Genomic DNA, 53,034 nt, shown 5'->3' with positions numbered 1-53,034 from the left:
GGGGGTGCGAGTGAGCGTCGGGGGGGGGGGGGCGCGTGCTGCCGACTCATCGCGGGAACCCTGCACACGGTCGTCACCGCTTTCCGGCTCCCGCCCGTGGTCTCCCGGGTCGGCGGGCGGTGGCGTCGGGGGAGGGGTGGGGGCGGGGTGCGGGCCCGGGGAGGGGAGCGCCTTCCCCCGTGCGGGCGGGCCCCGCGTGTGCCGGCGGAGAGCACCCCATCACCACCCCTGCCGGGGCGCCGAGGTCCCCAGAGGAATTCCTCGGTGACTACGAGAGACGGTCCCGGCACCTTGAGCGGCACCCCCGTTTTCGGTTGTGTTACCGTCAAAGGAAAGGCCGCTCTCGGGGCGTCCCCGCCGCTCTGCCCCCCGCAGACGCGCGGAAGCGGGAAGTGGGGAACGGAGCGAGGTCCCCAGCCGCGCCGCGGTGGGCGCGGGGTCGCCCCCTCTGCTCCTGGTCACGCCTCCCCGTCCGGTGTCCCCCTCACCCCACCCCCCCGCCCGTCTGTTTCCCGTCTCCCCCTACACCCCCGCTTCTGCGGAGCCCCTGCGCTCCAGTCACCCCGAGACGCCGGCCCTGCCTGGAGAAGACACAGCCCGCTCCCTAATTCTGCAGGAGCTCTGCCCCCCACGACAACCCCTCTCCCAGCTCCTTCTAGTTCTTTTCCCTCAGGCTGAGAGGACTCCGGAAAGGACACATGGGTTCTTCTCCTTGTCTTGTTTACTTTCATTATCGGTCCTGGTTGGGGCTCCCTGAGACTCTATTAACCCGCTGTCTTTTGTTCCTTGTGGGACTGAGTGCGGTGGGGTGGGGCGAGGGAGGGGGAGTGGCAGCGGGGTAGGGTAGAGTCACATTGGATGACCTCCATGGAATCCTTCATAGACCACCCAGTTACCCCGGTGTTCCTACCAGTCCCAAAGAAATAGTTCTGGGAATAGGACTCTGCATGTTTCCTAGAGCAGGAAAGAGTATCACGCTCCCTCCCTGACTTCTCTGTTGCTGCAGGAAACCTTCCTTGTCCTCTGTCAGTGTTTGCTGGAAGGAAACTTTCTGCAGTGACAGAGTGTTGCCTATGTGCTCCTGTGTAGCCACCAGTCACCGCAGCTGTTAAACGACTGAAATGTGGGTGGCCTGCTTGAGAAGCTGAATTTTTAAGTTTTATTTAATTTTCACGAATGTAAATGTAAGCGGCCACACGTGATAGTCACTCCTGTTTGGCACAACATAGCAACATTTGTTTGAAAAATTCTTAGTGTTTATTCTAAAAAGAAAAAATTTTAATGTTTATTTATTTTTGAGAGAGAGAGAGAGACAGAGTGCATGCTGGGGAGGGGCAGAGAGAGAGGGAGACACAGAATCGGAAGCAGGCTCCAGGCTCCGAGCTGTCAGCACAGAGCCGGACGCGGGGCTCGAACCCATGAACCCTGAGATCATGACCTGGGCCGAAGTCGGACGCCCAACCGACTGAGCCACCCAGGCGCCCCTAACGTTTATTTACTTTTGAGAGACAGAGCGCAAGTGGGACAGAGGCAGAGAGAGAGGGAGACGCAGAATCCCAAGCAGGCTCCGGGCCCTGAGCTGTCAGCACAGAGCCCGCCACGAGGCTCGAACCCATGAACCGTGAGCCGAAGTCGGTTGCTTGACCCACCGAGCCACCCAGGTGCCCCCAACGCAGCTACATTTTACGTATCATCTAAATTCCAATCCGTTTCTTCTCTCGAGAGAGGAGACTCCAAGGCGCGTGGAGGCCAGCGCAGGGCCCCGCGCCGAGGCTCGGGCGACGTGTACTTCCATCCCTGTGGATTTTCATCTCTGCCTCTCGATCCGGTATTGGAGCCTGTCAGGCAGAGCCATGGCCTCCCCCATAGTCACCAAGAAGATGAAGGAGGAAGTCACCTGCGCCATCTGCCTGCTCCTGATGGCGGAGCCCGTGAGCATCAGCTGTGGGCACAGCTACTGCAGACAGTGCATCAACGACTTCCTGAAGAACCTACACCAGGCGGAGCCGTCGCTCAATGTGTTTTCCTGTCCCCACTGCCGGGCTCCGTTTCGGATGGCCAGCGTCCGGCCCAACAAGCACCTGGGAAATCTCATCGAAGCCATCAAGGAGATGGACCAGGAAATGTCGTGTGAGGAACACGGAGAGTTCCTCCACCTGTTCTGCGAAGACGAAGGCCAGCTCATCTGCTGGCGCTGTGAGCGGTCACCGCAGCACAAAGGGCACAACACAGCTGTCATCGAGGACGTATGCCAAGGCTACAAGGTAAGCGCGTGGACCGGAGGGGCTTTGGCGAGTACCGCTCCCATGCTGCCCCCCGGGCCTGAGGTGACGAGGCCTGTAACCCGAGAAAATGACCCTGAACTACAGCTGTCTTCACGTCATCAGGTCCTGTCTTTCGTGGTGTGAAAAATGGTTTATTATGGGTCCTCATTGACTCAAGTCCTGACTGTCCATCTTGACCTCCAGTGGGAAGGCCACCCTTTTGTCCCTCTCCATTCTTGCTGTGAGGCGCTTGTCCGTGCTCCAGAACGCAACGCGCTCGAACCCAGCCCTGCGTGGTTTATTGCCTCACCCCGTGTGTGTCATTTTAGCAACCACAGTGGGCGAGACTGTGATACACTCTGCACACACAGGAAACAAAGATGCACCACCTTTCGGGTGTCCTACAGTCTATCTAGTAGGGAAGACACGTCAGCAAAAGAGATTGCTCGGAGTGACCTGGCTTGGGTGGTGGGGGTGGGCACCGAGTGGGAGCGGCGTCTGACGAGCCTTCTGAGAAGTGACTCCTGAAGGACAGGTAACAATTAACTGTAGACAGAGGCCTGGAGAAAAGAGAGGGCAGGGCGTTCCAGAGAGAGGGGACCATATGTGCAGAGGCACAGCGGGGCGTGGGATGGAGGGAAAGGCGGGTGATGGGCTGGGAAAGGAGGGTCTGGGGCCGGAACCGCAGCTTCAGCTCAGAGTCTAAATCCTAGCCTAGAGCAGTACTGGTCACTGGGGGGGGGGGGGGGGGGGCTGACTTTGAAAAGGACTTCTGGCCACTGATAAAGTAAAAATAGCAAGGGATAAAATTCAGATTATTCCCATAAGGAGGGGGAAATGGGACAGTTTCAAGCAAGATTTGGGAAGGGGAGCTGAAGGATTTGGAAATTGTTCACGGAGGCTGAGGTGGACGGAGAGGTTTGGGGCAGCGCCTACATTTCTCACTCCAAAGCAGTAGAGGCAGGCTGGCCTTTGCCACAGGGAGCGAAGGAGGGGCACAGACCTGGCACCTTATTCTCTCTCTGTCCTGCTTAGATTAGAGGAAGATTGTTGTCCCCAGTGTGGTGCTCATGGTTCCCTCCCCCATGAGGTGGAGGTGGGTTTGGAGTAAGATTCCCGGGTCCCTTGGGTAGAAAGGGCAATATCATCTTTTCCTGACAAGCTTCACAGAGCCCTTTCCTGAGAACACTCAAGAATTAATAAGTATACTTACTGGGTTTACAGAAGGCAGGGGCTGACCCTTGTAGTATTAGCCACAGCTAGCAATTTGGGTCAGCTTAAAATTGTTTTCCATGAAAATGTGAGAAACTATTTTGAAAAATAACCCAAAAGCTTGATATCGATACTAAGTCATTTCAGACTGGCTTCGTGGATTATCACCCTTCAAAAGATACCAGCACTACCCTCCTCCATTAGCTGTCTCCGTGAACTTGAGCTGGCATCCTGGTCTTTCCTTCCCGACTTGGCACAGTCCCGACTTGGCACAAAGTTCCCTGTGCGTCAGACATTCTGCCATTGGTTGTGTTTGGTTCAGCACATTCTTTTATAAAATCTTCCTTGAAAAATTTTTTTAATGTTTATTTATTTTTGAGAGAGACAGAGACAGAATGCGAGTGGGGCAGGGGCAGAGAGAGAGGGAGACACAGAATCCGAAGCGGGCTCCAGGCTCTGAGCCGTCAGCACAGAGCCCGACGCGGGGCTCGAACTCACGAACCGTGAGATCATGACCTGAGCGGAAGTCGGGCGCCCAACCGACTGAGCCACCCAGGCGCCCCAATATCCAGTGTTATTCTAATAGTCTGGGAGGCCTGGGGTTCCTCTTACGTGCCTAAAGAAGAGTTGTCACACTGAATAGACTTTATTCACCCCATTTTCCCTTCAGGAAAGGCTCCAGAATGCCCAGACGAACTTGAAGCAGCTGGAAGAGGAGTGTACGAAACAGAAGGTGCTCGCCAGAAAGCAAATAAGCGAATGGAATGTAAGAATTTGGGTTCATGGATCTCAAGCTATTTTCTACCCTAGAGCAAAGGCGCGGCGGGTGATGGGTAAAACAGGATGGTCATTTATTTTCCCTAAACCAGACCAAATAAAACCCGATAAAACCCAGAGAAGAAACCGTTACATGCTTCGATGCCCGTGGTGGTCTACATCTGTGAGAATTTATCTCCAATCCCTTCAACTTTCCAATAGTCATTGGCTGGAATGCCTGTGTAGGTGAGAGCCCTCCTTGCCTACGTTTCAAATTTGAAACACGTCACGGTACCTTCCTGGTTTGAAGGCCAGTCTGGTTCAGAGGCCAGTCTTTGTGAACACTGAGAAAACAGTCACTCCGGATTGACCTCCTTGGCTGACTAGCTGCCCGTGATCAGAGATGCATTCCTGTATGGAAATATTTATGTAATCCATCAACACACGGCCGAACCCTGCAGGCTGGCCGACCGCTTTGCCTCTCTCGGGGGTCTCTTCCGATCTCTGCCCTGCTCCTTTGGGTGCGGATGCTAAACCCACAGAGGACTCTCATTTCTGGGATCTTGGGCCGCGGGGAGGATCTTGATTATAACTAATACGTACAGTGGGGCACCTGGGCGGGGCAGTCGGTTAAGCGTCGGCCTCGTGATTTCAGCTCAGCTCACGGTTTCACGGTCGTGAGATTGAGCCCTGCGTCGGGCTCCGCACTGGTGCATGGAGTCTGCTTGAGATTCTCTCTCTCCCTCTCCCTCTGCCCCTCCCCTGCTTGCGCATTCTGTCTCAAGAAGAAAAAAAAAACAAAAAACACTAATACATACGGAAAACCCACCCAGGACACTTTTAGCACGACATCTCAGTCATCCAAACACTGATTGAATTGGGAAAGCACTGGTGGAAAGTGCAGTTCTGTATCTCCCAAAATGAAAGCCTGGTCCCACAAGATGTGTCATCTGGCTTCTGTCAGTCTACACATAACTATGATAAAATCCTTCCACCCCGACCTCCCCCTGCTGGTAGCACTGACCTTCCCTGCTGGCCTGTTGTCTTAGAGTCACCTCTGCACGATGTTCATCGGGAGCTTCTGCTTCGGGCCATTCCCTCAGGCCCAGAAATACCTCTTTACATCCCAAATAAAAACCGGGGTTTTTCCCCCCCTCTGTAAACCTTTAAAGCGTTTGGCTTCAGCCCTGGTTCCATGATCAAATTATCTGGCGCTCCCGCCCCTCCTTCCTCCTGCATTTGGCCGAAGAAGGGAATCAATCGGGTGACTGTATAGAATTGTGACAACTCTCCCACATCTGAGAACAGCCTACAGAGGAAATTTGTGACAGTCATCCAGCTCCAGTGACTCCTGGGAAAAGGATGTCACAGTAGCTGCGAAAACTTTTCTTCTGCGTGTATGTTAAAGTATACGTAACACAGAACTTACTGTTTTAATCCTTCGCAAGTGTACAATTCCATGGCACTAAGTATTTTCTCGTTATTGTGCAACCATCACCACCACCTATCGGTGGGAACCACTGGTGGGAACCCCTCTCCGGAACCTTTTCGTCAGCCCAAACTGAAACTCTGTGCCCACTACACGCTCAACTCCCCATTCCTTTCTCCTCTCAGCTCTTGGTAACCACTCTCCCACTTTCTGTCTCTATGAATTTGACGAGTCTATGTACCTCATGTAAGTGGAATCCTACAACATTTGTCCTTTTGTGTCTGGCTTATGTCACTTAGCATCACGCCTTTAAGGTTCACCCGTGTTGTAGCGTGTGTCCGAATTTCGTTCCTCGTCGAGGCTCGGTAGCATTCCGTTGCCTATCCGCCACGTTTCATCGCTTCACCCGCTGACGGGCATTTGGCTTGTTTCCGCCTTCTGAGCTTACTTTCTTGACTCTAGGAGAAGATAGAGAGTCAGAAACAAAAAATCCAGTCTGACTTCAAGAATCTTCAGAGCTTTTTGCATGAAGAGGAGAAGTCTTACCTGTGGAGACTGGAGGAAGAGAACAAGCAGACTCTACAGAGACTCATGGATAACGAGGCCACTCTGAAACAGAAGAGCCAAGAACTCAAGAGTCACATCCTGGAACTAGAGAAGAGATGTCAGAGCTCAGCCCAGACGTTGCTGCAGGTGGGGCCATGCGCTTGTGGGAAGGCACCCTCGACCTGTTAAGAGAAGAAGGGTGGGGCACCTGGGTGGCTCAGTTGGTTGAGCGTCCGACTTCGGCTCAGGTCATGATCTCACGGTTTGTGGGTTCGAGCCCCGCGTCGGGCTCTGTGCTGACCGCTCAGAGCCTGGAGCCTGCTTCGGATTCTGTGTCTCCTTCTCTGTCTGCCCCTCCGCTCATGCTTTGTCTCACTGTTTCTCAAAAGTAAATAAATGTAAAAAAAAAAAAAAAAAGAGAGAAGAAGGGTGAGGGAGCGTGGGAAGATTGGCGAGGCCTGCCTGTCTCACTCAAAAGTGGCACATTGATGAGGGGAATTTAAAGGAATGTTTAGATACACCTCGGTATCTACAGGGTGGCCTTCACTAGTCTATAGGGTACCTTTATGCAAATCAGAAAACTAGACCCCCACTGGGTGGACGTGGTGGGGTCCTTGGCCGGACAGGATCATGGGGTAACTTTTGCCACCGTCCGCCTCTGTCCCATGTGCACAGAACCCTGACTGTCAAACTGCCTCCTGAAATGCTCCGCCGGGAGACTGGCGGATGTTCAGGTGGGGCAGCCAGCGTGAGTGACGGTTTTCCCTGATTTGTTCATAGAGCCCCCCACGGCCCTTGTGGGGCCTTCTTTCAGCTGAATGAAAGACCCAGCCCAGTAAGGTCAACTGTGCCAGGAACTGTTCGTTCTAGTTTCCGCTAATGGAATTAGAGGTCCTCCCGCTGTAAGTGGGAGACTGTACGTGACCTGCCGTATCACTGTGTGATAACTGCCCCCACCATCTTCGTGGCCCATTTGCAGGGGGCCGTGCGTGGATTCGCCACGAAGGACCCTTTGTGGCAGCTGGTCTTTAACATGGGCTCGCTCTGAAAGAAACGAGGTCAGGGCAAGGAGGAAGTCTTGCCAGCGGGCACGTGGGCAAAGCTTCTGGCCTCTTGCGTCAGCATCCCACAGGCTGTGACTGCAGACCCCACAGCTTCTCACAGATCTCAGCAAGGCAGAGAACAGACTCAGAGGCTGACGAACGTCCTGTCATGCCGAACATCGCAGGAGGCTGGGGTGGGGATGACTCTATCTAGTGTCCGTCAATATCTGAGGCTGGGGTCACTCTCTTTGCTTCTTTGGAAGGAGCATTTCCGGAGAGCAGCCCGTGCGCCAATCCTCACGAAATACTCAGGTTCTCACCCTCCCTTTTTGTCTTTGTTTCTCTGTAGGACGTGAAAGAGACTTTGCGCAGGTAAGTCCTATATGAATGCGGGAGGGGAGGGCCTGGGTAGATCGAGGTGAGTGGAATGTATCACTGAAGAGACCCTTGGCCTCTCCTTGTTCTAGGAGTTCGGCTGTGAAGCTGGAAACACCAGAGGCCCATTCTTTGGAAGTTCATACTGTGTGCAGTGTTTCTGAGCTTTATTTTGATATGAAGAAGATGTTAAGGAGCTATCAAGGTATGTGAAGAATCCCGAAATGCTATGGGTGGGAGGGACCTTATGTGGTAATCACATTCGCCACCCGTCCCCGGGCAGGCTCATAGCCAGAGAGGTCATTTAGTGACGCTTAGTGGTACTTCAGCGGAGACATAGCATATTGGTTATCTGTACAGACCCTTCAGATTCCTGCTCTCCCATATATTAGCTGAGTCATCCCAGGCAAACAACTTCCTCGGTTCCCCAGCTGAAAAATGAGGATGGGAAGAATTTCCACTTCCTTGGGTTGTTCATGAACCGTAAATATGTCCACGTGTGTACAGTGCTTAGCACAGTGCCTGGGACATAGTGTGTGTGGTTAATATTTTACTCAACTCTCAGAACGATGTAAGAAAGATAAGTAAGTATTACGGACTTTGGCTCAAATGACTTTAGGACCGTGGCCCAGGTAACACAGACGGTAAATGCTAGAACCATGATGGAAGCCCAATTTTACCAAGTCCAAAGCTGGAGCTTCTTGCTCTGTTGTTTCTCTCCCTCAGTGCTTTCTGTGTTTCCACTACTCTTACTTATAATTACAAAATTTAAAAAGCTCTGAAAACTGAAAGTGTTTTAAAACTTGTTTGGCCACAAAATCGGAGCTAACCTAAAATGATTTGGCGGCTGTATAATCTCTACCGGCAAACAACTGTAGCAGCTTAAAACACCACACACGTATTATCTCACAGTTTTCGTTGGTCACAAAGCTGGGCACAGCTTAGTTGGTCTTTCGGTTAGGATCTTACAAGGCTGCAAATTAAGGTGTTGGCCAGGCTGGGTTCTCATGGAGACTAGCTAGACTGGGGAAGAATCCCCATCTAAGCTCACTCAGGTTGTTGGCAGAATTCATTGTTTTATGATCGTAGGGCTTAGGGCCCTGGCTTTTTGGGAGCTGTTGGCTAGAGACTGCCTCGGCTTCTAGAAGGCACCCCTCAACCTCTTGCACATGGGCCTCTTAACATGGCCGATTTTATTAGTAGCATAGAGTTTATCATTAATTCTCTCAATTTTTAAATTTCTGTATTCATTCCAATTTTGCCTTCTCTCTTATCTTCTCTTTTGATAAGTCTTTTTAGAGGTATGCTTGTTGTATTAATCTTTTCGTGAAAGCTACTTTTGGCTTTTCCTTCTCCATTGCATTATTTTCATTTCATTGGTTTATTGTTTATTTGCCTTTTTTTTTTTTTAAATATTTTTTTTAACGTTTATTTATTTTTGAGACAGAGAGAGACAAAGCATGAACGGGGGAGGGGCAGAGAGAGAGGGAGACACAGAATCAGAAGCAGGCTCCAGGCTCCGAGCCATCAGCCCAGAGCCCGACGCGGGGCTCGAACCCACGGACCGCGAGATCATGACCTGAGCTGAAGTCAGATGCTTAACCGACTGAGCCACCCAGGCGCCCCTGTTTATTTGCCTTTTTTAAAAAGAAATTCTCTTTGGGTTTCTCTGTTCTTTTTCTAATTTAAGTTGGATAGTTAGCTTCTTAATTTCCAGCTTTTTTCTTTTTCTAAAATAAACACTTAAAGGCTATAAAATTTTCCTGAAAATTCCACCTTAACTCCGCTGTATAATTTTTTGTATGTAGCATTCTATTATTGTTCAAGTCCAAATATCATCATATTATGATTTAGCAACATTTACATTTCCTATTATTTAGAATATTTTTTTAACTTAAAATTAAAAAAAAAAATTTTTAACATTTTAAATTTATTTTTGCGAGACAGAGAGACAGGGCGTGAGCAGGGGAGGGGCAGAGAGAGAGGGAGACACAGAATCCGAAGGAGGCTCCAGGCTCTGAGCTGTCAGCACAGAGCCAGAGGCGGGGCTCAAATCCACAGACCACGAAATCATGACCTGAGCCGAAGTCAGACACTTAATCGGCTGAGCCACCCAGGTGCCCCAGGAATATTTTTTTTAATGTTTATTGATTTTGAGAGTGAGAGAGAGCACGGGGAAGGGGCAGAGAGGGGGGAAAGAGGGGAGAATTGCAAGCAGGCCTCCACCCTGTCAGCGCAGAGCACGACCCGGTGCTCGAACTCAAGAACGGTGAGATCGTGACCTGAGCTGAGATCAAGAGTAGGATGCTTCACCGACTGAGCCACCCAGGCGCCCCTAGAATATTTTTTATTATCTTTATTTTATGGGTTTCTAACCGGATTGTACTGAGGTCAGAGAATATGGTCTGTGCAATATAGATTCACTGGAATGTGTTCAGACTTACTTTCTGACTAGTCTTTGCTCCGTACATCTTCTATCTATACCTGAGAAAAGTGCATAGTCTCCGTTTATTAATTGCCGAGCTTTACATATATTTATTAGGCTGGGCTTGTTGGGTTGTTCAGATCTTTCATATCTTCCCTTTTTTTTGCCTGCCTGATCTATCAGTTATAGAAAACAGAGTGGTAAAATACCGCGCGATGATTGTAGACTTGTCTGTTTCTCCTTGCAATTCTGTAATTTTTGTTGTCCTGGTTAGTTCTGGTCCTTGACTTCTCCGAGTGACTAAGACGGTGATGATGCAGATGATAGTGTTCCCATTACTACCACTTACTGGGCACTTACCCATATTCCAGGAACTTTACCGAGCATTAAGCGTACCTAAACTCATTCAGTTCCCCCACAATTCTTTGTGATAGAGATGACAATTTCTAGTTCATATGTAACAAAATTGAGTCCCGGAGAATCACTTGCCTAAGCTCTCGCCACTAGTAAGAGAGGCGCTTGGGTTCCAGCATAGGCTGCTTTAACTTAAATTAAACTGTGCTCTCACAACAAAAAATGTGCCTTTCTTTCTTTCTTTCTTTTTCTTTCTCTCTCCTTCCTTCCTCCCTTCCTTCCTTCCTTCCTCCCATTTTTCTTCCTTCCTCTCTTCCTCTCTCCCTCCCTCCCTTCCTCCCTCCATCCCTTCCTCCCTCCTTTCCTCCCTCCCTCCTTTCCTTCCTTCCTTCCTTCTTTATTGACTTACTTAGTTACCTTTTTTTTTTTTCCAGTCAACGTGACTCTGGATCCAGACACAGCCCATCATGAGCTAATTCTGTCTGAAGATCGGAGACAAGTGACTCGTGGATGCTTCCAGGAGAATCTAGGCAATTCCTCTAGGAGATTCACCGTCTTACCCAGTATCCTGGGCTGTGAAGGCTTCACCTCAGGAAGACAGTACTTTGAAGTAGATGTAGGAGAAGGAACTGGCTGGGATTTAGGAGTTTGTTTGGAAAATGTGCATAGGGACATTGGCGTGATACAGTGCCCTCAGTCTGGATTCTGGGCCATCAGACTATGTGTAAAGAAAGGCTACGTAGCGCTCACCTCTCCCCTAACCTCCCTCTATCTGAGGGAGCAGCCCCTGGTTGTGGGGGTTTTTCTGGACTGCGACGTCGGGGTTGTATCCTTTTACAACATGACCACTGGCTCCCACATCTTTACCTTCCCGAGGGCCTCCTTCTCTGATACTCTCCGGCCCTACTTCCGGGTTTATCAACATTCTCCTTTGTTCCTGCCTCCCCCAGACAAGTAAGGAAAGTAGCAAAACCTTCTGGTTTAGCTACCGTAGAAAATATCATGGAAATCCCTTGAGGGCAGAAATTTGGTCTGTTCTTTTCGCTGCTGTTGCACTTAGAACTCTGCTGCACTTGTGGCTACTTAATAAACCTGCTTTGAATGAATGGATGGAAACTGCAGAAATCCACCGATGGTCAGCCTGAGCTCGAGGAAAGCAAGAGAATAGCCATGAGCATGCATCGTCTTCTGCAGCCCCTCCGTGGGTTCAGAGCCTGGATTTACAGGAGTCTCTGGGTGACCCACAGGGAGACCCAGGGCTCAGGGGGTCTGCGTTCTCCCGGTTTGTCGGATGCCGTATGAACTCACGGGTGGGGAGTGAGGGAAAGCTGCAGTTGTGTCTGCCGGCCGCAAGGAAGAGCAGGAAAATCAAAATAGCAGTGACGCTTCTAACCGCTGACCTGGGATTAATCATCTGAGCCCTAGGCCCGGATGATGGGGCGAGTGCGGATGCCCACCAGGCCTAGCGAGCTCTGTCTGGGCAATAACAAGTGAAGTGTGAAAAGAAGAATGAAACGTGGTCTACGACGAGATGTTCCAAATGGAAAGGGGAGAAAGAATGAAAACGAATTTTCTTGGGGGACTCCGTGCACCGCCTAGAAAGCTGTCTTCCTTCGTCTTATCCCTTCGCTAAAAGTCAATGATTCCTCTGTTAAGATGCCGTAAGCCCCAGTGCCAGTCACACCTTTGAGTTCTTCGTCTCCGAGCGCTCCCGTGTGTCTAGGGAGAACTCCATTTCTCCTCCACCCTCTCACCCCTACCTACTCTGGCTAGATAGTTCACTTCTCACGACAGGTGCAATGTCGTACTGTTCATTTCAATTCTGACAAGTAACTAAAGTTCGAGCAGACCCCATCGGTTGAGGGCTCAGTCCCGCAAGACTGTCCCCAGCCTCGGAGCCTGCTTGGGGTTTTCTCTCTCCCTCTCTCTCTCTGCCCTCCCCTGCTCACACTGTCTCTGTCTCTCTCAAAATAAATAAACTTAAAAAAAAAAAAAGATACATAGGATGGGGTCCAAAAACGTTCCTAGTACAGGAGCTTCTGTCCTTAATGGAGTTGGGGGTATGTCACCCAGCACGTGGACATGTTCATAACCCAGAAGCTCTCCAAACCCTGTACCTTTGGGATTTTTATGGAGGTTCCATCACAAAGGCACGATCAGCTGTTACCCGATTACCAGTCCCTCCTCCCTTCCTTTCCAGAGGGTGGGGTGGAGGGGGGGGTAGGTGGGATGACGCTGGAAGTTCTAAACCACGGCTTGGTCTTTCTGGTGACCTGCCCCCGTCCTGGAGCTATCCAGCAGCCACCCAAAGCTGCTTCGTTAGAACAAGAGACGCTCCTATCACTCAGCAAGTTCCAAAGGATTTAGGAGCCCTGTGCCAGGAACTGGGGGCAGTGACCAATACATATATTTTCTATGATCTCACGACACGTTAATAACTTCTCTTTGTGTCCTATTTGTCTTTTCTTAGTCTAGTTTACAGGACCCTAGTTGGAGAACGTAAGATAGGAAGAGGAAAGTGATCCCCCTCCCCCCAAGGAACCCCAGTCGTATGTGTTCTCTGGCCCCATCGTCTGAGTGCACGGACCTACTTCTGGAGCCTCAGACCCACAGGATATTTGAGAGACCACACCTTTGTGCAGGATAAGTCACTAAGTCGTCTCTACCTCTAGGTGTCCTGCAGTCCCGTCTTATCCATAAGTGTAGTCTTTCCCCAGCGGAATAGAGTACTCTGCTCAGAGAAGTCTATACCGTGAAACACTTAGACTGCTGAATAGGAAAGAACGATGATAAACATTCAGCTAAGACCTTTTTTTTTAATTAACAAAACAAACCTTTGGAAGCCATAAGGGTAGTCGAGATAAAATGAGAAACTGATTCAGGTGCAGGCAAGTTCCAGAAAGAAAACGAAGTTCTGCCTCGTCCTTAAGGGGAAAAATGCTACCATACTGGATAAATCATTGACTATTCGAATGCAGAGTTTTAAAAAAGAAAACAGGAAGTAAAATGGAATCAAGAGAGCATATGCAGGAAATCCTAGCTTTGAGAGTAATTTGAAGAATTGTGTGCAAATAAATTAGAAAATTTTGAGGGGCGCCTGGGTGGCGCAGTCGGTTAAGCGTCCGACTTCAGCCAGGTCACGATCTCGCGGTCCGTGAGTTCGAGCCCCGCGTCAGGCTCTGGGCTGATGGCTCAGAGCCTGGAGCCTGTTTCCGATTCTGTGTCTCCCTCTCTCTCTGCCCCTCCCCCGTTCATGCTCTGTCTCTCTCTGTCCCAAAAATAAATAAACGTTGAAGAAAAAAAAAATTTTTTTTAAAAATTTGAAAATTTTGAGAAATTACTTTTTAAAAGAAATCGAATGACCTAACTGATTCAAGAAGGGGAATGAAAATCGAAACAGACTAATACATGCAAATGACATTCAGGAAGTTACAGAATCCCAATTAAATACACGGAAACAAAACAGATAAAGAGCAGATGATTTTATGGCTACTTTTTTTTCCCCCCAAAGGACTAGCGACGCATTGCTATTGGGAGATTAGATTGAGTTCTGTTGACTAGACAACCCAAAATGATAGTGGCTGAAAGAGGTTCATGTCTCTCCCATACAAAAACAGTCCAGATGTAGAAGTCCAGGAAATCCAGAAAGTCCGGGGCCGGTCTGGAAACTGCACAGATTTGCCAGGTTCCTGTTAGCAGCCCTTCCCCCACAGCTGGGATCTAAGCCGGCCAGAGCTCCAGCCATCTCACCTGCATTCCAAGCTGTAGGACGGAGAAGGGAACATGGAAGTAAAGGGCATGCATGCGACAGCTATTTTTCACGTAGCTTCCTAAAACCTACCGTACAACTTTCTGCTTGCGTTGTCTCAGCCAGAACTTAGTCTAAGACCTCACCTAGGGAACTGAGAAATAGCCTCGTTCTTCAAGGCGGCCGGCTAACATTCCGAGATTCTCACGTCAAGGAAGTAAGGGAGATTAGACATTGAGGTAGATGACAACGGTCACCACGTGTAGATATTATTTAAACTGTTCTAGTTAGTGGATTAAAAAAAAAAGCCTACAAACTCATTGACATAAAAACTTGACAAAGATACCCCCACAGCCACCAAGGAAATGAAATCTGATAACTGTCTCAGACAGCTATAACAAAATACTACAGGCTGGGTGACTTAAACGGAAAGCATTTATTTTTCACACTTCTGGAGGCTGAGAAATCCAAGATCAAGAAGCTAGGCTGATTGGGTTCCAGGTGAGAACCCTCTTCCTTGTTTGCACTGCACAAACCAGACTCACGCTGCGCTTTTGTACCTGGAAAGAGATGACACGAAGGACCGGTGGGCTGTCACAGTTGTAAAAGACTAAGTCAAGGCCATTCACTGAATGCGTGTCAATTTCTACCTCCAGCCACCCCCAGACTTGGTTGCTTAAAACTGCTACCAATGATTACACTTACAATACACTTAACCTCCACGGGCTGGAGGTTCTTGTAGTCAGGGCTGCAGGTGGCTGAACCCGGTCCTGCCTTCTCCTGTCTCTTTAACACCTGGAGAGTCAGCGAGCCCTGCCTGGTCCGGGATGGGCTCACCCATGAGTCCGGAGGTTGGCAGGCTATTGCCTGGAGTCCCTCCTCCTCTTGGCAGATAAGCTCAGCCTCTTTCACGTGGTTGCTCAGGTTATGAGGGAACCAAGAGGGGACCAGGTTGCAATGCACCTGGCTCTTTTCAAGCATCTGCTTCGGTGACATTTGTGAAATCACTTGGCCAAGGCCAGATCCAAGGGAGAGACAAATACATTCCACCTCTTGACGGGAGAAGCTTCAAAGTTACGAATGCAAAAGCAGACAAACACGTGGGATGAGAGACATTTGGGGCAAATTTTGCAATCTATCAGAAGAAACTTGTGGCTTAAGGTCTCAGCAACTAGGGGCGCCTGGGTGGCTCCATCGGCTAAGCGTCCGACTTCAGCTCAGGTCATGATCTCAGGGTTCCTGGGTTCGAGCCCCGTGTCAGGCTCTCTGCTGACAGCTCAGAGCCTGGAACCTGCTACAGATTCTGTGTCTCCCTCTTTCTCTGCCTCTCCCCCACTCACACTCTCTCTCTCTCTCAACAACAACAAAAAAAAGTGTCAACATTGAAACTAAGGGAGGGAGATTCAGACACCCTGAGTCCTTGGCGTGTGGCAGATTCAGGCCTAGCTTCTCCCTGGAGACCAGGTCTATTAGAACTGTCCACATCAGTAATTGCACTCTCTCTGCCCACAGACAGCCTCGGGCCCTGGGCCTCTGTGTCACCTGAGCCTCACCCCCCACCTCTCTTAGCCCCACACCTCATGCCCACCTGTATGGCCAGTCTGCTTCTCCCGACTCCCAGGGAAGGAAAGACTCATCAGGCAGCTGGACGTAGACAAGCGGGAAACTCCAAAGACCTTGCATCCCAATTCCCTTCTTCCTGGGAGTAAGGGAGACAAGAAAGTGTTGTTTAGGAAGGTGTTTGATGAGCATGTTAACGAGCATGCGGTCAAGAGAATCAGTCAGGCTGCTTGAATTTACCCTGAGCGTCTCTGGACAGGTAAAAGGGGTCCCTCCCGTGCTACTCTAGGAGTCAGGCGTCTCTTCACTGCAGTGCACAGGCAGTGCTCTCAGTCCTCAGAGCTCATTCCGGCATGTCTGGAGGCGGGGGTTCCGGAGACAACGGCCAAGAAAGAATTCTTGAGACGTTTTTGGTGCAAAAAGGTGATTTTATTATAGCACAGGGACAGGACCTGGGGACAGAAAAGAGCCGCCCTAGGATTGTGAGGAGTGACTGATTACATAAGATTTTCTTTCCCATGGAGGTGGGGGTCCCAGGGAACTGAGTCTACAGGTTTCTGGGGATGGTGTTTTTCTTGTAAATTACTAAGACAGTTGCAAACTGATGAAGAGTCATGTCCCGTGTCCCGCATGACCGTGATCTCTAGCAGTTAATCATTTGTTTTTCCCTTCCCTTTGTTTTTGGGCATCAGGGGCGCCTGAGGAATGTCACACAGATCCCACTCCAGAGGAGGCGGTGTAGGGTGTTAGCTTGTGCTCCGCCTTCGTTTCCCTTTTGCTCCCTCATCAGCTCTCCTTCCCACCTGCCTTGCGTCTCAGCCTGTGTCTCTTTTCTCCAATCCGAGGACGGGACTGATTTTTCTTTGACATCTTGGTGCCAATCCTAAATGCCTGCTTTAGTTTACTGGACACCCAGGGTCCATAAAATATATCAAGTGAAGTTTAAAAATAGAAAATTCCACCCTCTATGGGACAGATCTATGTCTGATTTTATTTACAAGAGGATACGTGAGGCCACCTTTCTGGGTCTCCCTTTCCTGGAGAGTAATACGGGGCCATAATCCCAGGCTGTTGTGAGAAGTGCTCAGGTACAGAACACCAGCTATGTAACACAACAGATTGGGTTTTTCTGTTAATTTAACAATTGCAAAGCACTTTCCTATTGACCTGCTAAAGACGAATTCTTGGACCGCCATCATGTAATCTTTGCGGGACCCTGGGTAATTCAACCCCTTCTCTGGGCCTCCATCACTCCAGAAAAAGTCCTAATTCCGTTGTAGAGACGACAAAGAAAAGCATTCACTACTGTGGGGGACTCGGCCCAGATCGGTGGTTCTCAACGCCTGCAGCCCACGGTGTGATCTAGAGAGATTTTTCCCGACACACCTAAGCCGGCCTGCCCCGGGCAAATCACAAAGGGATGTGAGCCCGGGGAGCCCAGGCCCAGGGTTGACATCTTGAGCTCCTATAGTGACACTGAAGGGGCCTCTCCCCCGGAGGGATCATTTCTTTGGTCTTACCCAGGTCCCCCCACCCCAGGAGCCACAGGGATGGTGGAGCACCCCCTTCTCTCCTGAGGCCTGTCCTGGGGGAGTTCAAGGTCCCACCCGCCATCACCCCTTCCCCTCGAGCCTGTCGTGTGCGCCACCCGTGGGGCGGGCAGGCGCCCGAGCGCGGCCAGCAGGACCGGCCCCCCCCCGCCCCGCCGGCGCCCCTCGGCGCAGACTCCACCGCCGTCCGGAGCCGGGGAGACCTCGCGAGACCGGATTCCGAGTCCGCGGCCGCGGCGCAGCGTCCGCCCCTCCGAGCACTGCCCCGCCTCCGGCCGCCGGAGCCCCGCCCACCGCGCCGGCCCCGCCCCCTTCAGCCGCCCGCCGGCGGCTCCTGCCGCCTCCCGGCCGCTCCCGGTTTTCCTCGTTTCCTTCAATGGGCGAGCGCTCCCGCAAAGGAGCTGATCCTGGGGGAGTCTTCAGGGGATGCAGATGGAGACCCCGGGTCTGAGGCGGGCAGAGCGGAAAGAAGTGAGGCGAGTAAACAGACCCCCGCAGGGTGGGGTGGGCCGGGAACCACCGACCCCTCCTAGCCTTGTCCTGGGGGGGCTGCAGCCGCCGGGCTTTCCGGAGAAAGCCTGCCAACGGAACAGTACAAAACTACCTGCGCACCCAACCCCCAGATCTTTAAAAGTTAACATCTGACTGTGTTTGCTTCGGATTGTGTTTAGGGAAATAACAGGTGACAGGCTTTTATTAAAAATATGAAAAGGGACTTTACGAAATATTAGATGCAGCGTGACATCATTTAAATGAAGTTTTAAGGACAGGCAAAACCGCATTAAACGCTGTCTTGCTGCGCCCACCGCGTGCATCTAACCTTTTGTCACTCGCTCTTTCCCCCGCGGGGTATTGATTCTGTTTATCTATGTAGATACAAACAGTTGAGTCCATTGTATTGAAAGAATAAATCGTTTGTATTCCTGTGTTCTCTGTTGCTGAACGTTTAGGCTGTTTATTTGCCCAGTGGGGATATTGGTGGAGAGCGGGCGGGCTCTGACGCTGGCATCTCCTGGTGTTTCTAAGATGTTTTTAAGACGCTTCCGTGCTGCTGCGTCTAACCTACCTAAATCCTGACACTGTAGAGTACTTCTCCGCAGTGTGCATAGTTTTGCACCCTCCCAGTGACAGACTCTCAAATTCCAAGTTGTTAAGTGCTGCCAGATACTCTTCCTGGTGGCTTCAGCATCTAGAGTCCTGCACCAGCGGGAGAGTTCTTATGTCCCCTGAAGCCGTCAGCGCTTGCTTCTATCTAGCTTTATAATTTGTGCCAAATAGGGAGTAAAATGACACCTCATTGTGTTACCTGTCCATTTTGAGGAGTTGTAAATCTCTAAATGATTGCTAGCATTTCCGTTTTTTCATCTGTCTTCTACCAGATGACACCGTTTGTCGATTTCTCTGTTGAGTCAGTTACATGTTTTTGTTGATTTCTCAGATGTTGATATAGTTTAGCTGTTAACTCTTTTCTTGGTTTTTTTTTTTTTTTTAAATTTTTTTTTTTTTTTAACGTTTATTTATTTTTGGGACAGAGAGAGACAGAGCATGAACGGGGGAGGGGCAGAGAGAGAGGGAGACACAGAATCGGAAACAGGCTCCAGGCTCTGAGCCATCAGCCCAGAGCCCGACGCGGGGCTCGAACTCCCGGACCGCGAGATCGTGACCTGGCTGAAGTCGGACGCTTAACCGACTGCGCCACCCAGGCGCCCCACTTTTCTTGGTTTTTGATATTTCAAGTGTCTTCTCACAAACACGGTAACTTTGTCATAGATTCTTAATTGAACTGGAAGCCTTAAGTTTAACGTAATCGAAAGTATTAATTCTGATCGATGCCAATGGAATCTCCTTCAAGTATTCATGTGTTTGTTTGTTTGTTTACTGTTTATTTCAAACCTCAGAGTTTACCCTACACTCTTCGGCATTTAATTTAATTCAACTGGATCCCACCTTTGTAGGCGATGGAGGGTTGGGATCCAGTTTATTTTTGTCATTCAGTGAGTTTTCCCAGCACCACCTACAGACTATCTGTTCTTTCCCCATTGACATGCTTTGCCTCCTTTTCATACGTTCAGGCCCTGTAGCCACCCACGTCTCTCTCCGAGCTCTTATCTTCCGGTGTCTTATATTTCTTCGTCTCTTGCAAACGGGGCCGCAGCTTACATTCCAGTACACGTCTCTGTGCATATGTACAAGAATTTTTCCAGGGTGTATACCAAGAAGGAAAATTGTTGGGTGTTAGGGGATGCACACTTTCAACCGGACTCCGGACTGCCAAGTTGCCATGCCTTTTTTCCCCACATTCCTGCCGTTGAGGGTGTGAAATGATATCTCACTGTTGTTTTAATTTGCATTTACTTGCTTTTTGCAAATTACCTGTCATTTTGTAGTTTCCTCTTCTGCCAGTTGTCTGTTGGTATATCTTTGTCCAGTATTCTTTTGGGTTGTTTTTCTTACCTGGCTAATTTTTAAGAGGTTTTTATGAATTTTGGGTTCTAATTCTTAGTGAGGTAACAAATAGTTTCTATGAGTATATTGCTTGTCCCTTAATTGTGATTAGAATGGATCTTGTCCTATAGAAAATGTTAATTTCGGATTGTTCAAGTTGAATACCATATCCCTTAATCATTTTTTGGTTTTGTATCTGATTTAAGAAACTCTGCCCTTCCCCTGCGGTCATAAGTATTCTTATTTTCTACTAAAAATTTCAAAGATTTTCTTTTCTAATCTGTACCTTTATTGGATCTGGAACTTTTTGTGAGGAGTAGAACTATAATTTCCTTTTGGTTCTATATGAAAGGCAGTTACTCAGCCTGAGTTCTCAGTCTCTCTCCACCAACTTTTAGTATTACTTCTGCTGTATGCTGTGCGTGGCACCGTTTCTGGGCTTTTCTTTTATTGTACTGATTTCCTTGTGTATTTCTGAATCAGAGCTCTCTCCTCCGTTGGGGAAAGTAAATAGTCCTGCCAACAAAAGACACCTCCTCCCCCTCCCCGAAGGTTGGGGCCTCATAAACACACCATCAGCAGGGAAGGCTGATGTGGCATGGTTAGAGATTGGACTTCTCACTGTGACCTCACCCAGGATTCAGCTAGTGTAATCCTTCCACCCCAGTTGTTCAGCGACTTAGCAGGAGCCTTAATCTCTATAAAAGCCCCGTACGTGTGTGCTTGGTGGGGAGAGTGAGGGAGTGAAGCGGGGACAATCCTGTTCTCCGGATCTTCACATCCACGTGGTCTCGGAGGTGGAATCTCATCATGAAGGGTTGCCGTTTTTAGTTTTATTTGTTTAAACGTTAAGTATCTTCTTTAGAAATTAAAGCGTCACTAAGGCTTAACATATAATATGTTTACACCCCCATATGAGTGAGTTTATCTGATAGCTTTTAGGTGATAGATAAACCAGGGCCTTTTGAAAAAAACCAGAATGATGAAATATGGAAGGACTGAGCGGCCTCTGTCAGGAAGGGCAACTTTAAAACTATAGGCTAAAATAAAATTTAGAGGTTGTTTTTGATTTTAATTAATCGTGCCATTATTTCTCCTCTTTAATTTCCATGTATATGTATTTATGAGTTGATTATAGTATTTTCAGTGTTTCCTGTGCTTAATTATCCTGGTAATTGCCACCCACCCCATTCCAGCCAAGAATCTACTTAATAAAAAATCAACTTTATTGAGGAATCATTGATACACAACAAAATGCACCTGTATTAATTATATGATATACTAAAATTTATATACCCGTGTAGTTACCGTCATAATCAAGATACAGAATATTTCCATCAACCAGACAGTTTCCATGTGCCCCTTTGTACACAGTCCCCCGTCCCCCAGCCAACCACTGATCTGCTTTCTGTTAATAGCTTGGTTTTTCCATTCCGAAGATTTCACATGAATGGAATTTACATCGTGTATTCTTGTATCTGCTTTATTTTTCTCCATCTGTTTTTGAGATTCATCCATGTCATTGCACGCGTCCCGGCTTGTCCCCTTTTATTGCCGTGTGTCATTATATGGATACATGACATTAATTTATCTAGTCACCTGTTGACGGGCGTTTGGGTTGTTTGTAATCTATGAAATTGTGAAAAAAAACGAGATGTTTGTCTACAAGTCATGGTGTGGACATGTTTTCATTTCTCTTGGATGGAATCGCTGGGCTGTAGAAGGTGTTTGTTTAACTGTATAAGAACAACCATGCTGTCTTTCCAGAGCGGTCGTGCCATCGTCCCCTTTGTTCCACAATGTGTGGGGGTACTGGTTCCTGCATACCCTTGCTCACACCAGGTCGGCGTTTTTAATTTGGGGCATTCTGTCAGGTGTCAAGTGGTGTCTCGTTGTGATTTTGACCTTGTATTTCTGTAATAACTAATAATGTTTAGAATCTTTTCATGCACTATGAAAAGTACTATGTGCTACATCTCTTGAAAACTTTTCTTTTTCTTTTTTCTTTTTTTTTTTTTTTTTGCATTTTGTCTTCCTGAATGGTAAGTTTCTTTCTATTTTCTGGGTACAAGTCCTCTGCCAGACAGATGTATTACAAATATTTTCTTTCAGTCTGTGGTCTCTCTTTTCATTGTCTTAACTGTTTTTTGAAGGACAGAGATTTTTACTTTTAATGAGGTAAAGTTGTCATTTTATCATTAATGGTTCACGGGGTTTTTGTACTTTTTAAGTTTATTTTATTTTGGTGGGTGGTGGGGCAGAGAGAGAGGAGAGAGAGGGAGAGAGGGAGAGAGAGAATCCCAAGCAGGCTCTGCACCGTCACCCTGGAGCCCGACGAGAGCTCACAAACCATGAGACCGTGAGTGACCTGAGCCAAAATCAGGACTTGGACACTTAACTGACTGAGCTCCCCAGGCGCCCTGATTTTTTTTTTCTTTTGTATTCTTAAGAAATCTTTGCCTATCCTGAAGTATTGAAGATTTTCTTCTATGTTTTCTTTTAGAAGTTATGTAATTTTTATTTTTACATTGTCTGTGATCCATTTGAAGTGTAAGAGTTAAGAGTTTTTCTCCCCTTCAGGGATATCTAGTGGTTTGAGAACCATTTGTTGAAAAGATTGTTCTTTCCCTACTGACTAGCCTTGGCCCTTTGTCAAAATCAATTGACTGTAGATGTTTGGAACTGTTTCCCGGTACTCTGTTCTGTTCCATTGGTCTTTCTGTCTATCCTTCTACAAGTACATATTGACATACTGTCTTGACTACTACAGCTTTTTAATGAAATCTTAAAATTAGAAAGTAGTAAGTCCTTAGACTTTTCTTCTTCTTTTTTTTTAAAGATTGATTTGGCTGTCTCTGGCCCTTGGCATTTCCGTGTGAATTTAGAATCAGATTGCCAGTTTCTCCCCACCCCCCCCCAAAAGTGCCAGCTGTATTTTTTATTGGGATTGTATTAAAGCTATTATATCAGTTTGGAGAGAATTGAAGTTTCTCCCATTTATTTAGGTCTTACTGAATGTCAGTATTTATTTAGGTCTTACTTGATGTCAGAGGAGCATAAGGGAACTTTCTGGAGTGACAGAAATATTCTGTATCTTGGTTAGGGAAACAAGGGAACATACATTTGTCAAAACTTATCAAGCTGAACATTTAAATTATGTGTACTGTATGCAAGGGACTGCAGTGAAGTTGATCTAAAAAGTAGTAACAAAAATGACCTCCGTTATTCCACTTTTCTTTCATTCACGTGATTCATAATCATCAGAATCATTTGACTGACCCAGTTCTTTGCTGAAGGTTCTGCGTTGGTTCGTTACTGTCTCACTTACCCAACACCGCCCCAATCCAGGGGTAAATGCTGGCCTCGGTGACATGGCAGGACGGGGAGATGGGTGTACGGAGTGACAGCAGAGCATCTGAGTCCGAGACCATTGCATGTTTCCTGCAATCTCTTTCCTCTTTTTTAAAAAAAAATTTTAATGTTTATTTATTTTTGAGAGAGAGAGAGAGACAGAGCACCAGCAGGGGAGGGGAGGGGCAGAGAGAGAGAGAGACACAGAATCCGAAGCAGGCTCCAGGCTCTGAGCTGTCAGCACAGAGCCCCACGAGGGGCTCCAACTCACAGACCGCAAGGTCATGACCTGAGCCGAAGTCGGACGCTTAACCGACTGAGCCACCCGGACGCCCCAGTCTCTTTCCTCTTTTACCTGGACCAGACAGTCGGCTAAAGCTGTGCATCCTTACCTTGTTCCTTTCTGGTCACCGTCCATAATGTCACCTTCTGACAGTCCTCCCCATAGTCTGCCTGGTGCCTCCTCCCCTGAGGCCCCGGGTGCTGAAGATCACCCCCTTTACCATGCGCACGCCCACGGCGCCTGTGGGGGGGCCGGGGTGCGGGAAGGAAACGCCCTCTGCCTGGCCATGGCCCAGCCTTGACCCACTTGGAACTCTCTGGCAGCGTTGCGTCTTGAGGAGGTCTCTCCTGGGATTGTGGCTGGGTTCGTAGTTGGCACCAACCCCCTCGCCGTCACACACTCCTCCGCTCCTCTCTGTTTGCCACTTATCAGGCGCTAGTCTACCCCAGGACCTTGGCCCTATTTGTGGAGAAGACAGAGCCATCCGTAGGAACTGCACCAGCATGGAATCCGATTGATTTACCGTTCTATCCTGCCGAAATGCGGGAGACAAGGTGGTGAGGGTTTTGTCTTCACCAGTGGGAGGGCTTGCTTTGTTTTAGGAGCTGGAAGACAGAAACCTAAACTGAGTTCAGCTGATAATGTGTGAGCTGTCGGACTAGCTGTCGCCTGTGTGAATTATGTAATAATCCAAACTATCTCACAAACCTCCAACTCAGTCGAAACCATATTTGAAAACATGAGCGAAAATTACATTTATAACATAGGAGGCCCTTATGTTTTCTTCGGATAACAGAAAAGTATAAGAGAAAAATGCATTTGCTTGGGAACTTTTAATATTTAGCCTAGCAAATCTGGCCAACACAGAAATCTGATTAAATTTTACTAGTAAAATGGGGCGCCTGGGTGGCGCAGTCGGTTAAGCGTCCGACTTCAGCCAGGTCACGATCTCGCGGTCCGTGAGTTCGAGCCCCGCGTCAGACTCTGGGCTGATGGCTCAGAGCCTGGAGCCTGTTTCCGATTCTGTGTCTCCCTCTCTCTCTGCCCCTCGCCCGTTCATGCTCTGTCTCTCTCTGTCCCAAAAATAAATAAACGTTGAAAAAAAAAATTAAAAAAAAAATTTTACTAGTAAAGTAAAAACATGCATTTTGGTAAAAAAAAAGGGGCTTCTCTGCTATTTTGTTTTTTATACTCATATATAATACATAAGAAATTAAAAAAGCTTGAGGAGAACATTTTATTTCTACTAATAACCATTTTAAAGTTATATGCTAATCTAAGTCATATGTAGCTAATGGCTTCATAAATAAGAAATTCTGATAGAATCATACAGTAATACAATGAAAGCTTTATAAATGTCCATAAACCATACATATTTTAAGAAACCAATTCTAAGAGCCAGTATCAGGAATATGCTAATTGTAAAATCACATTTGTTTACATACATAAAATACATACATATTTTAGGGCAGCCAAAATATTCAGTATTTCCTTCTTATAAAGCAGGTGAGTGACTCCATAAGTTTAATCAGACCAGCAGCTTTGAGGAATTGCGCAGAAGAATCAGTGGTTGTTATAAAACAGACAGTAATCTAATAAAAATGTTTGGGGCGCCTGGGTGGCTCAGTCCAAGAGCGTCTAACTCCTGATTTTGGCCCAGGTCACGATCCTGGGGTCATGGGACTGAGCCCCACATCGAGCTCCTCGCTGAACCTAGAGTTGGTTTGAGATTCTCTCTCCCTCTCTCTCTCTCTCTCTCTGTGTCTCCCTCTGCCCCTACCCTGCTCACTCTCTAATAAAAAATAATGTTTAAGTGAGACAAGCAAAAAACAAATCCGAGTATGTCCTGTGACAAATGATGGAAAATATACTCACAGAGTTAGTTAACAAAATTTAAAAGCTGGGATTTAATGCAGAAAAGTAAATACGGGTCTTCATTTTGTAAGCGGGCCTCCCTGGGCACTTGGGAAGAAACAGACACAGGGTCCCGAGGGCCCGCCCCGTCTGGTCGGCTCCGTGGGCGGCCCTCCGGCAGCCCGCGGCCGCCCTCTGGTGGACGACGCTGGGAACACACAGAAAACCCCCCCCCGTTCCAGCCTCCCTCCCCTCCTTGTGCCAGGGAGTAGGATGCCCGCGCTTGGCCTTGTTGAAGCCCTGCCCCTTGACGTCCTCGTGTCACACCCGTTTCGCTTGCGGTCTCGAAGAATCGGCTTACTGTCTCTCGGAGGCTCCCTTTGGCTGCAGACCTCATTCTGAGTTTTACCTTTTGAAAAGGCGCCCCGTGTGCGTCCCGGAGCAGGGTTTTGGCCATGCTGGGTGCGGTGGGGAAGGCCTCTGATACATCGGTGGAGATGTGGGGTGGCCGACGAAGGTGGGCTGGAGGAAGGGGTTGCCGACGTGGAGGGAAACTTCTGGAAGCTCAGAGGACGGCGATGGAGCAGCATGTACTGAATATATGCGAACGAACAGGTTTTATTGTGCCCCGTGCCGCGGAGAGAGGAGCTCCGCGAGCAGTGGGGGGGGGGGGGGGGGGCGCTCTTTCCCTCGGGCAGGCCCCCTCTACTCGCATTACGAGTCCACCGTCAGTCCTAAAGGCCACACCAAGCCCCCCGCGTGGAGGCAGGGCCACCCGGCTCCGCCACGGCTCCGTGGCGTGGACCACGTGGACCACCAGGCAAGCCCATCGACGGGTTTGATTACTGATAAGCAATACTTTTGAAACGCGGCGAACATTCCAGGATGGCTCCCTTTTGAGGAATATATTGGCCGGCTTCCCTGCCTCTTGGACTGTCAGGCGGGGCGGAAGGAGCCCTGAGACCCCAGGGAGACCAGCACCCCTCCCCGGGAGCGGTCTCTCTAATGAGGCAGTGGGGTCTCCAGCTGCGGGACTGTTGTCCCCTCGATTTCTTCCTTGGACTTAAAAATTCAAGACAGTTCTATTTTATGATGATACCAAGGCCCGGATTGGAATCATCCGCGAGGACACTGGCAGTTTATGGACAACATTTTGTGGATGGTTGAAAAGTGAGTTGTGATTTAGTTGGACTACCTACCTCCCGTGCTTTTGTCTCAAGCTCTTAACCCTCTAGGTGGTGGATATTTCCTTTTCCCAGGGGGCTTTGGGGCTCCCTCAGGTTCCTGTGTAAATCGGCCCTATTACCTTCCAGAACTGCAACTTGTACTCACATTTCCAGGCGTGTGGGGAAGAGAGGGCACTGATGTTTCTGTACCCTCCCCTTCCCCCAACCCCCTGCCCACCTGTTTTTTGAACCTTTGCTCATAGGATCCCAGGCCCCCCCCCCCACCTTTGTAGAAGCTGATGAATGACAACATCAAAGCCACTGTGGATCTGAAGTTAGGTAGACTAACCAAGTGACAAACCTTATCAAACTACAAATCACAATAAACGATAAAAGAAATTTTCTTATGAATCAAACGGAAGCCCCGCGATGTTTCAGTGACAGTTGTCCTCGTTAGGGAGTCCCACTCTGGGAGTCTGTTGCCACACTGTTTTGACCCAGGGAAGTTCAGTGTGGAGGTCTGAACACGGAGGGAATGACCGAACCCACGCGCCTGCCCCGAGCCTTTCTGCCCCGACCTGAGCGAGAGGAAGCCCAGAAGGAGGGGTTTATGGAGACCTTCCTGTGAAAGTAAAGGCATGTGGATAAATGTTTAATAGCTCTCAGGAAACAATAAGAACACACACACACTCAAAAACAAAATCGTCCCTTCCATTTGTAATGCTTGCCCACTTCTGTGGTCAAACGACCCCCACTGTGGTTGATTTCAGACTGCGGTGGTGCCCGAGTGTGGAGTTGGGAGGGGGTGCGTCGCAGCACAACGTGTGTTACCACCACACCGACGCAGGACAGGTGAGCAACCCCGGGGGGGGGGGGCGTAAGCCGAAGAGTCATCGGGAGACATATGGGAGCTGTTAACCTTGCCTTTTATATTGTAAGTTTATAGAATTTAATTTTTTTTAATGTTTATTTTTAAAAGAGAGAGAGAGAGTGAGCACGAGCAGGGGAGGAGCAGAGACAGAGGGAGACAGAATCCGAAGCAGGCTCTGAGCTGTCAGCACAGAGCCTGACGCAGGGCTCGAACCCACGAACAGCAAGATCATGACCTGAGTCGAAGTCGGATGCTTAACCGACTGAGCCACCCAGGGGCTCCTAGAATTTAATTTTTAATAATCAATGCATTCCAACGGCCAGCTCACAAAAGGCCCGCAAGCTTGGCCACAGGCTCTGGTGAGCTGGTCCCCGCCCACCGTCCGTAAGTACCTCTCTGCCCGGAGCCGTCTTCCCACTCCGTGTGAACGGCCAACTCCTGGGACGTGGGGACGCTCTTGACTCCCAGGTTGTGGCCAAGAAACCCAAACCTCTGGGACCTTAAGCAGATTGTCAACAACCGATGATGGCCAGGAAGCGCTGGAACAGGTGTCAGAACCCCCACCTCCCGGAAGCTCGCTCCCTGCCTGCGCCGGTTCTGTCCCCCGCATCCTGGTACCCTGACGGCAGGTTCTTCCGGCAGGTTCTCCTTGGGGCATCCGATTCCCGAGGCAGCCGCCCTCTGGCGGCTCGGCCTTCGCACTGCAGCTCTTTCCTGGAGGAGGACCCGGAGGAGGACCCGAGGCCAGCCAAGGGGACCCGCAGTGTGAATCCAGCTCTCCTCCCGGGCCGATGCTGGAGGCGGTTTTCAGGTCAGATGGGTTCTGGGGAGAACGAAGCCTTTGTCCCCCTGGTGGATCCCGAGGGAGCCGGCCAGTGATGCAGGAGGTGGAGGGAGCTGAGGACCAAACCTGAGTTTAGCGGGAGCGGCAGTGACAGCAGGGGCCCAGTGGGACCCCGGACTCCAGCTGACCCTTCCTGGGTCCTGCCTGCCGTGGCCGAGGCTTCCGCACGCGTCCCCGTCCCTGGGCCCCTCTGGGATGTCTACTGAAGAACCTACCTGCAGGTGTGGAAAGAGCAGTATATGACTGCAGAAGTATGGGTTGGATGCCTCAGGACCCAGTATTTCCCCCTTTATACTCTCCTCTACCTCAATCATCCCCTTGGTGACCTCACCCAGGTTCATGGCTTTAAAGGCCATCCATATACCAGTAATGCCCCGATTTAGAGTTCCACCTTAATTCGACTCCGTCCTGCCCCAAACCACTCTCCTCAGAGCCACCAGCCCTCTCCATGGTACTTGCCAAGGGGCTCAGAACTCAGGCCTCTGCCCAGTCCGTCACTTGGGCAGCGGCATTTGAACGTCGCTTGTTAAGTAATCTCACGGACTCAGAATTTCTGACTAAACTCACAACTAAGAGCTGGTTCTTCGAAGTAATTCATAAAATGGATAACCCCCAGTGAGATTTATCAAAAAGAAAAGAGAAAGGACCCAAATAAAACCACAAAGGAAAGGGGAGAGATCACAACCAACACCTGAGAAATACAAACAATTATAAGAGAATATTATGAAAAATTATATGCCAACAAACTGGGCCATGGAAGAAATGAACAAATTCCTAGAAACTCACAAACTACCAAAAGTGAAACAGGAAGAAATAGAAAATTTGAACAGACCCATAACCAGGAAAGAAATTGAACCAGTAATCAAAAATCTCCCAACAAATGAGAATCCTGGGCCAGATGGCTTCCCAGGGGATTTGTATCAGACATTTAAAGAAGAGTTAATGCCTATTCTCAAACTGTTCCAAAAAATAGAAGTGGAAGGAAAACTTCCAAACTCATTTTACGAAGCCAGCATTACCTTGATTCCCAAATCAGACAAAAACCCTGCTATAGATTACAGGCCAATATCATGGATGCAAAAATTCTCACCAAGATACGAGCAAATTGAATCCAACAGTACATTAAAAGAATTATTCATCATGATCAACTGGGATTTATTCCGGGGCTTACCAGGCTGCTTCAATATTTGCTAATCAATCAACGTGATACACCAAATTAACAAAAGAAAGGATAAGAACCATAAGGTCTTGTTAATAGATGCAGAGAAAGCATTTGACAAAATACAGCATCCATTCTTAATAAAAATCTTCAACAAAGTAGGGACAGAGAGAACATTACTCAACATCATCAAAAGCCATATAGGAAAGACCCACAGATGATATCATCCTCAGTGGGGAAATAAGAGTCTTTACCCTACAATTAGGAACAAGACAAGGATGTCCACTCTCACCATTACTATTTAACATTGTACTGGAAGTCTTAGCCTCAGAAACTGGACGACAAGAAGAAATAAAACACATCCAAATCAGCAAGGAAGAAGTCAAACCTTCACAATTTGCAGATGACATGGTATTCTATGTAGAACACCTGAAAGACTCTACCCCAAAATTGCTAGAACTAATACATGAATTCAGCAAAGTTGCAGGATATAAAATCAACATACAGAAATCGGTTGCATTTCTATACACCAATAACACAGCAGCAGAAAAAGAAATCAAGAAGTTGATCTCATTTGCAATTGCCCCCAACACAACCAGATACCTAAGAATAAACCTAACCAAAGAGGTAAAAGATCTGTACTCTGAAAACTATAGAACATTTATGAAAGAAACTGAAGACACAAAGACATGGAGAAACATTCCATGCTCATGGATTGGAACAACAAATATTGTTAAAATAGCTATACTACCCAAAGCAATCTACACATCTAATGCAATCCCCATCAAAATACCACCAGCATTTTTCACAGACAGAGCTATAACAAATAATCCTAAAATTTGTATGGAATCCCAAAAGATCTCAAATAGCCAAAGCAATCCTGGAAAAAAAAAAAAAAATGGAGGCATCAGGATTCCGGATTTCAAGCTCGATTATAAACCTACAGTCATCCAGACCGTATGGTGCTGGCACAGAAACAGACACGTGGATCAATGGAACAGAATACAAAGCCCAGAAACGGACCCACAACGATATGGCCAAGTCCCCTTCGCCAAAGCAGGAAAGAAGATCCATCAGAAAAAAAGTCTCTTCAACAAATGGTGGTGGGAAAACTGAACAGCAAAACATGCAGAAGACTGAAACTAGACCACTTTCTTACACCACACACAAAATATATTCAAAAATATATTCAAAAGATCTAAATGTAAGACAGGAAGCCATCAAACTCCTCGAGGAGAATAAGGCAGCAACCTCTTTGACCTTGGCTGGAGCGATTGTACACATCGCCAGAGGCAAGGGCAACATCAAGATAAAAAAGCTTCCAGGGGCGCCTGGGTGGCCCAAGTTGGTTAGACATCCGCTCTGGATTTCGGCTCAGGTCATGAGCTCACAGTTCGTGGGTTTGAACCCTGCGTCGGGCTCTCCGCTGACCGCGTGGAACCAGCTTGGGATTCTCTCTCTCCCTGTCTCTCTCTGCGCTTGCCCCACTTGTGCTTGTGTTTGCTCTCAAATAAACTTAAAAAAAAAAAAAGATAAAAAGCTTCTGCACAGCAAAGGAAACAATCACCAAACTAAAAGGCAGCCTACAGAATGGGACAAAGATATTTGCAGATGACATATCTGATAAAGGGTTAGTATCCAAAATCTATAAAGGACGTAGCAGACTCAACACCCAAAAAACAAATAATCCAGTGAAGAAATGGGCAGAAGACACAAACAGACACTTCTCCAAAGAAGACATCCAGATGGCCAACAGACACATGAAAAGATGCTCAACATCACTCATCATCAGGGAAATACAAAGCAAAACCACACTGAGATACCACCTCACACCAGTCAGAGTGGCTAAAATTAAGAACTCAGGAAACAACAGATGTTGGCAAGGATGTAGAGAAAGGGGAACACTTTTGTACTGGTGGTGGGAATGCAAACTGGTGCAGCTGCTCTGGAGAACACTATGGAGGTTCTTCAACAAGTTAAAAATAGAACTACCCTACAATCCAGCAATTGCCTTACTAGGTATTTATCCAAAGGATACAAAAATACAGATTGGGAGGGGTACCTGCACCCTGGTGTTTACAGCAGCATTATCAACAATAGCCAAACTATGGAGAGAGCCCAAATGCCCACTGACTGACGGATAAAGAAGATGTGGCGTATAAATACAAAGGAATATTGCTTAGCCATCAGAAAGAAGTCTTGCCTTTTGCAACGAGCTAGAGTGGATTAGCTAACTGAAATAAGTCAGGGAGAGACAAATACCATATGATTTCCCATATATGTGGAATTTTAAAAACAAAACAGATGAACATGTCAGAGGGGGAAACAAAAGAGAGAGGGGGAAACAAACTATAAGAGACTCAAAGATAGAAAACAAACAGGTTAATGGAGGGAGGGGGGTGGGGGCTGGGCTAGATGGGTGATGGGTACTAAGGAGGGAACCTGTTGGAATGAGCACTGGGTGTTGTATGGAAGCGATGAATCAATGAATTCTACTCCTGAGAACAATATTGCAATGTATGTTAAGTAGAATTTCAATAAAAATTTGAAAAGAGAAAATATATATTTATACTTATATTCATTTCCATATATTAAAATCTGAAAGCTATCAAAAAAAAAAGAGTTGAAGGTATCATTTAAATATAATGGAGATACCAAAACTTAACGAATATTATCTGAAAGGACAAACAACAGCTTAATTAAAACCAAGAATTAAAAAGTGATTTCTGCTAAATTATTTAACTTTACTTTGGAAATTCTCAGCAAATGCAGTACAAAAAAGGAAATACAATGCTTGGTATTGACATTGAGAAAAAAAAACGGTAAGATTATTTTGCAGAGGACTAGGAAAAACTCAAGGAGCCCTAATTTAAAGAGTAAAGAGAAATAGAATTATAGAAATTGGTAAATTCATTGGCCACAACATATCAAAACATTTCTTCCTTCCTAGCAGTAAGACCTAAAAAGCCTTCCATTCGCAACAGAAACAAGCATACAAATCGGGAATAAAGGTACAGGACTTATATGGAGATCAATAAAAAATTAGAATACATAAATAGATCCCATTATTTAATACTTTATTTTTTTTTAATTTTTTTTTAAACGTTTATTTATTTTTGGGACAGAGAGAGACAGAGCATGAACGGGGGAGGGGCAGAGAGAGAGGGAGACACAGAATCGGAAACAGGCTCCAGGCTCCGAGCCATCAGCCCAGAGCCCGACGCGGGGCTCGAACTCACGGACCGCGAGATCGTGACCTGGCTGAAGTCGGACGCTTAACCGACTGCACCACCCAGGCGCCCCCCATTATTTAATACTTTAATAACAAGGACATATTTCAGTTTTGTGGTAGAAATGGACGGATTATTTAATAAATGGTGTTAGGATAACTGGTCATTATCTGGAAGAATGTAAACTCAATTCTATCTTGAACAACATAAAATTCTAGATGGATTAGAGACTAAATATTTTTTAAGAAAGAAAAATTCTTTGAAGAAAACCTAGGCTGCTGAATGAATAATGGTGGGGTAGGGTTCAGTCTCTTAACCAAAATGGAAATCTAGAAGCTACAAAAGAAAAAGATACACTTCTAACTAAAACATTTAATATTCCAGATTTTATATACAGATCTCCTTTTATAGAATACATATAAATGGAAAACACATCATAAACAAAATATGGGAAACAATGCCAGAATTAGAAAACTATCTGCAACACAGGTGATAAGAAGGTTCCTGTCTCTCCTATATAAAAAAACAGAATGGGGCAAGAGACACAAACTGCCCGATGAAAAAAAGTGAGCAAAGGGACAAGTAGACATTCTCTGAAAAGCGTATTCAAATGACTAATAAACCTAAAGGAAGGATGCACTAGTGACTATAATAATGCAAACAAAAGGACAATGTGAAATAATTTTATACCCGTTAGACTGGCAGAAATTGTGACCACACCTTGACAGCTGGAATGGATGAGGGGAGCTATTTTCAGGATAGGTCAGCACCAACCCAGACATCAAATACACTCTAATCTAGCAATTTCGGTGTTGGAACTCTGTTGCACCAGGGTCAGTAGTGGTAAATGGAAACCGTGTCAAAGCTTATAAATAGGAAACGGGTGAATAGTGTATGTTACGTGAAGGACCTTTAAAAAAAAGGTTTGACTAAAGGGGATTTTTGAGAAGTTTTGGTAAAAAAGTTGCAACGTATATAATAACACTGTTTTGTAAATAACCCTGGCGGAAGACCAAAATGAACAGTCATGCCTGTGGAGGACGGGTGCTTGTAAAAGAGTTCAAAGGAAGCACAAACCAATTTGAGGGAGGAACGCAAATGTGGAGCGCCTGTTTGGCCGACTACGGGATAGTGGGAGCCCAGCAAGCCAGTGCAAAAAGGAAAAAGATCATCTGAAAAACAGAAGAATTCGTATGGGCACGCGTAAAAAGAAGTCTTTACGGAGCTGTGCTAAGTAGTAACCCTGGCTCATGCTGTTTTCTCCTCGGATGTGAAAGGCGGGATTAACATCTGAATCCCAGAATTAACTTAGAAAAACCTTTACAAAGGGGCAATTCTGCGAAAGTGTTCACTACTTACTATGGTATATAGCACCGCCAGAATGGAACAACCCTGCGCGCAGGGAAACACCATGTAGTTAGGCTACAGAGTGGCTTTTCCAAAATCCAGCCAGGGCAGCTTCGTTTCCTAGATACAGACAAGCCCGATGAGGGCTTTTGGGCTTATGGCTCTCAAATTCCATTGCAGCCAAGCCCCTTGGTCGTGACCTCGGCCAGAAACTCGCCCGCAGCTCGCCCCACGCTCAAGCGCCCGCAAGACCGACCTGCGCTTCCAGAGCTCGGGCGTCTCGGCGCCGCGGGAGGCGTGCAAGGCCTACCTGGCGGGGCTCCTAGGGCTCCTCGAGGACACCGGCCTGCGCGCCATCCACGCCAGGGCGTCTCCGTCCTGCCGGAGGACGTCCAGCTGGCGTGCCGCGGGTGCGGAGGGCGTGGCCAAGCCCTAGGTTGCACCGATTGCCCGGAAAGGCCTTCTCCAGGGAACCAATTTTGGAAAAGGCCGCTTTCGCACTATTGTCCACACCACGTCCCTGCTTTGAACTCAACCAGGAAAACCGAGTAGTCGTGGCACACGCTTCCAACCCTGACCACGGCGGGGCTGTCACACCCCAGGCAGTTCACGTGGATGACGGACTAGCTTGGGGGTGTGGAACTTGGTGGCAGGGACGCCAAGTTCCCCACGTACTTCTGGTGCTGCGCGGGAACCTCGGGTAAAACGAAGTACTAGGGAAGGGGCTCTCAAACCTCCCCACTTGAATCCCCTTCAAGCCCCAGAACCCTAGTCTCAAGTACAAGGGCCTAGCTCCCCATAACGAGAACTCCACTGTAAGGGACTGAGCGCGGGGCAGAAGTTGGCAGAGACCCTGGCAAGAAGGCAGAAATTCCGCGTAGAAGCCCAAGGGCACACGTACTAAAGCTCTTTCCCCGGAGTAGGTTGGTGGCTCTTAAAAGAGCCGTTGGGTTATTGGAAGAAGCTTCCAACTGGAACGTTTACTTCTTCTTGGGCGCTGCTTTTTTGGGCTTGGCAGCGGTCTTTGGCTTGGTCACCTTCGCCTTGGCCGCTTTGGGCTTCACAGCCTTGGCTTTGGCAGGGCTCTTGGCTACTTTCTTAGGCTTCACGACCTTGGGCTTCTTGGGACTCTTGGAGGGCTTCTTGGTTACAGCAGGCTTCTTGGCCTTTTTCGGGGTCTTGACGGCTTTTTTAACAGCCGCCGTGACCTTTTTGGGCTTCTTAGAGGCGCCCGTCACCTTGGCTTTCGCCACCTTTGTGGGGTTGGCCTTGGCCTCCCCAGGGGAGGCCTTCTTGTTGAGCTTGAAGGAGCCCGAGGCTCCGGTGCCCTTGGTCTGCACCAGGGTGCCCTTGCTCACCAGGCTCTTGAGGCCCAGCTTGATGCGGCTGTTGTTCTTCTCCACGTCGTAGCCGGCGGCCGCCAGCGCCTTCTTGAGCGCGGCCAGGGACACGCCGCTGCGCTCCTTGGAGGAAGACACGGCTTGCACGATCAGCTCGGACACAGAAGGGCCCGCGGGCTTCTTCTTGGCGGCGGCGGCTTTCGCGGGTCGCTTGGCCTTCTTGCCCGGCGCGGGCTTCTCGGGGGGAGTGGAGGCGGCCGGCGCGGGCGGCGCGGTCTCGGACATGCTGCGAGGGAGGCGGGCAGAGGCAACTGCAGGGACCTGACGGGACAGGAAGACGCCGAGGACGGCGGCGCCGCGTATTTATAGGGCGGGGCCGCGCTGTGATTGGTGCTCGCTCCGCTCGCCTCTCGCCTCGGAGCGCCGCCTCTCCGCCGGGTCCCTCTAGCCAGCCGCGCGCGCGGGCGCGCGCGGGCCCCAGGCCGCCACCCCGGCCGCTTCGGGCACGGAAACTCGGGGCGGGGAGGGGCCGGGCTCTGCGGCCCCCGGACCTCAGCGCGGACCGCAAAACCGGCCTCATCTCGGGGGGCGGAGGGAGAGCTGTTTGTAAACGGAGCCCTCAAACAGGAATCCAAGGAGCTTCAGCTGGGTGTTGTCAGGAGCGCCTGTTTCTAATTAGTAAACGTGAAAGGTGGCGTCTTGCGTGGCGGGAGGGAGAGAGGAAAGCGGGGTGTGCTTGGGTTGGGGGTGTGTGTGTGGATGGGTGGAGGCCTCGTCTTGCAGGTTCGGGACCAGCTCTCATCAGTGCCGTGGCCTTGCCGGCAACGCCGAAGACTGATACGCCTGCACCGGGCCTTTTGTGAATTTCGGTCAGAGGAGTGTCGTGGGAAACATCAGAACTCACGCGGCAGTTAACACGCAAGCTGCACGTGCAGAAAACAATATACAAGTGTGATTGCACCTTATTTTTACAATCCAATGCGCTGCACGAATTCCCGATGCCTTTTCATCCTTCCCACGTAACCCCAACCAGCGGCTGTTCCCCTTTACCTATCACCTGTTCCCTGTCAGTATGTCGCATTCACCAAAGACTACTGAAGCTCAAAACCAGACAAGGGAGGGGCATCAAATAAGCGCCGGGAGGACTGTGGGGGCTTAGGGTTCCTTGTGTGAAGGCGAGAGGACACAACTGCTTAGAGCGATCTTCCTTTCGCTTCCTTGTGGCTGTAAGGAGCATTGAAAAGTATCAACACCGCTAAAGCGATTTCACATCGTGCAGAAACATGAAAGAACAAAATGTCTCTCACGAGAGACTCTGGGCAGTCGCCTGGCGGCCGGGAGAAGACAGTGGCGTCTCATTCCCGCGCTGCGCGGCAGAGGTTCTCAAACAAGTCCGCGCGGGCCTGGGTAACCCGAGCCTCCCTGCTTCCCGCCAACCACAGAGGGGCTGGTTGCCAGCTTACCGCCAATAATGTGATGTTCCCACGTCCATCTTCCCTACCGTTCTCAACCGTGTCCCATTTTCCAGGGTCCAGGTTTTCAAAACTCAACACGTAATTTCTAACAATTTGGAAGGGAACGATCTGAAGCTAAGCCTTTGAAGGATAGTCGATGACACTAACAGGTACACAACCTTTCTCCAAGAACGGAAGGTTTCGTAAGTGAAACAGTTTTTGAAAATCAAGCTTTTCTTAGTATAATAAGTGAGGAATCTAATTAACCGCAGGTGTTTAAAAGAAAATGCTGGATTCAGGAATTTAAGCAAAGGTTCCCGACTCCTGTGTAGCCATTGGATTCAAATAAAATAGCGAATTTTCCACCCAAATGAAGATGCTAAATTTCTTAATGGCTGATCAGTATAAAAGACTCAACCAATCAAACGGTAGAATCTGGTATGCCTACTCTTAGTACAAATCTGTCACATCTGATGCTTTTAAGCTTGGAAGAATTTTAAAAACTGTAAGGTTAGGCCTTGGCAGTGGTAAATTTGTCCTTGTGGCTCTGATTTCCACTTGATCGGAACGAGGACACGCCTCCTCCTCAAGGCTCAGAGGTTGGTACTGGAGAGTTTCGGAACGAGGACACGCCTCCTCCTCAAGGCTCAGAGGTTGGTACTGGAGAGTTTAGTCAGTGCTATTTTACACCTGGCAAAATGCACTCTAGGCTTTAGAAGATATAAGGTATACGAGACACGTAAGAATGCTCCACGTTTAGAAGTCAGCTTTCACATTTAACAAATAGATTCCTGATTACAGGAAAATTTCTGTAAAACGCTAGCGTAATTTGATTATGATTGAAATTGTCTTGTCGGATTCAAAGGAGTTCCTCAACTTAAGCATTACAAAAGAATCACATTTTTGAAAAAGATTTCAGAAATTTGTAACCTGATATCGGTTATTGAGCAGGGACTATGAAGAGTACGTTATTGCGGACAATATTTCTCAATTTTTCCTCCCGAAGGACTAAAGAAATATAGAGCTTTGAAGCAATACCAATGAAGTCCATGTCTAGTTTTTTGAAAGCTAAGGTTCAAAGCATTGCATTCAGACTGAAAGTCGGAAGTGGAAGAAACAAAACCTTGGAAAGAGCTGAGGATAACGTGATAGCCAATGAAATTGTGCAGTTGTTGGAAAATTCAGAGATAGACCAATCAGAGCCTGTAGCCTTGTAGTTAAGCATTTCTCTCATCCAATCACTACACCCTATGTACTATAAATACGGGCAAGTCTGCCCTACATGTTTGTGCTGGCGTGGTATGTCTTTGTAGATCGTTTTTGTCATGGCTCGCACGAAGCAGACGGCGCGCAAGTCGACGGGCGGCAAGGCCCCGCGCAAGCAGCTGGCCACCAAGGCGGCCCGCAAGAGCGCGCCGGCCACCGGCGGCGTCAAGAAGCCGCACCGCTACCGGCCCGGCACGGTGGCCCTGCGCGAGATCCGCCGCTACCAGAAGTCCACCGAGCTGCTCATCCGCAAGCTGCCGTTCCAGCGGCTGGTGCGCGAGATCGCGCAGGACTTCAAGACCGACCTGCGCTTCCAGAGCTCGGCCGTGATGGCGCTGCAGGAGGCGTGCGAGGCCTACCTGGTGGGGCTCTTCGAGGACACCAACCTGTGCGCCATCCACGCCAAGCGCGTCACCATCATGCCCAAGGACATCCAGCTGGCGCGCCGCATCCGCGGCGAGAGAGCTTAACGCTGCCGGTTCTTTATTTTGAAACTCAAACCAAAGGCTCTTTTCAGAGCCACCCACCTTTTCAAGTAAAGTAGCTGTACAAATCTAGGACCACATTTAATAGAACCAGCCCTGCACCTAGAGGTGAAAAGCTAGGGGTCGACGATAATTTGACGGGTTACAGGTAAATTTTGTCTAGACATTTAGTGTATTTGCGAACAAAGCTGGCCCTTTAAAAGGTTAGGTCCTAAGCCGGTTGGCGTTTTAAGAGGAACCCTAAAGGATTGGTCTTTGGAGAGGATTAAATATGGCTTATCGTGCATCAATTGTGGGACTGGAACAGTATAGTTTTACCAACTATAACCTGTAAAATAATTTTAAAAGCCTGGTTTTGTCATTGGCCAAACTACCCAATTTACATTTATTTGATCTTGGTATTTTTGCCATTACTGAAATTTACTGTGAAAGTCTGCCTTTAAGTATTCTCTGCCAGATTATTTTTGGAATCAACATGAATTTACTATAAACGCAGTTCTTTAAAACAATGTAGCCCAGTTAACTGGTCAAACTGGGTTCTGACCCACCCCCCTCCCGCCCCTAGTTCCTGGGGCTTGGAGGAGGGGTTAAGGGAGGGGACTGTTGCGTCACATTTCCCGCCTGCGCGCTTTCCATTCTCCGTATCTGCAAGGGGGCGGGGGACGTAGTTATATAAAGATCGGCTCTCCGCTTCTTTGTCACTTACTCTTGGTTTGCTTTCCTGAAAGCCATGTCTGGCCGAGGCAAAGGCGGGAAGGGCCTGGGCAAGGGGGGCGCCAAGCGCCACCGCAAGGTGCTGCGCGACAACATCCAGGGCATCACCAAGCCCGCCATCCGGCGGCTGGCCCGGCGCGGCGGCGTCAAGCGCATCTCCGGCCTCATCTACGAGGAGACCCGCGGGGTGCTCAAGGTGTTCCTGGAGAACGTGATCCGGGACGCCGTCACCTACACGGAGCACGCCAAGCGCAAGACGGTCACGGCCATGGACGTGGTGTACGCGCTCAAGCGCCAGGGCCGCACCCTCTACGGCTTCGGGGGCTAACTTGCCGGGTTTCGCCACCAGAACGTTTCATTTCTCAACCAAAGGCCCTTTTCAGGGCCACCCAACTGTTCAAAAAAAGGGCTGTCCCAAACGAACAGGGCACTTGAGCCTATCAGCTCCGTACTCTACTTAGAATCCACAATATTGAGACCGAAACCCAGAAGGTTGTGGGATTTTGAAAGGAAAGCTTCAGTTCGATAGTCGTATGTGCCAAGGTAACTACCTTAGCTCAATGGTTTATTTTACCCGCTCCTCTGTTCCCATTCACCGCATAAGAGCAGGGGAGTAGTGCTATTCCAACTCAAAAGTGAGGGGTAACCAAAGCAGGGTAAGGAACTTGACAAGGGATTCCAGGAACAAAGAGGAACATTATCCAATCAGCAAGTCCCATCCGTGGTTGTCAACCAATCAGAACTGATGATCTCATGCGCTTCCCCCCAGAGGCGAGCCGGATTGGGGGATGGGAAGGCTGACCAGAGAGGCCAAAGCCCCGATTTAGGAATTTTAAAAATGTCTTTTTGCGGATTATGAGATAGACCCTGTCTATCAGGCCCTCTATCAGGTCCCAAGAAGAGTACTGAAGTTTTTACAGCTAATAGAGCGATTTGTCTAAAATACATACATACATACATACATACATAACATACATACATACATACAAGAAAAACCTGGAAATGGTGGGCAGGGGAGGAAACCAGATTCAGACTGCCAGAAAACCCAGAGAGCACTGGATTCGGGGGAAAGTAAAATCTGGCTAATGGGGGAAAGTGCCTCATTCACTGTCAGCACAGCCCTCCGCAGTTAGCCATGCTTTTTTTTTTTTTTTCCTTCCTTCCCAGAGAAATGGAAATTAGGGTGATGGAAATGTACATTAGATAGTGGGGATGGATGTACAATTAAGTAGATATACTAAAATACATTGGATTGTACACTTCAAGTGTGTGTCGGGGGGGGGGGATATGGTATATACACTATATCTCAAAATCTAGAGAGCAGGCGTGAGACCGTGTGCTGACTGCAGCCACCGTGTGTTAGCTTTAGCCAATGTCTCCTAGATTTTTAGGTCTCCTTTTCCACCTAATAATTGTCCTCCAAGATTTCTCCGGGAATGATAAAAGTACCTAGCCTGGCTTAATTTAAATTGACAATGGGGAGGATTCAGAGCTGTGTCCTGGACCCTCAGAGGACCAAAATGGGCATGGTTGGGAGAGTGGTCACTTTATTTCCTTAGCTGGTGTTCCTTCAAGAGATATTTGTTGACCTCATGTGACTGCCTGATACTGCTGTAGGCAGTGGGTAAATCAGACAGAATTCTCTGTCCTGGATCTGGAGTATATTAGAGAGGTGTGTGGATGCAGATTTTTCCATACGGGAGGGGAGGTGCGGTGGCTATAACAACAGACATGCCTGGCTTCTGTTACGGTTGGCCTAGCTTATTCACAGCCTTACAGACAGCACCATACCCATTTGTCGCACTCACTGGCCTGAGTGAAAGCCACTGAGCCTTCCTCCGTCCTAACACTCGTGAAGGCCTTGTTCAGAACAAAGATACTGCTGCTGCCCGATTTCCCACTCTGCACCATTCCTCAGATCTAGGTAAGTCAAGGAAGAGTAGAAGGAGAATCCATCGTGGCGGCACTCTGGTGAGCCTAGGGTCTTGTGTAGAAAATTCACGCATGCATTCGTTCAACTGATGGGGTACAGGGCATGCTATTCCCTGATACGCCGCCTTGGCACATTAAATATGTTCAACTCAAGGAACTTGAGCGGCAGAAGCAGGAATATCACCCCGACACCTCCTCACCGCTTGTAACCCCCACTTCTCTCTTTTTCCCTGAAAGCAGAAGATAAATCTCTTCTATGAAAAGTACCCTCCTATACCAGGAGGAAGACAAACATCCTTATCACTGGAGATGTGGAATTCAGAGTCGAGAAGTCTGTATGAACAAACCTTGTTACTTCTTTACTCCTAGCCCAAAAGCACTTTCTCTGTTCTTTAGAAACGTATTGTCTAAAAAGATATAAAAGCTTCCTGCTCTGATCACTTCCTTGAATCTCAGATCTTTGTGGGGGCTCCTGTACATCTGTATATAATTAAATTTGTTTTTCTCCTGTTAATATGTCTTTTTTGTTGCAGGGAGGTCCCAGTCAAGAATTTAGAAGAGCAGAAGGAAAAATGTTTTTCCTCTCCCTCCACAACAAACCTTCATACCTGTTAGCTCTCAGCCCTGTTCTAGGACCTAGGGAACATCTCAGGGACAAAACAAAGCCCCTGCTGTCACAGGATTATATTCTACTTGAGGAAGACAGGACCACAAACAAAATAAATAATAGCGATACGGGTGGGGATACATATGCTATTTTAAAGAATGAGTAGAGGGGGTATTCGTTCACATAGGGTGGTCAGGAAAGTTCTCTTTTCATAAGAGAGCATTTGAGCAGAGGCCTGAATGAAGTCTGCAGCCATGCAGCATGTCACTCTATGTCCAGTGACAGCAGAACATGCCACACAAACTATGCGCCTGACATCAAGATTAAAGGCACCGGGAAAACAAACAGGTGCGAGAAAAGCACTCTGACCTCTCCTTTCTCTTCCTGAAAGCAGGAGAGAAAATCCCCATATGGAAGATGTCATCCCTCTACCAGGAGGAAAGTCATATTTTTGCCACGTTGGATCATCAAAGCTGGGAGAACTCTGTACAAACCTTGTAAACTAACGCTTATCTTCCTAGTTACTTTCCCACAATTAACTGCCCGGCCCCCAGCCCCCTTGCCTTGTCCTGTTTTCACAGTTTACTCTTCTTTGTCCAGCTCGGTACATAAGTGTTCAAGTCCAATTGCTTCTTTGGGTGTTCATTTCCTTAGGAGGGCACCTTTGTCCCGGAAAACACATTGGTGTACCTCAATGACTATAGATAAAAATATATACGTATTCATGTAAATATAAATGAATTGTATGCTCTTTTCCCATGAACCTGTTTTATGTCGATTTAATTCTTAGGCCTGCTAAAACCCCTAAGAAAGCAGAGGTAAAATTTTATCTCTCCTACACCAGAAGATACTTCTAGGAAGAAAGAAAAATCAGGACAAAGTCTCTGAGCCTGGAACATGCTTGCTCCACTCCACAAGCAGCAAGAAGACCAGTGAGGACAAAGAAATGGGAGAGTGAGTGAGGTGAGAGGGTGGCCGAGGGCCAGATCACGTAAAGCCATTTTAGGTAGCGTGACAAACTCATCCTGTTTGCTTGGGACTTTCCCCAAGGTTGAGCACTGAAAGCTCCATATCCCAGAAACCCCTCCAACTCAGGCAAGCTGGACTTATTGGCTACTGTGCTTGTAGGCTGTGACAAAGACACTGGCTTTTATTATGAAGAAGGAACACCGCTGGAATGTTCTGGGCAGATGGCGGACACGACATCTTTTGAAAGGATCGCTCCTTCTGTGTGGCTGAGAAAAAAACTAGCCATCAGAAGTGGAAACAGAAAGACTAGTTAGGACTCATTACGGTCATCTGGAAAAAAGGTGATTGTGGCTTGTCCAGGAGTAGAAGCAGAGGATGTCGGGAAAGGTGCTCTGATTGATTTGGAAGATAGAGCTGACTGGGTTGGATGAAAGTGATGAGAAAGAGCTCAGACAGGACCGCATGTTTTCTGGGCTGAGCCCCCGGAAGAATGGAGTTCCATCTACTGAGGTGGGGAATACTGAAGGAGGAACAGATTTGGGGTTTATGCGTTAAGATACCTAATGTGGACAAGTTTGAGATGTCCATTAGATATTCAAGTAGATATATCAGATATACAGGTGGATATGCGACAAGCTTCATTATGAAGCTCGAAGTGGGTGGAAGGAAACTGATAAAATTTTAGAGGTGATTAAGGCCACCCTGCTAAAACCCAGTAGGATTGAGAGAGAAGCTGACACTCTCACAGCCTTTAAGTGTCACTACAACCTGGCGGGACACTCAGAGCTAGGCCATGGAGTTCTCCTGTTGAGCAGCAACTATTTCACAGAACACAGAGCAAATCAATAGTGAGACAAAGAACAGAGAAGGGGCCAAGAAATGAGCCAAAATGCACTCCAGGTTGCTTTATCCTTTAGTAGGTCTCCATAGCAGCCCATTTATGACGGACTGTGTGTATCCCCTGCAAATTTGTATGTTGAAATGTTAACCCCCAATATGATGGTATTAAGAGATCGGGCGCTTGGGTAGTGATCAGGCCATGACGGTGGAGCACTCATGAATGGAATTAGTGCCTTTTATATAATAAGAGATCCCAGAAAGCTCTTTGGTCCTTCCCTCTGCCATCTGCAGACACAGTAAGATAGGTCTATGAACCAGGAAATGGGTTCTCACCAGACACCAAATCTTATCTGAATCTTCCAGGACCTTGATCTTGAACTCCCAGCCTCCAGAACTGTGAGAAATCTATTCGTTGTTAGCCACAGAGTCTATGGTATTTTTGTTATAGCAGCCTGCACTCAGACCACCACCACTTCAAGGATATCCAATCCCTTCTTTTTAATTTTTAATTTTTTTTTTTTTTTTTTTTTTTTTTTTTGAGACAGAGAGAGACAGAGCATGAACGGGGTAGGGTCAGAGAGAGAGGGAGAAGTATCCGAAGCAGGCTCCAGGCTCTGAGCTGTCAGAACCGAGCCGGACGCGGGGCTCCAACTCACACACCGTAAGATCGTGACCTGAGCCAAAGTTGGATGCTCAACTAATTGAGCCACCCAGGCGCCCCAATCCCTTCTGATGACAATTTATATTTCCACTCATTTACCATTACAACGTACAGTAATAAATGGTGTTGAAAGTCTTGATCTCATTGTCTTACCATTGACAGGCGGGAGTTTCCCAAATTTTTCTCTAAACCAGACCTCTCACTTGGAACTCAAGAATCTTCCAATTGCCTATTCAAGTATCTTCTTGTGTCAGAGAGACATGTTAGCAGAGTAACCAGCCAGCAGAGTTTTAAGCAAATGTCAATATATTTCTTAAGCATTAAATCAATGCTGACTATTCCGTTGTGATTTACCAATTGGAGGACATAACTTCAAAACTTTTTATAACCATGCTTGAAACGTTCATTACAATAAAACCTTACATTTTTAAAAATATTTACTCATTTTTGAGAGACAGAGACAGAGCGCAAGCAGGGGTGGGGCAGAGAGGGAGACAGAACCCAAAGCAGGCTCCAGGCTCTGAGCTGTCAGCACAGAGCCCGACGCGGGGCTCGAACTGAAATCATGACCTGAGCAGAAGTCAGATACGTTTAACTGAGCCACCCAGGTGCCCCAACAACCTTAGAATTTATACAGGAGGCAGGAGGGAAATGAACCGGACAAAGGGAAGAAGGGGGGAAGGTCCAAGACAGTCACCAGAGCCAGTGACCTGAGGAGGGGGCTTTCTCCCTCAGCCCCTCGAATTTGCGCCCTGTTGGAGACCTCAAGGCTCCCAGTAGCCAGAGACCTGAATAAGAACAGACTCCCTTTAATCTAGTAAATGGTAATTTCCCCAAGCCAAAGGCTTAGCGAAGGCGCGCTGCCTGCGGACGCAAACGTGCAATGCCAAGGCATCTTAAGCTCAAAGACACCGTCTGCGGAAGGCTGTGGGCCGACCTCACCCTCACCGGCTCCAACCCCAGAGATAGAGGTGGCGGATGCCAGCGCGGGGGGGGGAAAGCCTGTGTCGTCCTCTGTCCGGGCATCGCTGGGGGCAATCACACGACAACGAGGAGACTTCTCGGGCCATCCCTGGCTTCCAGAGGCGGGAGCACGCTCTGGGAATTAGTGCGGATATTCACCGGAGCCTCCCCGGACCAACGCGTTCGACAGCGACTGAAGCACAGCCGCCGGCCAGGATGGCCTCTTGGGGGAAAGGGACGAGGGGGAGGCCGACTCCTTCCCCAGAAAGCCGTGGGCCGGGGACTTCAGACGCCTCCCCATTGGCTTTCCTCGGCCAGCCCCTGCTCCGGATTGGCCCGCGGCCTGCGCCTCGCACTGTGCTGCGAGCTGATTGGTGGAGACGTAGCAGGGAGAATGGAGTGTTGCTCAGTTTATGCGGAAGACGAAAGCCGAAGCCTTAGCAGGTAGGCCGGCTGAGCCTTCCCAACAGGAGCACAACTGGAAGAGTGGAAGAGGGAGACGGGTACAACTCTTTTGAGAGGAAGTGGGCGGCCCTGAAAAGGACCTTTATGCAGAAAAAATGGGGACGAAGACTTAACCCCCGAAGCCGTAGAGAGTGCGGCCCTGGCGCTTGAGCGCGTACACCACGTCCATGGCCGTGACCGTCTTGCGCTTGGCGTGCTCCGTGTAGGTGACGGCGTCCCGGATCACGTTCTCCAGGAACACCTTGAGCACCCCGCGGGTCTCCTCGTAGATGAGACCGGAGATGCGCTTGACGCCGCCGCGCCGGGCCAGCCGCCGGATGGCGGGCTTGGTGATGCCCTGGATGTTGTCGCGCAGCACCTTGCGGTGGCGCTTGGCGCCCCCTTTGCCCAGACCCTTCCCGCCTTTGCCCCGGCCTGACATTGCTACCTAAGCACTTTCTGTGAGTAAGTCACAGCGATGGCCCCACTCTCCCGACCGGCGTTATTATAAGCAGTTGTCGGACCTGATTGAGAACTGAACGCGCGGGCGGGAACCGAGGCTCCGCGACCGCACTCCGGGCTCCGCCCCTCTCTGGGCTGAGAGCCAAGGGCGGTGTGGGGGAGGGAACGGAGTGAGGAGTTTCACTTTTAAGCTCTAGATTTTTCTGAAACCGTTGATATTTGTATCTGAAATTATATCTTCCCGTGAGAATGTTCACAGGGGCCAATTTTTTTTTTTATAAGCAAGTGCTGTCCTTTCTCCTTCAGAAGGGGATGATTGGGAAGGGTACCCTAGGACGCCACCCCAAAATAGGAGTGGGGAGCTCAGACACACCTTCCCCAAACATGCCCCGTGCATGTGAACGGTACGGTATACGCCGCCCGCACATAGGCCTGTCTGACATAAGGGCTATTTCTGAGCAGTTTAGAGAAATACCAGACGCAGGAGAATCTCTAAAACCAGAGGAGAACTCACACTTTCTTAAGGGGAGTTTCACATTTATGAAGGAGATCTCAATCTGTGTCTCCCTCTCTGTGCCAGAAAGAGAAGGACGACTAGATGAGCACGGAAACTTGTCCATGGAGGAAGCCCGGCCTTGATTCTGCAGAACAACCTTGCGTTGTTTGCCATCCTTTTCCTGGGAGCCCATAACCGGCTCCCTGTGCACGCCCCTCCCGCACGACATCTTTTGTCTTTAGTGGAAGATGATATGTAAGGGGGTGGCTTGGGCCTTTTCAGGTGTTCTCAGTTTTTCAGAGTCTCTCTTTCCCATGTATACCTGAGGTATATATATCATTAAACCTCTGTTTTTCTGTCCTTAATCTGCCTTTTATGGGAGGGTCTAGGCCAGAAACTCAAAAGGGCAGGGGAAGTCATTTTTCCTCTATGACAGCGGTGTGACCTTGTAAAGTTGCCCTTCATTTTCTTTATCTGTTAAGGTGGAGCGATGATAGTACTCAGGGAACTTTTGTAAAGATTGAAATTACCTAGGGGCGCCTGGGTGGCGCAGTCGGTTAAGCGTCCGACTTCAGCCAGGTCACGATCTCGCGGTCCGTGAGTTCGAGCCCCGCATCAGGCTCTGGGCTGATGGCTCGGAGCCTGGAGCCTGTTTCCGATTCTGTGTCTCCCTCTCTCTCTGCCCCTCCCCCGTTCATGCTCTGTCTCTCTCTGTCCCAAAAATAAATAAAAACGTTGAAAAAAAAATTAAAAAAAAGATTGAAATTACCTAACGTAAGCAGAAGGCTAGAACAGAGATTGGCGCAAAGACATAAATATGGCTGGTTTTTTGTTGGTATTGTTGCTTAAAGAGCCTGTCCGGATTTAGGATGTTGCCCTGAGCCTTCACTTTCAGGCTTTTACTCGTGACACAATATGGGCAACACAGATACGTATATAATAGCGAAGGTTTGTTGTTTTTTTTTTTTTTTTTTTTTAATCACAACATTTAATAAAGTACAAGACATTGATAGATTCTGGGTTTTTTGGTTTTGTTTTCTTTTCAATTGAAGTATAGTGACTTACAATAGTATACTAGTGTATAACGTAGTGAATTGACAATTAGATACATTATGAAATGCTCATCATGATGTGTCACTACCATACAAAATTGTTACAATATGATCATATTCCCTATGCTGTGCTTTTCGTCCTTGTGACTTATTTATTGTATAACTGGATGTTTTTCCTTCTTAATCACCTTTACCTTCTTTGCCTCTTACCCCTCGCCCCTAAACTACCGATTTGTTCTCTATATTTATCTCTGTTTGCTGTTGTCGTCGATGCTGTTTTATAGACTCCACATGTAAGTGAAGTCATATGGTATTTGTCTTTCTCTGCCTGACTTATTTCATTTAGCCTAATACCCTCTAAGTCCATCCATGTTGTGAATACCAAGATTTCATTCTTTGTATGACTAATGTCCCATTTTATATACAAATGACCTTTGAACAATGCAGGGCTTGGGGGGCTGATTCTTGCACAGTTGAAAATCCAGATATAACTTGTGACCACCCCCCGCCCAAACTACCAATACCATACTGTTGATTAGAAGCCTTACTGATGACATAAAGTCTATTAATATGTATTTGGTATATGTATTATATATTGTATTCTTATTATAAAGTAAACCAGATAAAAGAAAGTGTTATTAAGAAAACATAAGGAAGAGAAAAACCTTTACAGTACTGTGTTGTATTTGTTATAAAACTCTGCAAATAAGTGGACACATGCATTTTGAATTCGTATTGTCAGCTCTATGTAAGACACTGTCTTTATTCAATCACCTAGTGACTGACAGGCTGTTTTTCTGTTCATACATGACATGTTAAATATGGTTGCCTGAGAATATCCCTAGGTGCCCTTTCCAAAGGGGCATTGACAAGTAATGTTCCTTCCTGGCTCTCCAGCAGCCGAATCTGGAGTACAATTCACATTTCTACACTGACTTCCCACTGCGGTGTTAAACCTCAGACACTCATGGATTAGTAAGTCACTTCTACTGGGATGACTGGAAGGGCTACTACTAAATCTTTAACTCTGAAAAATACACCCTGACCTTGGCCTCCTCCTCTCTTCTGAAAGTCTGTATAAACCAAAAGTTCGAGAGCCAGCAGCAGTAGCGGTGAATTTCAGCATGTGGTGTCGTATCACCATGGTGTCTGGGAAAGAAAAACCGTGTTTCATGGAGGACCTTCCAACAGCCATTTAAAAAATACAATCTGTATGTTAAACGCCTTTTTTTTCCCTCCAGCATGACCATAGTCACTCCGCTAATAGAAAGTAATAAATGCTTCATGCAGTGATATTAAAATGTGGGCACAGCTCCCCTTCCAATATATTCAGTAAATTTCTTTTTTTTTCCCCCCACACCTTAGCTCTTACTCCTAACATTTGTGGCCTACATCTGAGATGGGAGTTGATGCATCGACCTAAATCAGGTGGAAAACCATCAACAAAAAACAAGATTCACCTTGAATTGTGTGGTTTGCTTGGATTGCTTTACATTCCTGGATTTTGATAAAACAACTTTGACTTTACAAAATATTTGCAATATTTATGACTGAATTTCCTCCATTCTTTGATTTTAGAATACCCGCTTGTTTCATTTCCAAACTGGGCCGAGTCTATTCAATAAAGTCATGCCCAATGAAAAGGACATTTAGAGGGGAAAGTTTGAGTTTTTATTTCAATTTTCAAAGAAATGTTAGAGTATAAGGGAAAATCACACACAGCTCAGGAAAATTCATAGCATTTCTCCAATGCCACGTGTCCAAAAATCAACTTCTATGATCCCAGTAACTATGATACCCACTAAGGTGGGTAGTGTTCTTCCCTATTTTTCTGATGATGGAGAAATCAATTCGTGTCAGACGATACGGTAAGTGGTAACACTGGGATTTGAATGTGGGCAATCTGATATCTAAATGCTGCCCTGTGCTTCCAGTTTCCAGAGTACTCCTGCAGAAAGATTAACAACGTTATGGATTCTAAGATAGTGCTATCCTTATTCACCAGACACTGGGCAGTTTTTCTGTTGAGGAGCTCAAGTAAATGAAGACTTAGAACCAAATCCACATTCCTTGACTGGGAAAGGGATGGGGGAGGGCAGGGGCAGCCAATCTGAGCCACTGTCCCCTGGCCATCCCACCCTCAGACAGCAATGGGCACTTGTACCTTTTTAAAGCTATCCTTTCAGGTCCTGTGCCTTAAACACCCCTTTTCTAACAGATACATAACATATCGAGGAAAAAGCCAAACAATGTACATAAAAGCCAGCACAGCGATAAGAAGAACCAAGATATTTCGACTTCACCTGGGGCCCAGATGTGGGCTGGGGCAGGGGACAGACCCTGGCTCAAGCCAAGGGCATTATTGAGACCTTTTACATGGATAACAAAGGTCTCTGCCAGACAATTACATGTAGGAGAGCCTGGAAATTTAAATAAAAATACAACGCAATGACACACGCGAGTACACACACACGCACACACACACACACACACACACACACACAAATAGAAACATCCAACCTTATTACTTAGAAAAATGCAAATATTTTGTAAAGTCAAAGTTGTTTTATCAAAATCCAGGAATGTAAAGCAATCCAAGCAAACCACACAATTCAAGGTGAATCTTGTTTTTTGTTGGTTGTCCACCTGATTTAGGTCCATGCATCAACTCCCATCTCAGATGTAGCCCAGAAGTATTAGGGGTGAGAGCAAAGGTGTGGGGAAAACTGAAGCGAAGCCTTTGGAATTTGGAGCTGTCACTATTCAGTATTCTGTATTGCTCTGAAGTTTGTTGAGTTATGTATAGTGTAAACGCTATGATCTTCGAAGTGTTTCCAGATAGTTGGGGATGTAACCTAAAGCTCAAATTTCTTAGAGGCAAAATTAGGCACTTTCAAAGTGGGCAGTTCATGCCCGCGGCTACTGGTTCAAGGTCGTCCCCGTTTCAGTAAAGGCACACGATATAGTCTAGGAAAGTGGGTTGCCAGGATCGTATGCAGTCTGTCACATGGTTTTCGAAAACGGACCCTTTTGCGGGTAGAAGACCCATCAGAACAACCAGCTTTCAAGTAATGCTTAGTATGGCCATGGTCACCTAAACACCATCTATAAGGTTCACAGCCACTTTTGTTGACCTAATTGGGTGGCTCTGAAAAGAGCCTTTGGGTTTAAGGTCGGCGATCCTTGGTTAAGAACTTACGCCCTCTCGCCGCGGATGCGGCGCGCCAGCTGGATGTCCTTGGGCATGATGGTGACGCGCTTGGCGTGGATGGCGCACAGGTTGGTGTCCTCGAAGAGCCCCACCAGGTAGGCCTCGCACGCCTCCTGCAGCGCCATCACGGCCGAGCTCTGGAAGCGCAGGTCGGTCTTGAAGTCCTGCGCGATCTCGCGCACCAGCCGCTGGAACGGCAGCTTGCGGATGAGCAGCTCGGTGGACTTCTGGTAGCGGCGGATCTCGCGCAGGGCCACCGTGCCGGGCCGGTAGCGGTGCGGCTTCTTGACGCCGCCGGTGGCCGGCGCGCTCTTGCGGGCCGCCTTGGTGGCCAGCTGCTTGCGCGGGGCCTTGCCGCCCGTCGACTTGCGCGCCGTCTGCTTCGTGCGAGCCATCCCCCAAGTAGGCCGAGAGCGTCTTCACCGAAAGCGGTGAGAGGCACACAGCCCTCCTTCTTTTATACAGCCGGACCGCCAACCATTGGACCCAAGAGCATTCAAAAGTTCCCGCGCCCTCCTCGGATTGGTCCAGCTCCGTGCGGGGAGCCCGGATTAAGAGTTGCTTTCAGGTTGGTGAGTGAATCTTAAGCCCCGCCCTTAAATGTGGTTACTCTGACGTCATTTATTTACCCTTTCGTTCCTGTGTCCACTGTGAACAAAAATCTTGCACAGAAAGCTGCAGATATTTTAAAGTGTAAAGTAAGGTAATCATGCAAAGCCACATAGGGACTTCCAATGGATGTTTTGTTGTTTTCAGAGAGAAACCATCAAGATATTCTGCAGGTGTTTAGGTAAATACATGGGCTGCCTCTAAAATGAAATTCAGAATTTTCTTGGGCGTGGCACAAATATTGTGGAGAGTTAGTAAAATGGTCCTTGTTTGCAAGCATGAATTATCAAGGAACTAGGACTTAGCCTCACTGCTTCAGCAAACATGCCTTCACAAACTGGGATTTTAATGGATGTGTTCCATAAAATGAAGAATCTTAAGAATCTAGCGACTTTCACTATTTCCTTCTCCAAGCTACTGTCGTTGCGAAAAACTTTCAAACTTCATCTGTGGAATATAGCAATGCCCTTTTTTGCTGGACTAAAAATGCGCCCTACACGGTTAAACACGGTCAATGGGGTTAGCAACGTTTACACTATTTTCCCGTGTTGCTTTAGCCTCAAAACTGTGAAAGCATTTCTGTGGGGGCAAAGCCTTCCAGGGGTAATTGTGACATTTCACCTCCCATGTTTTTAAACGCTAATAGTTCAAAGCACAGCTCTTTCAAAGGAAACTGTGGGTGGCTCTTAAAAGAGCCTTTTTAAGTAGCTAAGCGGACTTTCTCTTGACCAGGAAAAAAGCCTGTGTAAAAAAAAGTCATCAGCTTATTTGCCCTTGGCCTTGTGGTGGCTCTCGGTCTTCTTGGGCAGCAGCACGGCCTGGATGTTGGGCAGGACGCCGCCCTGCGCGATGGTCACGCGGCCCAGGAGCTTGTTGAGCTCCTCGTCGTTGCGGATGGCCAGCTGCAGGTGGCGCGGGATGATGCGCGTCTTCTTGTTGTCGCGGGCCGCGTTGCCCGCCAGCTCCAGGATCTCGGCCGTCAGGTACTCCAGCACGGCCGCCAGGTACACCGGCGCGCCGGCCCCGACCCGCTCCGAGTAATTGCCCTTGCGGAGCAGGCGGTGCACGCGGCCAACCGGGAACTGCAGCCCGGCCCGCGACGAGCGCGTCTTGGCCTTGGCGCGAGCCTTGCCACCCTGCTTTCCACGTCCAGACATCACCAGCAGAGAAGGAAGCAAACGCCTTCAAAAGAAAACGCAAGCAGTATAGAGCTAGACTGAAAGCAAGAGAAGTATTTATACGAACGGCAGGTATGCTGAATACAAGTCTCCCATTGGCTCTTTTCAAGTAACCAATGAAAAAGCATACTCAGCATCCCTCATTTGCATAAAAGCCCTCCACCTAGCGGGAGGTTTTTGAATACTCCACTGTAATCTGGCGTGAAGAGCTTTTACGTTAGCACTAATAATTGAAACAATTTGATTTTCTGAACAATACGAATTTAAAATCCAATCCGAAGCAGGAATGAATGTCCTCATTGCTCTGTCTTTTGGCTGTTTTTCCTTTTCCAGGATTGTGACTGTTTCTGGAAAGGAATAAACAGAACAATTTCTAAAATAGTTTACATTTAAAAAGTACATCTGTGCCAGCAGTTGCGTGAAGTCTTTGGACCTCACAAAGTAACAGAAAGAAAGGAAACAAACAATTCTTTGTCAGAGTCCAAGCCTTAACAATGTCTGAACAATGAAAAGTGTCTGAACAATGAAAACTAAAGGCA

The 53,034-nt window shown here is 48.0% G+C and overlaps 6 protein-coding genes and 1 long non-coding RNA gene across 10 annotated transcripts in view; 2 read left to right on the top strand and 5 right to left on the bottom strand.

Moving 5' to 3' along the window:
• The window catches only part of TRIM38 (tripartite motif containing 38), an 11,668-nt gene extending 158 nt beyond the window's left edge, over window positions 1-11,510 (top strand). The window contains exons 1-7 of one of the 3 annotated variants that reach the window (XM_030314673.1): window positions 839-1,123; window positions 1,724-2,264; window positions 4,147-4,242; window positions 6,124-6,354; window positions 7,600-7,622; window positions 7,718-7,830; window positions 10,839-11,510. In XM_030314673.1, coding sequence (XP_030170533.1) covers window positions 1,854-2,264; window positions 4,147-4,242; window positions 6,124-6,354; window positions 7,600-7,622; window positions 7,718-7,830; window positions 10,839-11,362 — 1,398 coding nt within the window. In that variant the 5' untranslated portion in view covers window positions 839-1,123; window positions 1,724-1,853 and the 3' untranslated portion in view covers window positions 11,363-11,510. Of the gene's footprint in view, window positions 1-838; window positions 1,124-1,622; window positions 2,265-4,146; window positions 4,243-6,123; window positions 6,355-7,599; window positions 7,623-7,717; window positions 7,831-10,838 lie in introns of those variants that run through there. The other 2 variants (XM_030314672.1, XM_030314671.1) reach the window with 2 other exon arrangements.
• Window positions 11,511-14,037: 2,527 nt separating this feature from the next.
• On the bottom strand, window positions 14,038-17,237 carry LOC115515043. Its single transcript, XR_003969117.1, has 3 exons — window positions 15,953-17,237; window positions 15,741-15,851; window positions 14,038-14,166 (listed from the first exon to the last, which is right to left on the bottom strand). It is a non-coding gene; the product is annotated as an uncharacterized LOC115515043 (long non-coding RNA).
• A 17,264-nt stretch (window positions 17,238-34,501) lies between these two features.
• On the bottom strand, window positions 34,502-35,437 carry H1-1 (H1.1 linker histone, cluster member). The gene has a single exon (XM_030314668.1). The coding sequence runs from the start codon at window positions 35,435-35,437 to the stop codon at window positions 34,793-34,795; it is 645 nt and encodes a 214-aa protein (XP_030170528.1). The 3' UTR covers window positions 34,502-34,792.
• Window positions 35,438-37,912: 2,475 nt separating this feature from the next.
• On the top strand, window positions 37,913-39,484 carry LOC115513493 (histone H3.1-like). Its single transcript, XM_030314669.2, has 2 exons — window positions 37,913-38,258; window positions 39,070-39,484. The coding sequence occupies exons 1-2, from the start codon at window positions 37,932-37,934 to the stop codon at window positions 39,397-39,399; spliced, it is 657 nt and encodes a 218-aa protein (XP_030170529.1). The 5' UTR covers window positions 37,913-37,931; the 3' UTR covers window positions 39,400-39,484.
• Window positions 39,485-45,568: 6,084 nt separating this feature from the next.
• On the bottom strand, window positions 45,569-45,947 carry LOC115514834 (histone H4). The gene has a single exon (XM_030317024.1). It carries the CDS (start codon window positions 45,927-45,929, stop codon window positions 45,618-45,620), a length of 312 nt encoding a protein of 103 aa, XP_030172884.1. The 5' UTR covers window positions 45,930-45,947; the 3' UTR covers window positions 45,569-45,617.
• Window positions 45,948-50,080: 4,133 nt separating this feature from the next.
• Window positions 50,081-51,125, bottom strand: LOC115514798 (histone H3.1). Its single transcript, XM_030316981.1, has one exon. It carries the CDS (start codon window positions 51,101-51,103, stop codon window positions 50,693-50,695), a length of 411 nt encoding a protein of 136 aa, XP_030172841.1. The 5' UTR covers window positions 51,104-51,125; the 3' UTR covers window positions 50,081-50,692.
• Window positions 51,126-51,165: 40 nt separating this feature from the next.
• LOC115514801 (histone H2A type 1-B) lies at window positions 51,166-52,584 on the bottom strand. Of its 2 annotated transcripts, XM_030316987.1 has the most exons (2): window positions 52,394-52,474; window positions 51,166-52,288 (listed from the first exon to the last, which is right to left on the bottom strand). In XM_030316987.1, the coding sequence occupies exons 1-2, from the start codon at window positions 52,472-52,474 to the stop codon at window positions 52,082-52,084; spliced, it is 288 nt and encodes a 95-aa protein (XP_030172847.1). In that variant the 3' UTR covers window positions 51,166-52,081. The 2 variants fall into 2 exon arrangements, with proteins under 2 accessions (XP_030172847.1, XP_030172846.1); XM_030316986.1 differs by having other exon boundaries at window positions 51,166-52,584.
• Window positions 52,585-53,034: the final 450 nt, after the last annotated feature.

The sequence above is a fragment of the Lynx canadensis genome, chromosome B2 (genome assembly GCF_007474595.2).
Source record: "Lynx canadensis isolate LIC74 chromosome B2, mLynCan4.pri.v2, whole genome shotgun sequence".
Lineage (NCBI taxonomy): Eukaryota > Metazoa > Chordata > Mammalia > Carnivora > Felidae > Lynx > Lynx canadensis.
The sequence above is the reverse complement of the archived record's forward strand: the minus strand, read 5'-3'. Positions and strand labels throughout refer to the sequence as shown.

Coding starts and splice junctions, on each gene's coding strand:
- LOC115514798 (XM_030316981.1), bottom strand. CDS start 51,103: ATGGCTCGCACGAAGCAGACGGCGCGCAAGTCGACGGGCGGCAAGGCC.
- LOC115513493 (XM_030314669.2), top strand. CDS start 37,932: ATGGCTCGCACGAAGCAGACGGCGCGCAAGTCGACGGGCGGCAAGGCC. Junction 38,259..39,069: donor GGCTCTTCGAGGACACCAAC/CTGTGCGCCATC, acceptor ACTTACTCTTGG/TTTGCTTTCCTGAAAGCCAT.
- H1-1 (XM_030314668.1), bottom strand. CDS start 35,437: ATGTCCGAGACCGCGCCGCCCGCGCCGGCCGCCTCCACTCCCCCCGAG.
- LOC115514801 (XM_030316986.1), bottom strand. CDS start 52,474: ATGTCTGGACGTGGAAAGCAGGGTGGCAAGGCTCGCGCCAAGGCCAAG.
- LOC115514834 (XM_030317024.1), bottom strand. CDS start 45,929: ATGTCAGGCCGGGGCAAAGGCGGGAAGGGTCTGGGCAAAGGGGGCGCC.